This window comes from Ziziphus jujuba, chromosome 3 (assembly GCF_031755915.1).
Source record: "Ziziphus jujuba cultivar Dongzao chromosome 3, ASM3175591v1".
Taxonomy (NCBI): domain Eukaryota; kingdom Viridiplantae; phylum Streptophyta; class Magnoliopsida; order Rosales; family Rhamnaceae; genus Ziziphus; species Ziziphus jujuba.
In genome coordinates this window covers 15,603,279-15,675,367 of record NC_083381.1, presented here as the reverse complement: position 1 = coordinate 15,675,367, position 72,089 = coordinate 15,603,279, and the positions used below count along the sequence as shown (strand labels likewise).

General features: G+C 32.4%; 1 protein-coding gene and 2 pseudogenes across 1 annotated transcript; all 3 read left to right on the top strand.

Annotated features, from left to right (window-relative positions):
* The first annotated feature begins 11,139 nt into the window (after positions 1-11,139).
* Positions 11,140-12,203, top strand: LOC125423412 (elongation factor 1-alpha). Its single transcript, XM_060815362.1, has 2 exons — positions 11,140-11,577; positions 11,736-12,203. Exons 1-2 carry the CDS (start codon positions 11,140-11,142, stop codon positions 12,201-12,203), a joined length of 906 nt encoding a protein of 301 aa, XP_060671345.1.
* Positions 12,204-21,482: 9,279 nt separating this feature from the next.
* On the top strand, positions 21,483-22,126 carry LOC107403828 (elongation factor 1-alpha-like; annotated as a pseudogene).
* Positions 22,127-30,768: 8,642 nt separating this feature from the next.
* LOC125418275 (elongation factor 1-alpha-like) lies at positions 30,769-65,867 on the top strand (annotated as a pseudogene).
* Positions 65,868-72,089: the final 6,222 nt, after the last annotated feature.

The following is a 72,089-nucleotide window of genomic DNA, read 5'->3' as shown; positions in this document are numbered from 1 at the left end:
AGGTTTTACCTCTTTTTATCCGTGTTTTTTTCTTGTCAAAGGTTTTTCACGTAAATTTGTATGTGTTTTGATTTTATTCTTCTATTGCTATTATTTTTGTTCTATTTTTCTTAACAATGGCAATTCTTGTATTTTTTATACTTTAATTATCTAAATGGCAATACTTGTGATTTGTAATGAAGAGCACCATTTCTATTTGATTTTATGTTTTTTCTCCCAGGGCATAGCCAGGTGGAGACTTCTTCATGAGGATCAAAACAGTGAACCAAAGGGAGTGAGTGACTAATTAATTTGAATCCTCTATTTTTCCTTCATTTTAAATTGGCCATGCATGTTATTTTTGTATTCAGTTTATGTGTCATTTTGGTAATATATTTTTCGTTTTAGTTTTTTTTAATCTAATTGTTTGCAAATTGCTTGCTTCAAATGTCTTTATTGTTAACTAATAGACACACCTAACAATTATAAATTTAAAGAGGAAAAAATACTAAAGACTATTCCCCTTTTGCCATCACATAAAATTATATTACTATTTGCAAAAATCTTTAAAATAAAATTGTGAAAAGTGTAAGTGAAAAGCGCAGCCTGACCAATAATTTATTTGGACCTCCTAAAATTTCTGTAATTATTTAATGTCATCAAGCATTAGTAAGATTAATTTACACATGGTGTTCATTGATCGATGATCTAGAATCGTCTTTGTCACTCGTAGCTGATTATAAAACCTCTTAATTCCATGTTGAACTCACTGCAAAAAATTAAAAGGCAATGTTAGTTTCCATTTGAAGAAGAGATTGATCTTAAATGCTAGTATGTTGCATCCAAATGATCCTGCAAAAGAAGCTTTTAGCTTCACATAAAATTCAAACCTCATCCTTATTAGGAGGCCTTACTATTAGTGAGATGCAGCAGATTGTTGCTTTTGAGGTTATAGAGAATGTGGAGAAGAAGAAATATGGTTAGGGGGTTGAGGGCATAAAGTCTGCTTTCATCAAGAGAGGGACGCGCCATGCACCATTTGTAGCAGGTCTTCCAGTTTGTTATTGATGCATTGTGAATTAATAAAGATTTTTTTTTTTGTTTTTTTGAGAGAGAGAATGTTTTAAATAAATATATAATAAAAGATTGTGTGATTGTTGGATATTATTTAAAACTCAGCTAAAATAAGAAATTAAAATAATCACTTTTAATTATTTACATCTGACCAAAGACAAAAGAAAAATTATTTACATTCGACCGTTATGAATATTGAGGTAACTTTTTTATTTTATTTTTGTCAAAAAGAAAAAAAAAGAAAAGAAAAAAAGAAAAATAAAAATGAGTATTGACTCTTCCATGTTTCCAAAACACTAAAACCATCCAAAGGAAATCCACTAAGAGAAAGCTGAGGAAACCCACGGCCCAAATCCTCTTCCTTACAGTTGGGTCGTAACCCATTTCATTCCTTCAGCTTCTTTGCTCAAACCCATTGTTTAATGCCCTTCTCAATCGGGTCGGGTCGGGTCTTTCATTTCCCTTGGCATTATGTATATCCCAATTTGGTCAACCTAATGGACAAAACACAAATACCAAACAAGTAGAAAAGGTCTCTCTCTGCTCCTCATTTAGTGCAGGATTCAGAGGTTATTAAATGAGAAGGGTCAGCGATATGAAAAAAAAAAAAAAAAAAAAAGCTTTTAGTGGACCAAAACCAAGCGCAAAAAGAAAAAAAGAATCATGAAAGAAATTAACCACCTTCGAATGACCTTGCCTTTTTCTAATTCCAATAACCCAAAACCCAAACTTTCAAACCTCAGTAATTTTGCCGACCTTTCACAAAGCAAGGAACAAGTTGTTAGCCCCACCTAATGACCACAGAACCCACTTTTCTTTTTGGGAAAATGGAGGGCTTTTGGTATGAAATTTTGGCATTTGGGTAAGTGAAATATTGAGCTAATCATTTTCATCACCATACATGTTTATGCTTTTTCATGGGATTGGAGTCTCTCACATGACAACTTGTCCAATTTATCATAACCATCTACCTCAAAATTTTGTAAGAGTGATTTCCTCCGTCGTTTACACTTAATACCGCAAAACATTTTTAAATGTCATTTTAACTTAAATTTTTATATCGTTTACACTTAATACCGCAAAACATTTTTAAATGTCATTTTAACTTAAATTTTTATATATTGTTATTTTATGTCATCGTTATATTAATATATTATATATAAAAATTATTGTACTGAGAATTATTCCATTGATTAGTTTTGTTTTTATTTTTTTCAAAAATAGAAAAAAAAAAAGGCATTATCTGATAAATTCCTTAACTGTTATTTATATGCTAGTAATTCATAAATTATATTTAATAATAAAATAGAATATTTTTCTTTGAGAATAAATAAAACCAAATTCAACACACTTTTTATTAAGATTTTGAACTGAAATCACATAAAAATTTATTAGAAAATAAAATGAGTTTCCATTTTTCATCATGTGATTTTAAGGATTTCTAAAATAAAAATAAAAAATTCTATTACATACCAAATTATGTTCCATTATTGTTGAAGTTTAAACATAGAAACTGTGATATTATATGATATAGAGTATATAAAATTAAAAAAAAAAAAAACGAAAGCATAAATTAACGGGCTGCAAACATAAAATTGAAAAAAATAAAAAACGAAAACATAAATTAATGGGGTGCAAACTCAAATATAATGACGCACATAACATTGTAAATGTATCCAAAAAAATTAACATGACCCTACTTCACTTCTGGAAAATACATATCAACCCGTGGCCTTTCAAAAAAGTTGTTGTCTAAGCGAAAACTATATCCGGAATTGTTCTTCCACATTATCTTCCCCAAATTGGTCCACTATTTGGAAGCTTTGCTTTTGGCCCTTTTGCAATCACATAAAATTATATTACTATTTTCAAAAATCCTTAAGAGAAATCTACACACGGCATTCATTGGTTGATGATTTAGAATTGTCTCTGTCATCCACAGGTGATTATAAAACCTCTAAATTCCATCATGCACTCACTGTAAAAAATCAAAAGGCAATATCAGTTTCTACTTCAAGAAGAAGATTGATCTTAAATGTGAGTAGGATGCATCTAAATGATCCGGCAAAAGAAGCTATTAGCTTCACATCAAATTCAAACGTCATTCCTTATTAGGAGGCTTTACTATTAGTGAGATGCGACAGATTGTTGCTTTTGGGGTTATAGAAATGTGGAGAAGGAATATGGCTGGGGAGTTAGGGAATAAAATCAGCTTTCATCAAGTGAGGGAAGAACTTAGGGGTTGCAATGGGCCATGCACTTTTGTAGGGTCTTCCAGTTTGTGAATAAATAAAGAATTTTTTTTTCTTTTATTTTTGAGAGAGAATTTTTTAATAAATATGTAATAAAAGAATGCATGAATGTAGGTATACATCGTTTAAAACTCAGTTAAAAATAAAAAATCAAAATAATCACTTTGAATTATTTACATTTGACCAAGGAAAAAGGAAAAATTATTTACATTTGACCGTTATGAATATTGAGGTCACTTTTTTTTTTTTTTTTTTTGTGTTTTGTTTTATTTTATCTAACTTTTGTTAACACCAAAAAAAAAAAAAAAAAAAAAAAAAAAAAAAAAAGAAAAGGACACACGAGTATTGGCTCTTCCTCGACCCCAGGAGACTAAAACCATTTGAAAGAAACCCACGGCTCAATCGTCTTCTTTCAGTTGGGTCCTAACCCAGTTCATTCCTTCAGCTTCTTTGCTCAAACCCATTGTTTAAAGCCGTTCTCAATCGGGTCGGGTCTTTCGTTACCGTAATAGCAACTTCAGAGACAATGCCGGTAAGAAGATTGAACCTTTTGGAGATGGCTTTATACAATAACACATACGGTAATATAAATACTTGTTATGGTCTTTTAAAAAATAAAACCTAAACAAAGTAGAGCACATAAATTTTGTATGAAACCTGAAAACTATGATTGGAGATTGCGTTAATAAGAATATCAACCTCCCTTGTTTCGAAAAGTTTTTACTTTCATCTTTTATTATCTTGTTCATACCTTTACAATTAATATTATCTATAACATTTATAAAATCCTAATTGTAATGTTCGAAATTTTAAATTAATAAAACTTAAGTGTTAAAATGAAATATACCCTTCTTTGGGGGCTGCAGTGGGTCTTTCACTTCTTCCAGCAGTGCTCCATTTTTAATACTGATGCATTGTGAATTAATAAAGATTTTTTTTTGAGAGAGATGTTTTTGATAAATATGTAATAAAACAATGTGCAAATTGTTGGTATATACATATTGTTTAAAATCAGCTAAAAATATAATACATCAAAACAATCACTCTAAATTATTTACTTCTTTTTTTGAAGAAGACGAAACTTTAAATTATTTGCATTTGGCCGTTACGAATATTGAGGTCACTTATTGTTTTGTTTTTGTTTTATTTTATTTATTTATTATTATTATTATATTTGCTTTGTCAAAAAAATAAATAAATAAATACATGGAGACTCTCTTTCGTGTTTCTGAAAGACTGACAATCCAAGGAAACCCACCAAGAAAAAGCCGATAAAGCCCACGGCCCAAGTTCTCTTCTTCACAGTTTTGTAGTGACCCACTTCATTCCTTCAGCTTGGGGCTTGTTCGCCCAAAAGTCAAACCCAATGCTTACCGCCCTTCTCAATCGGGTCGGGTCTTTCATCACCGTATGAGCCACTTCAGCCACAACGGCGGCTTAAAGATAGAACCTTTTGCATGTGACTTCCTCCTATGAAGTCCTGACTGTCCGTGTCAGTCAACCCATATTATAACACAATTTAAATACCTTTTTTGATGTTTTAAAAAATAAAACCCAAATAAGAAAAAAAGAGGACATGCATTTTACATGAAATCTGAAAATTATGATTATAGGTTGATATCAGATACCTCACTTTCCTTTTGAAAAGTCATTATCGAATTAATATTATCTACAGCATTTATGAAGAAATGTCCAAATTTTGAAACTGATAAAACTTCAGGATTTTAATTTGAAGTATACCTATACCCTTATAATCTTGATTATGGTTCTTTTTCTGTGTGGATAAACTAAGTCCAAAAAAAAAAAAAAAAAAAAAAACAAACTTAATGTGGATAAACAGATTTTTGTTTGTATCGTGTAATAATTTATTCACTCAAATAGCTATTAAGATTTTGTATTGTAACATATAAATTCAAATTTATTTATTAAATCATTGTTTATCTGTAATACAGCCCATTACTACTTTTAAATTTAATTATAAAATATATTTCTAAAAAATATAACATTTTTTTAGAATAAATATATATAATCAATACAAAACCATACATAATTAATAGTTTTTTTTAACACAAAAATAATAAAAGACAGTATATGTAATTAAATATTAAATAAATCAATTAAAATATTAAAAAGGGATACATAACCAGAATTTGACAAGGTGGGCTTCTATAAATTTCTCTAAATGTACGTTGGAAGTTTAAAAAAAAAAAAAATGTTAATTAATCAATTTGATGATCATGATAAGGAATCATCCAACTGTTACAAATTTTCCAATCGAGCGGCTTGGATCAACTACAATTGAGTTAGATCATATCATAATCTACCAGACCAAGGACAACAATGTTATTTACTGAAGAATCAAAATCTCATCCGCACAACGGTCTCGGAGGAGGATCCCAGATTTAATATAAATATAGCCAAACTTAGTTAAGGTAGGACCTTATTCCACAATTTCTAAGTATATATTCAAGTTGTATTATATATTAATCATAGCATTTTTTTTATTTTTTTATTTTTTATCATTGTAGGCACAACATTGGTGGATTAAATTGTCATGTCGTGTTCTTGTATTAGCAGGTTTGAATCTGTAATAAATTCCTCTCTTTCAAATTGTAATAAAAAATTACCATGTTATTAAGTAGAACGCAATTAATTTAGATTATGGGTTCAAACGCCTCTGTATCTGTAAGATAAAAAATTAAAAGTGAAAAATCAATTCAAGAGGGTTAATATTATTATATTACCACTCGGTTGCTGAAAATGATGCTAAATTTGGCACCAAAATATTATTGTAATTAGTGTTATTTTTTTAAGTGCTTAAGAGAAGAAGGAATATTCTTGTGGAACCAAGGGCGCAACGTCTGCTGCCATGAAAGGAGAAAAGTGTTTGGCGGCTGCTTGGCGTGGTGCACTGCCATTACCATTGCCACTGAAAGATTCAAAAATTTCATTTCCACCACCAGATTCAAAAATTATTTAAAAGAAAACCGTTTAAAAGATAATTATTATTAAATTAAAATAAATAAATAACTAATAGCAATTTCTTTTTTTATAATGTTAGACATGTCAAATAAATCTATAGATACTTATATTAAGTATCATGTATCGATTACTATTTAATTATAATATCCGTTTTAAAGATATTTTTGATATAGAAAATAAATAAAGCAATAAAATAATTATTTTATAAAATTAATTATTACTATACATGTTTTTGATAGATTTTAAATGTTAAGAATATCTGTTAATTATTACTATGCATGTTTGGTAGATTTTAAATGTTAGGAATGCTATTGGATGTTGGATGTTATGGAAATGGAGGTGCAAAGCTTCAATTGACGATGGGTTTTGTGCTGTTAACGTTGGTTATACCCATAGAGTATTGGCAGAAGTGTGAGGTTTGTTCTTTCGGCTTTAAACTGGCAAAAGACTTGGGTTTCCAGAAGGTCAAAGTTGAAATGGACTATCTGCTGTAGTTGACTGGATCAAGGAGGATTTGGATGGGAATCATCCTTGCTTCGGAATCATTGCTGGCTGCAAAAATATGTTTAACAGAGCGTTGATTTTTATATAACTCATGTACATTGAAAATTTAATCAAGTGGCTGACTTTTTAGCCAATTATAACTTGATGTATCTGGATCTTTTTTTTTTTTTTTTTTTTTTTGGTAAATAACTTGATGTATCTGGATGCATTGGGAGCTTATCCCCTCATGAGATTGTGATGTAGTTCTTCAGCCAAAAAAGAAAAAAAAGAAAAAAAAAAGAGATTGTGATGTAGTTCTTTTTGGGCTTTTGCCCCCTTTTAATAAAAAAAATAGTAATAATAATAAAAGAAAGCATGACCGAAACGACCTAGGAGCCCACCTAAAAAAATAATCCTGTTGTATAGAAAATTTTCTCCCACTTAAGAGAAGGATGCCATTAAACTTTTCTCTCTAACCCTGTTTCTCTTCTCATTACGTGGTGGCAAAACTTACAAGTTATGGAGACTTCTTAGCTGCTTCGCACTGCTCTACCATGGCCCGTCATTACCATTCACAGATAGTCTTTATGTAAAATTTTTCAACACTGAGACGGAAAGAGAGGAGAGGATATGTTCTCTGTAATGTTGAAGTGATACAAGTGTTCCCTTCTCCATCACCCGCAAACAAACAAACTGTGCTCTTCTTCTCTGACCCTGTCCCTATCTTGCTCCCGGTCCCATCCCATCGCAGCGTTATTTATAATAATGACATTTATTTTTAAAATAAGATTTTCCCACAAGAGATTCTATTCAAAGGTGACTATCTCCCTCATCTCTCTCTCTCTAAGCCTGTTCTCTGTTTCGATATAACATATACACGAGTAACATAACATCTCTCTTCACTTCCCCTTTTCTCTGCCGACAACTCTCTCTCTCTCTCTCTCTCTCTCTCCCCCCTCTTGAGGGACGTGGTCACCTTTAAAAATATATATTATATTTTTTAATAATAAAAAAGGTTCTTTCCACAAGGGATTGTATAGGTTACTACTTTCTTCATCTCTCTCTCTCTCTCTCTCAAACCCTCTCTCTTCTCTCAATATTCTTATACGGAACATTTCTCTCCTCTCTCCCTACTTTCTCTCTCTCAATTCATGTGTCTCCTCTTCCCTCTCTCTCCTCTCGGACATGAATTCAAATGATTTTTGAATTTTATATAATTTTTTTATAAACATCTTATCAATTTTTACATTACTTTTTAATAAACATCTTATAAAATGATAAAAAGATAATTAAAATACTGAAATATTAAATTATACTAATTATTTTAAAATTTAATGATTATTATTATTATTATATATAAAAAAATTTATGAATAAACTTTATAAAAGTAGATGGCTGTTCATTTTTTCCTTTTCACTCAATACACGAAACAGGTTGTGACCTTTAAAAATATGTACTATTATTATTTTTAATAATTTGAAAAAAGTTTTTCACAAAAGGGATTGTAAAGATGACTACTTCCCTTGCCTCTCTCTCTCTCTCTCTCTCTCTCTCTCTCTCTCTCTTTCTCTCTTTCAATATTATACTTAAATAACATATTTCTCTGTCCTTTCGTTCTCTCTCTCAATGCATGTGTCTTCTCTCTCTTCTCTCTTTCGATATTACATATGCATGACTTCTCTCTCCTCTCGCCCTTCTTTTTCTCTCTCAATACACTGTCTCCTCTCTCTCTCTCTCTCTCTAACCCTCTTTCTCTTCTCTCTGTCGATATTACATATAAACATCTCTCCCTTCTGAATTTCAATACATTTGTTTCCTTTCTTCCATCTCTGTTCTCTCAATACATAAGGGAAGTATATATCTTATTATTATATTTAATAATTTAAAAAGAGTTTTTCCCACAGTTGAGCTGGTACCACCGATGCACAGAAGATTTTCTCCCTCTCTCTCTCTAGCCCATTTTCTCTTCTCTCTCTTTCACGATTCGTATACGTTTTCTCTCTCTCAATAGTCAATACATTTGTCTCCTCTCTCCCTTCTTTCTCTCTCTCAATACATTTGTCTTCCTCTCCTCTCTCTCTCTAACCCTTTTTCTCTTCTCTCTTTCAATATTGCATATGATATAACATCTCTCTCCTCTCTTCTTTCTTTGTCTCCCAATATATTTGTCTCCTCTCTCTCTCTCTCTCTCTCTCTCTCTCTCTTCTCCCTCAATACACGAGGGAAGCAGTCACCTTTAAAAATATATATTATTATATTTAATAATTTTTAAAAAAGAAAATTTCCCACAAGGATTGTAAAGGTGACTCCTTCCCTTATGCCTCCTTCCTTTATGCCTCTCTCCTATCTCTCTCTATCTAACCCTCTTCCTCTTTCTCTGTTTCAATATTCATATACAGAACATCCCTCTCCTCTCTCTTTCTCTCAATATATACTTGAGGGAAGTAGTCACCTTTAAACATATATATTATAATTTTTAATAATTTTAAAAAAAAGTTCTTCCCACAACAGATTGTGAAGGTGACTTCTTCCCTCATGCCTCTCTCTCTCTCTTGCAATATAAATATGCAGAACATCTCTCTCCTCTCTCTCTTTTTCTCTCTCTAAATAAAATTGTCTTCTCTCTCCTCTCTCTTTCTCTCAATATATAAACGAAGGAAGTAGTCACCTTTCATTATATAATATTGCTAGCTGAGAGAAAATTGCCGCTCCCTCACTCTATTCTTCTTCAGCTCAATTATCGCCTCGGTCTTTCTTTCTCGAAAACATCCAAGATCCAACTCAAGTAAGCGGGAAAGTTTTTTAATCTAATTTTTGCGTTCTGTCTTTTACATGTTAAAGATTTTTGACTTTGATTTCTATTTTTTCTTTTTTTAAATTTTAATGTTCGTTAGCAACTTTTCATTTTTCTTACTATTCAGGCTTGATTTTGATGATTCTAATTTTGGTTATATGAATGTTTGATTTAGATAGTGACGGAGTTAGACCATTACATGCAAGTTTTCGCATGATTAGTATTTTTCTTTTATTCTTTTGGCAAGTTCTGAGTGACTGGATATGATGACCAATGGATTTCCATCCATCATCAATGAAGACAAGCCGAGGTGGGCACCCACCTTCAAACGAGTCCTTTAATCCCTTCCAAAACGCCTAACCCTAAAGTAGAATGCATCCCACGTGCACCAACCAAAGGGTTTTCTCCTCCAAAAGCCTGGAAGTTCCCAAATGAAATTTCATGCATGGCGTCCTTAACATGAGTGAAAGGATCGAATCACCGCCGGTGTGAAGATGAAGAACACTTTGGAATTCGGTTGAAGAGGCTTTCGTCAAGCCTCTTGAACCGAACCTAATGGGTGGTCCACCACAACTTGAACCTGAACATGCTCAAGAACTCAATTTCCCTTAGTTTGCTGACAGGGACAACGCCTCGTCTACTTGATTGGGTAGCATCAAAGTCGACGAAGCAGTCGACAAGTAAAGGCGTGCCTATGATGCTATCTGGAATGTCGGAGAGAATCAAAGGGCCGTTGGCCAGCGAATTTGATTTCTTATTGTTCAGAAGCAATATGGTTTTGATTACATTAATCTTTGATTTAGATGGTGACGGTGTTAGCCCGTTTACAATGTTTTGCTTTGGATTAGTATTTTTCTTTTTACGTCTTTGTGGCTTATTTATTGCTTTCTTAATTTTGTTTGTTCGTAAAGAGTTCTATTTTTCCATATGCATGCAGATAATGGAATCTTTAAGTTTTAGATAAAAGAAGGTGGTGAGGATGTACAAATTTTTCTCTTATTTGGTGCTTCAAAAATAAACAATAGAAGAAAAAAAAAAAATTTCTAAGAACAGTTAGAGAGAGAGAGAGAGTGAGGAGAGAGAAGGAGAGAGAGAATGTGAGATAGAGAGAGGGGAGAGAGGGAAAGAGAGAGATTGTGAGAATGTGAGAGGAGAGATCAAGAATATGGAAGAAAAAACATATTATAAGTTGTTAAAATTTAAAAATTCCTGCGGCGAACTGTACCTGTTGGCAGGACAGGGTCGTTGGCCGTCTGGGTAAACCGCAACGTGGCTGTTGATGGTTGGGTGAATTCTTTTTTATAAAAAAAAAAGAAAATTTTGACTTTGAGGGCCCGTTCGGTCGGATTTGAAATATCCGACCCGATATCCGGCATAAACCCATATCAAATTTAGGTTAAAATTTTGATCTGTTGGGATTTTTTATTTTTTATTTTTATTTTTAAAGGTACTTTGGACCTTATTTTAATCAGTAGTTCATATTTGTGTTATATAATTCTGAGCTTGTGATATCATGCACCTGATAGGGAATTTTCTTGTATTCTATTGTAGTTCACTTTCTCATTTGTACATATAATGGGCAAGGAGAAGGTCAATATTAACATTGTGGTCATTGGCCATGTTGGCTCCGGCAAGTCAACCACAATTGGCCGTCTTATCTACAACTTTGGACTTATTGACAAGCATGTCATTGAGAAACTTAAGAAAGAAGGTGCTGAAATGAACCAGAATTCGTTCAATTATGTGGGGGTGGCCGAACGTGGGCGTGATATCAGCATTGACAATGGCATGTGGGAGTTGGAGACGGACAAGTACCATTTCACTTTCATTCATGCTCATGGGCATGCCGAGTTTATTAAGAACATGATGACAGGTGCTTCGCGGGCTGACTGTGCCCTTCTGGTTGTTGATTCCACCAGTACTGGTGGTTTTGAAGTTGACATTTTTGGGAATGGACGGACTCCCGAGCATACATTGATTAAACCTCTTAATGTTATCTGTTGCTGCAACAGGGTGATTATTTCCCCATTAAACCTGTTAAAATTAAGTGTCCATTTCAGAATATCAGGACACGTAGACGTATTTTGGGACAATTGCTAAATAGTTGTTTGATATATAATACTTAAATGGTGTTATATGTATTTATGTATTTAATGCTTTTTCCCTTGTAGATGGATGCGGCCGATTACTCAAAGGAGAGGTATGATGAAATTGTGAAGTCAACCTCTCCCTGCCTGAAGAATCTTGGGTACAATCCGGCCAAGATTCCTTTTGTTCCCATCTCAGGTTTAGAAGGGGACAACCTGATTGAGAGGTCGAATAACCTTCCCTGGTACGAGGGTCCAACTCTTCTTGAAGCACTTCACCAGATTCAAGATCCTAAGACACCCTCTGACAAAAGTTTGGAGAAGAAGGAGCATCCTAATGGAGGTAAGAGCATCAAGTCTGCTGCCATGAGGAGAGGTAAGAAATTTGGGACTGCTATAGTTAAAGGAGGTAAAAAACTTGTGGCTGCAATGGTTACTGGAGGTAAGAAATCTTTGGCTGCTATAGTTGAAGGAGGTAAGAAATTTGGGCCTCCTTGTCTTAATGCATGTGTTGTAGGAGGGATCCAGGCTGCTGTGGCTCTGGCAACTTAACTGTGTTGAACATGAAATGTAGGCACTTAATAAGGACCATGTTTCGAAATATGTTCCATTGTTTTTGGATTTTGTGTGTGTGAAAGAATGCTTTTTATTAATCATGTAATGGAACAATCTCTTGTTGTTGTATTTTTATTTATTTATTTTTTTGGTTTGTTGTATTTTTTATTTTCTTTTCTTGTTTTGTCTTTTTTTTTTATTTTTTTATTTTTATTTTTTGAGGTATATATTGAATATAATAGATATTATGTACGACGATCAAATATGTGTTTTCCATTTTATTTTATTTTATTTTTTAAAAAGTATGTACAATCAAATATGTAGTTTACATTAAAAAAAAAAAAATTAGTCTCACATTATCAAAATATGTATTAATAATATTATATTAATTTCTAAAATTTTGGACTACAATTTACACATTTAATAGGCTTTATGAAAATTTAATATGGAATCACATTTTAACTATTTGATTTTCTTCTTCTTCTTTTTTAACTAATCTTCTCCCATGCTATCTTCCCCAATTAGCCCTGTATTTGGACGCCGTCATTGGCCTTTTTGCATCACATAGATTATATTATCAAAATCAAAAAATAAAAAGGTGAAGGGTAACTTGGTCATAATTGTTGGACCTAACAATAATTTCTGTATATTAGTTAGTAAAATCGATGCATAACCAAATTGATACACATAGCGTTGCTTTCTTCACAATTATTACGATTATTTATTTAATTTTGTCAAGAGCTAAAAAGAGTAATTTACATGTGGCCTTCAGAAATTGATCGTTAGAATGTTTCTTTCACCATGAGGATGATGATAACTCATCAAGATGTTTGTTCACAAAAAAAAAATAATAATAATAATAAATCGTCTAGTCGTTTATGCACTCTTTTGGTATCACTTCTTCCTCTTGTATCATAGCGTTTCAATGTTTGGCTTTTAAAATGTCCTAGCTAAGTTAATTCAAATAAAAGCAAATTTTATGATCAAAATATATCTAGATATATATAAATAAATGCTTTTTTTTTGCTTGTACAAAAAAGATGACCTTTTTTATTTTATTTATTTTTTGGTTCAAAGGTAAAAGAATATTTTATGGAAATAAAAATGATTCTAATAAAGGAATTGCTATTGTATTTTTTATACTTTAATTATCTAAATGGCAATACTTGCGATTTGTAATGAAGAGCACCATTTCTATTTGATTTTATGTTTTTTCTCCTAGGGCATGACCAGGGGGAGACTTCTTCATGAGGATCAAAACAGTGAACCAAATGGAGTAAGTGACTAATAAATTTTAATCCTCTATTATTCCTTCATTTTAAATTGGCCATGCATGTTAATTTTTTATTCAGTTTATGTGTGATTTTGGTAATATATTTTTTGACAGGATCTGTCCTGGGGATCCTCCAAGGATCTCCCGGGTGGTCCTTCATCGGACAATTCCTAGAGAATATCCAATGGAACCTCATCTTAAAATGTAGACAACGAACACCAGCAATATCAATAATATCTCAATGTATAAATATAAAATAAATCAACAACAGCACAAGCCCACAACCGGCCTGTAGTACCACAGGTCATAACTACACACATAAGTAATATGATTTCTATTGAGTGCAATATTTACATCAGAGCATTCTTAAGAGTATTAACAAGGTTTAAAAGTATAGATAAGAAACAAACAATGTCCAAAAAGATAAAGGTAAGATGAAGAAAAGATAATACTGCTGCTGTCATGAAAGGAACAAAGTGACTGGCTGAGTGCTAGGTAGACTGCTACTAACTGCCTGGACGTAGGGTAACGGATTTAAAATAATAAAACGTGAGATAAAGAAATCTCAGTGAGCAATACAGTATAAGAGAAAGATAATAATTTATTTCCATAAAAATCTTTCTCTCAAGACCTCTCGTTCCACTCGTTTGAAAAGTTCTCCGTTTAAAAATTATTTCACAAAACCCAAACTTGTACCCCAATTCAATAGCATGAAATGGATGTTCAAAAGGTATAAAGTGAATAATCAATATAATATTATAAAATGCCTTAATCAAGATGTAAAAATTGAGCGTAAATATTATAAATGCAGTTTCACGAAATGATTACAAAAGTGCAGTAATAACCACAATATTTGAAAACCATCAGTGTACTCAAAACATATACAATGTACCATTCGTTGTATCAAACTGTAAACCATGGAATATACTCACCTCACAATCCTTAATATACGAATGCATCGTGGAAAATAATAAAACCGTCGAGACGTACCCAACCTTACGATTCCTGGCAATGAATAAACCGTTGGGTGAAACCAACCTCACGGTACCGTGGCAATATTAATAAACCGTCAATTAAACCTAACCTCATAGTTCATGGCAATAATAAACCGTTGAATGAAACTAACCTCACGACACCATGGCAATACTAAACCGTTGGTTAAACCCAACCTCATAGTCCATGGTAATAATAAACCGTTGGATGAAATCAATATCACTGCACCGTGGCAAACCCAGCGCACTGTAATATAATACTGAATCGAAACTCTGGTACTATATGGTATATCAAATAACAATAACCGATACAGTATCCTTAAAATAATATTGTAAGATTATATATATACTTTTCCAAACGATATTGTATCATAAACCATAAATTAACATTTAAACTTCCACCGCTTCTTTAAATATTTAAAAAATCTCAAATCATCATTTTATATGAAAACCAGAAATCCAACAGTAAAATATATTCACTATAAACCGATTTTAAGCACCTAAAAATTTTCATAATATTTGAACATGCTTAAAATCATATAATTTTCAATACGCTTTCTCAAATCAATTATTTTCCAAAGTGATTTAAAACGTCAATTCAAATACCAAAATATTTAAATACCACAAGTTCATTCATGAACTTATTAGAATTGCCAACATTTAAAATATTGACAAAAGTCATATAAAATAATAACATATATATATAAAAGCAGATCCTTATATATCTATAAAATGAACATTCAAATCAAACGATAGGTATAAGTAATATACTCAAACCACATATATATTATACTATACACCCAAAACATTTTTAAAATTGTAACCACTCACAGTACTGCCACGCTCACTCCTGCTCCTCTGCAGGCTCGCCTTTAGGCTTAACTTGAGTGCCTGTAATATAATAAAATATTTTTTAAGCTCCAAACAACTAAACTAGAGACACTTGTATAACCCAAATATCTCAAAATAATTTATAGTGCTATAAAATTATATAAATGGACAACGGACAGTCCAATTATACCACGTACCCTAGGACCCGATACCCAAAATTGGGGATTTTCATCCGAAGCCTAATCTTTCAAAATTGAACCTCTTAATGGGTCCTAATAATATCCAATTTCACTAATCCAACTCTCCAATTTTAACCAATTTGACCAATCTTATCCAAACAGAATTCAAATTTATCCGAAAATTAACTAATTGGCCCACAAATGGAAAAATTATCAAACAACCTCCAACATTCACAAACTTTATATTGACGAAAAGACCAAGAGACAAGGAACCCACTAGTATGCTCACCTTGGTCCAAAGATTTCTCCGGTGGCCCAAAAACTCAGTTGAATCTTTGGCCAAAATTTAAGTCATCGTATCTCCTAAACGGTGAGGAATCTGGAAAAAATAACCATGGGAGTGAGTTCATAGGGGTCAAAAATAGTGGAAAAGGTGCATGGGTTGGCCTGAAATGGACAAAAATTGAGAAAATCCGGCAACCCACCTCATTGGCCGTCGGGAACTTCGTCATTCCTATCTAGGCGCCTATCTCAGTAACATTTCACAGCTGAGCTTACTTCAAGTGAAATTTCTACTTGGATGGCATGTGTAAGTATTAGTTGAATGGAAAAGGGCAAAATGGTGGTGACCCTGTTCGACTGTAAATGGGTCGAAACGACCTAATTCGAACCAACGGATCTGGGGAGAATATCTCGAATTTTTGGAGATGAAATAAGGGCTTTGCTTCTTGTTTGGAATGCTTACCGAGGCTTATATAGAGCCTTGGATCACTAACAGACAAAAACTGAGGACTGGTTTAAACACTGATATAAAACTTATACTTAAAATTTCTCAGAACCATAATTTTTTATTCGTAACTCAGAATTTGGCGTGCTGCTAGTCTATGAACTCATATCGACGAGATTTATACAATGGTACCTCAATTAAACTAAAAATATTAACTATTGAAAAAGTCAACTTGGACCTACATATTGTTCACCAGGTCAACCTTGGTCAAACTTAGTCAATTTGGTCAAACTTGTTAAAACATGTGTATTTTTGGTACGGGGTGTTACATTTTTGGTTTTATTTTATTTTATTTTTTTATCTAATTGTTTGCAATTTGCTTGCTTCAAATATCTTTTATTGTTAACTAATAGACACACCTAACAATTATAAATTTAAAGGGGAAAAAATACCAAATACTAATACCAAAGACTATACCCGTTTTGCCATCACATAAAATTATATTACTATTTTCAAAAATCTTTAAAATAAAATTGTGAAAAGTGTAAGTGAAAAGCGCATCCTGGCCAATAATTTATTTGGACCTCCTAAAATTTCTGTAATTATTTAATTTTATCAAGGATTAATAAGAATAATTTATGCATGATGTTCATTGATCGATGATCTAGAATCGTTTTTGTCACCCTTAGCTGATTATAAAACCTCTTAATTCCATGTTGAACTCACTGCAAAATATTAAAAGGCAATGTTAGTTTCCATTTGAAGAAGAGATTGATCTTAAATGCTAGTATGTTGCATCCAAATGATCCTGCAAAAGAAGCTCTTAGCTTCACATAAAATTCAAACCTCAATCCTTATTAGGAGGCCTTACTATTAGTGAGATGCAGCAGATTGTTGCTTTTGAGGTTATAGAGAATGTGGAGAAGAAGAAATATGGTTAGGGGGTTGAGGGCATAAAGTCTGCTTTCATCAAGAGAGGGACGCGCCATGCACCTTTTGTAGCAGGTCTTCCAGTTTGTTATTGATGCATTGTGAATTAATAAAAATTTTCTTTCCTTTATTTTTTATTTTATTATTTTTTTTTTGAGAGAGAATGTTTCTACTAAATATGTAATAAAAGATTGTGTGTTTGTTGGATATATTGTTCAAAACTTAGCTAAATAAGAAATCAAAATAATCACTTTGAATTATTTACATCTGACCAAAGACAAAAGAAAAATTATTTACATTTGACCGTTATGAATACTGAGGTAACTTTTTTATTTTATTTTTGTCAAAAAGAAAAAAGAGAAAAAAGAAGAAAAAAAATTGAGTATTGACTCTTCCATGTTTCCAAAGTACTAAAACCATCCAAAGGAAATCCACTAATAGAAAACCGAGGAAACCCACGGCCCACATACTCTTCTTTACAGTTGGGTCGTAACCCATTTCATTCCTTCCGCGTCTTTGCTCAAACCCATTGTTCAATGCCCTTCTCCATCGGGTCGGGTCTTTCATTACGATGTTAGCGACTGCAGATCATGCAGTGTCGGTAAGAAGATTGAACCTTTTGGATATGATTTTATACAATAATACATGCAGTAATTTAAATGCTTGTTATGATCTTTGAAAAAATAAAACCTACATAAAAAAGAGCACATAAGTTTTGCTTGAAATCTGAAAATTATCATAAAGGTTGGGTTAATAATAATATCAAACTCATCTTTTGTTTCGAGTAGTTATTATTTTCATCTTTTATTATTTCGTTTATATCTTTAGAATTAATATTATCTACAACTTTTATAAGGATGCTAATTTTAATGTTCAAAATTTGAAATTAATAAAGCTTTAGGGTTAAAATGAAATATACCCTTATAGGTTTGATTATGATTTTTCTTTATTTCTTTTTTTTTCTTTTTTTTTTTTGGTGTGTCAACTATATATTTGTGCCCCCTTAAGATTTTGTGATGCAATATATAAATTCAAATCTATTTATTAGATTATTAGTGCAACCTGTAATACAACCCATTAATATGTTAAATTTAATTATAAAATTTACTTTTAAAATATATAAAAAGATATTTAAATGAATAGAATCAACAAAAACCATACCTATTTAATGCTTATTAATACATAAATAATTAAAAAAATAAGTATATGTACAAAATTAAATATTAAACAAATGCATTAAAATGTTACATATAAGAAAGGGGACATAACCAGGATTTAACAATAGGATGGGGTTCTATAATTTTTTGTCAGTGTACTTTGGCAATATTAAATAATTTTATTAATTAAAAAGCAAAAATGCACCTAGGGTTATAGTGAGACTTATCTCTCAATATGCATATAACCACCGTAATATAACACACTAACGTTAAAAAATAAATTAAAAAAACAACAAAATCGAAAATTTAAAACATATAATGTATAAAATAAATAACTACCTAAGTGGTAACTTATGATTCTTCTGTTAAACTTAATTATTTTATCAGGACCTATCCAAAATTTTTCAGCGGAACCCTAGACAAGTTTGATCCCAGGAAAATCATACTGGATCCTCCAATGGAAAATCAGGCAGAACCTCCCCTAAGGGTTGGACTTACAACAATTTTCCTGCACTGAAAATACACTTCTATATACACCACCTTATTCATCCCACATTACTACAATTTAAGTTGCACAACTGGTAGCACTTCGATAACAAATTATATAAAAGGCATATAATAGAATTAATTTAGTAAATAACCAATTAAGATATACCATCATAGATTCTCGACTGCCCACACCATCCATTTAGTGCTACACATGTCAAATACACTTTAAATATTGTTTTACAAATATACCAATGCGTATAATGGCCCAGTCCACCCGCATCAAGATATTGTCCTCTTTGGCCCAGGGTTCACTCTCTCTCTCCCCCCTGGCCTCAAGGTTTTGTCAAAATGAGTCTTGAAGGGAGAGGTGTCCACAGCCTTATAAAGACCGCTTCGTGCCCCTCTCCAACTGATGTGGGATGTTACAATCCTCCCCTCTTGGGGCCCAGCATCCTCGCTGGTACACCGATCCGAGTACTGGCTCTGATACCACTGTAATGGCCCAGTCCACCCGCATCAAGATATTGTCCTCTTTGGCCCAGGGTTCACTCCCTCTCTCCCCCCTGGCCTTAAGGTTTTGTCAAAACGCGTCTTGAAGGGTGAGGTGTCCATAGCCTTATAAAGACCGCTTCGTACCCCTCTCCAATCGATGTGGGATGTTACAGGCGTAACATAGAAAGAAAGGTAAAACAACATCACATTAACAATCAAAAACTATAACAAACGTTTTAATAATGATGGTATTGATGTAAGTTGTCTGAGGGCTATTATATTCCCATACATATATTAATGTAACTTGCCTGAGGGCTATCATAGTCCCATATATGTATTAATGTAACTTACCTGAGGGCTATCTCACCTATCCAAAGACTACCACTTGTCCGAGGACTATTATACTTATCTGATGGCTATCTTTCTTGCCCGTAGGCTGTTATACTTATCCGAAGGTACCATATTGTAGTAATAATAATGAAGACAATAAAAAGATTAAAATTAAAGATCTCATAATAATGTTAATAAAAATAAAAAAAAAATAATCATCAATAATAACAACTATAATTATAATAATGATAATAATAAGAATTGGAATTACAATAAAAATAATTATAATAAATAATAATAACAATCCCGATAACAGTGACAATAATGATTAAATAAATGGTCAAATACAATTAATAGTAATAAGAATATAATAACATCGATTAAGAATATTAGTAAGAAATTAAATCATAAATAGATAACATAACATAAATACATAAAATCATATCTTAAAATCCATAGCATAAAATGAAATATGCACGCTCGTAATGGAGATACGTATGATACCTTCTGACATGCTACGTGATCCATGATTCCAGCTGTCGCCGCCACTTTGCTACCAATACAAACCAGGGTGGTTGCTTGTATTGGCCGTCCGATCCCTTGGACTCGTAGGCAACATGGTTATGACGCTAGCTCTACATAGACCACATTGGTTCGTCGCCTCCGTATGGTGCGGTATATACAGTATAATATCAATAATATAACATACAAATATATGTACGAACATATAAAAAATACTTGATGCACCATACTATATACTAGTGGTGTTTGAAGGTATCCTGCATCCTGAGCACCGACTGACAGGGGTTTAAACAGAGAAACTTGCATACGGTCGCTGCGGCATCCCGACAGCACCGTTGCTTAAACCGTCATCCCGGCCATGGAGGGGGGCGGCTTATGGCCAATATCAAACTTGTCTGCCCTCGGTCCAATGGCAACTCACGGGAGACATTATAATTTGCACGCTTATCATAATCACATATACAGTACAGAACACCGGTACGTGTATGGGTGCATCTTAAAAAAAAACTATAAATTTCATAATATTATAAAATATTAAATTTAGATAAATTATAATCCAATTCATATATTTTTATCAAATATACCAAAACAATAATAAAAGGATACATAGAAATTCATACAGTATTAAAATCACATAAATGCATTATTTATGCATCAAAATTTCAACATTTAAATCAACAATAAACTTAATACAATTTAAATCATAATTTCATAAAATTAGTCTCTTCCACAATAATTCAATTCAACACAATTTGGCATCTTCAATATCAATAATAACTTAGTTAAATATCCAACGCATAAAATTCATTTTTCAAATATTTAATTAACACAAAATATACTTATTTTAACAACCCCTAAATATAAATATGAGGCAATATATATACTAAATCAACATAACTTAGCATCATAAATTTAAATAGCAGTTTCTTAAATATTAAACACATATGATATAATAAATTCTATATAACGAATATATCTAAATCACATAAAAATAACACATTAAAATCAAATAAAAATATCTCTTAAAATTTAAAACATATATGATATACTTCAAAATTTTGAATGATATAAAATACATATGTATAAATGTCTTGATGCACACAAGTACATAGATATATATATATATATATATATATATATATATATCTAGATATATATATTCACACACACACATATATATATTCACATATATATAATTATGTATTTCCATATAACATCGCACATCTCCATATATATATATATATATATATATATGTATATGCCCATTAACAATACATGTAAATATATATATATATACATACATATATGCATCATATGTTCACAGTACATGTGTATACATACATATACGCATCATATGTTCACCGTTAAAGTCAAATCTATTGAAATTGATCAAAAGGCTGTTGAAGAAGCCTTGGCTGGTGATAATGTTAGTTTCATACTGAAGAAGAAGATCGATCCAAAGGATCTAAGGCGTGGGTATGTTGCATTCAACTTTAAAGATGATCCTGCTAAATAAGCTATTAGTTTCACATCCCAGATCATTATCACCAACCACCAGGACAGATTTCTGAAGGATATACACCAATTATTGATTTCGGCACCTATAGTGGTGCCGTAGAGATTGAGAAATTCCATAGCAAGATTTACCCGACCACCGGCGTGGAGGTTGAGAAAGAGCCTGAATTTTTGCAGAATGGTGATTCAGCGATTGTGGAGATGATTCCCAAAAAGCCAATGGTTGTGGAGACTTTCGGCGAGTGTCCACCACTGGGACGGTTTATGATCCGTGACAAGGAACAGATTGCTGGTGTTGGGGTTGTTAAAAGTGTGGAGAAGAAGGATTATCCTGATAAAGATAAGAGCACAAAGTCTGCTGTCATGGAGAGTTGTAAGAAATTTGGGGCTTCAATGGTTGATGGAGGTAAGAAATTTGGGAATGTTTTGGTTAATGGATCTGTTGCAGCAGCGGTCCAGCTCGCTTTACATTACATTAACTGAGTTGAACGTGAAATGTTTGGTAGTGTAGAAGGACGAGGACCAGGTTTTGAAATATTTTTCCTTTGTTTTGAAGGCGCGCATGAATGTTTTTTAATAATTATGTCTTTATTGGTTTTGGAGGTGTGTAAGAATGTTTTTTAATAATTATGTAATAAAACGGTGTGTCATTGTTGTTGTACTTTTAGTTATTTTACCTTTTTTTTTTTTTTTTTTGGTTGGTTCGTACTTTTATTTCGTAATTTTATTAATTTTACTTTTTTTTATTGGTTCCTATGTAAATAAATCACTGTATAAGAAAATAATATGAAAAAATATTAACAAATAATGAATATTTAATAAATACAAAATATATTTCAAAAATACATTTTTTAACTTGTTAATAAGTTGTAGTGATATTCCATTGTTAACAACTTATTAACTAACATATTTAAAACCTATTTAGAAGTAATTTTTAAAGGCTTAAAAGACCTGCAAAGAAGATAACAACATTTCCAATAGTATTTGACCCCAAAAAAAAATTAAAAATCATTTTTAGTGATTTTGTTGTAAACAAAATTAATCTATTTGATGATTTTAGAAGAAATGCTAATTAAATGATTCTTTGAAAAGAAATTGAGGTTATTACTATAAATCACTTTAGAAGAGATCCTTAATATACTAATAATGATACTGATTCAATATTATTTAGACAAATTCAAACACTAATAGCATTCTACCCTTTTTTTTGGGGTTTTTTTTTTTAATAATAAGAACCCTAATATCATCCTACTTGTTCACATTATGTATAGTTTTATAAGGCGTACTTGTGGATATATAGAGGCTAGGTGTTTTCAGTTTTTTTTTGGTCTATTTTTTTTATAATATTCAATAAAGTAGGACTAGGGGAGGACCCATGATTTGGTAGATTATGGAAGAAAAAAATGATTGTCTTTCTTCTTATGCAAGTTGTTAATGATCTTCCAAGCCAAAAGAAAAAAGTTGTTAATGATTAAAAAAAAAAAAAAAAAAATCTGCAGATGCAAGGAGCTCCTTAATAGAAAAAATAATAATAATAATAATAATAATAATGCAAAGAGCTCCTCAATAGAAATAATAATAATAATAATAAATAAAATATTATTTATTTATTTATTATTATTATTATTATTTTGTCCTATAAGGGTCAAAGACGTTTATTTTTATTATTCTGAGATGTCAAAACGACTTTTCTAGAGCCTAATAGCCCTAAAATCCCCAACAAACACTTTTTTTTTTTTTTTTTTTATAGTAATTTATAATCCCCCAACAAACACGCTGAGAAGCTTAACAACGTTGCTTTACCCTCACCCACCCCATTTCCTGGGAATAATCAATGTCAGCCCAGTGGATTTTTAAGAAGCTGCCAGGAAAGGGAAACAAATTAATAGGAGCGATATATATATATATATATATATATATATATGTATGTGTGTGTGTGTGTGTGTGTGTGTGTGTGTGTGTGTGTGTGAATATATATTTATATATAATAAAAGTAAATAAAAAAAAATAGGGACGATGAAAGGGGAAGAAAGAATAAGGAAAGTGGGGATGAAGCCCGGACGGGAGGAAGAGTTGGAAAAAACCAAAAAAAAAAAAAAAAAAGGGTTATATTTTTAAGCAAAATGACACGTGGTCATTATCTGTTGGTCGGTTCTACAATGTCAGCTGTGCGACAGTCCCATAGAAGTTTTTCTCGCTGCCTTATACCGCTTTACCATGGCCCCACAATCGGTCCATCACCGTTCGGAGAGACACTTTACGTAAAAAATTTCAACAACGAGAGAGAGGAGAGGCGATGTTTTCGATGAGAGAGAAAGATGAGGGAGAAAGATGAGTGGAGATGTTTTGTGTAATGGTGAAGAGAGAGATGTGCTCCTCTCTTCACTCTATTAATAACTTCACTCTAGAAGTTATTAATATTTTGGGACCCTCTATCTTATCTTGATTCAAGTTTTATAATGAGAATTAAGACATTTATTTTGTCCAAATTTTTTTGATGTTTTGACCAAGACTGAAGACTTCAGTTCAAAAAATTCAAAATGCGGGATCTATTTAAAACTAATATTAAAAGCAAACTTGAGTTATACACTAGCAAAAAATGAATGTACATAGCAATTATGAAATTAGGGGGAAAAGAGAGTAAAAAGTATCATAGAAAATATATGTTACAACCGGATTAAAATTTTATAAGAATAATTTCCTCTATCGTTTACACTTAATACCGCAAAACATTTTTAAATGTCATTTCAACTTAAACTTTTATATATTGTTATATTATGTCATCGTCATATTAATATATTATACATAAAATTATTGTACTGAGAATTATTCCATTGCTTAGTTATTTTTTTTAAAAAGAAAAAAAAAAGGCATTATCTAATAAATTCCTTAAATGTTATTTATATGCTAGTAATTCATTAATTAAATTTAATAATAAAACAGAATATTTTTCTTTGAGAATAAATAAAACCAAACTCAACACACATTTTTATGAAGATTTTGAATTGAAATCACATAAAAATTTATTACAAAATAAAATGAGTTTCCATTTTTCATATGTGATTTTAAAGGTTTTTAAAATAAAAATAAAAATTCTATTACATACCATTATTATTGAAATTTAAACATATAAACTGGGATATGATATGACATAAAGTATATAAAATAAAAATAAAAATAAAAATATATTAAAGGGGTGCAAACTCAAATATAATAATGCACATAACATTGTAAATATATCCAAAAATTTAACATGACCCTACTTCACTTCTGAAAAATACATATCAACCAGTGGCCTTTCAAAAAAGTTGTTCTCTGAGCGAAAACTATATTCCGAATTGTTCTTCCACACTATATTCCCCAAATTGGTCCACTACTTGGAAGCTTTGCTTTTGGCCCCCATTTTGCAATGACATAAAATTATATTACTATTTTAAAAAATCCTTAAAATAAAATTGTGAAAAGTGAAAAGTGCAAAGAGTAGTTTGGCCAATTATTTATTTAGACCTCCTGAAATTTCTGTAATTATTTAATTTCATCAAGGATTAATTATTTAATTTCATCAAGTTTGATGATTTAGAATTGTCTTTGGCACCCGCAGGTGATTATGAAACCTTTAAATTCCATTTTGGACTCACTGCGAAAAAGTAAAAGGCAATATTAGTTTCCATTTGAAGAAGAAGATTGATCTTAAATGTGAGTATGTTGCATCTAAATGATCCTGCAAAAGAAGCTACTAGCTTCACATCAAATTCAAACGTCATTCCTTATTATGAGGCTTTACTATTAGTGAGATGCAGCAGATTATTGCTTTTCGGGTTATTGAAATAAGGAGAAGAAGGAACATGGCTGGGCATAAAGTCTACTTTCATCAAGTGAGGGAAGCACTTGGGGGCTGCAATGAGCCATGCACTTTTTGTAGTAGGTCTTCCAGTTTGTTATTGATGCATTGTGAATTAATAAAGATTTTTTTTTTCTTTCATTTTTGAGAGAGAATGTTTTTAATAAACATGTAATAAAAGAATGTGTGAATGTTGGTATCTACGTTAAAACTCAGGTAAAAATAAGAAATCAAAATAATCATTTTGAATTATTTACATTTGACCGTTATGAATATTGAGGCCACTTTTTTAATTTTGGTCTTATTTGATTTTATTTTTGTCAAAAAAAAAAAAAAAAAGAACAAAGGAGGGACATATGAGTATCGGAACTTCCGTGGCTCCAGAAGACTAAAACCATCCAAAGAAACCCACCAAGAAAAAGCCGAGAAACATACGGCCTAAATTGCCTTCTTTGCAGTTGGGTCGTAACCCGGTTCATTCCTTCAGCTTCTTTGCTCAAACCCATTGTTTAATGACCTTCTCGAACGGATCGGGTCTTTCATTACCCTATTAGCAACTTCAGAGACAATGCCGGTTAGAAGAGCACATAAATTTTGCATGAATCTGAAAATTATGATTAGAGATTGCCTTAATAATAATATCAATCTCCTCTTTTGTTTCGAAAAGTTTTTATTTTGATCTTTTATTATTTCGTTTATACTTTTAAAATAAGTATTATCTAAAACATTTATAAAAATGCTAATTGTAATGTTCAAAATTTGCAATTAATACAGCTTCAGGTTAAACTGAAATATGCCCTTCACTTGGGGGCTGCAGTGGATCCTTCACTTCTTCCAGCAGTGCTCCAATTTAAAACTGATGCATTGTGAATTATAAAGATTTTTTCTTTGAGAGAGATGTTTTTAATAAATATATAATAAGACAATGTGCAAATTGTTGGTATAAACATATTTGTTTAAAATCAGCTAAAAATATGATACATCAAAATAATCACTTTAAATTATTTACTTTTTTTTTTCTTTTTTTTTTTTAAGAAGAAGAAGAAGAAACTTTAAATTATTTATATTTGACGGTTATGGATATTGAGGTAACTTATTGTTTTGTTTTTGTTTTACTTTATTTATTTATCTATTTATTTGTTTTTGTCACAAAAAAAAAAAAAAAAAAAAAAAAAAATCGACTCCCTCTTTCGTGCTCCGAAAGACTAAGCATCCACGGTAACCCACCAAGAAAAAGCAGATAAAGCCCACGGCCCAAGTTCTCTTCTTCGCAGATTGGTCGTGACCCACTTGATTCCTTCAGCTTGGGGCTTGTTTGCTCAAAAGTCAAACCCATTGCTTACTGCCCTTCTCAATCGCGTCGGGTCTTTCATCCCCGCATGAGCAACTTCAGCCACAATGGCGGCTCAAAGATTGAACCTTTTTGCGTATGACTTACTCGTATGAAAGTCCTGACTGTACGTGTCAGTTACCCATATTATAACACAATTTAAATACTTTTGTGATGTTTTAAAAAATAAAACCCAAATAAAAAAAAAAAAAAGGAAAAAGAGGACATACATTTTACATGAAATCTGAAAATTATGATTATAGGTTGATATTAAGTACCTCACTCTCGTTTTGAAAAGTTATTACCGAATTCACATTATCTACAACATTTATAAAGAAATGTTCAAAATTTGAAATTGATAAAACTTCAGGGTTAAAATGAAGTGTATCCATACCTTTATAAGTTTGATTATAACTCTTTTTTTGTGTAGTCCAAAAAAATGAATTATATATGGATAAACACACGTTGTGTTTGTATTCATGTAATAATTTATTTACTCAAATAGCTGTTAAAATTTTATATCGTAACGTATAAATTTAAATCTATTTATTAAATCATTATTTACTTGTAATAGAATCCATTTTAAATTTAATTATAAAATAGATTTCTAAAAATATAACATTTTTTTAAATAAATATAATCTATACAAAACCATACATAATTAATGGTTTTTTAACACAAAAATAATAAAAAGAAAGTATATGTAATTAAACATTAAATAAATCGATAAAAATATCACATATAAGAAAAGGGATATAAGAAAAGGGACATAACCAGGATTTGACAATGTACTTTGGCAGTTTAAAAAAAATGTATTAATTAATCAATTTGATGATCATAACAAGGAACCAGATTTTTATTTGTTTATTTATATTCCATACCAAGGACAACAACGTCATTTACTGAAAAATCAAAATCTCATCAGCACGACACTCTCGGAGGAGGATCCCGAATTTAATATAAATATAACCAAATTTAGTTAAGGTAGGACTTTATTCGACAATTTCGAAGTATCTATTCAAGTTGTATTAAATATTAATCATAGCATTATTCTTGTTTTGATCATTGTAGGCACAACATTAGTAGATTAATTTGTCATGTTATTATATTAGTATGTTTGAATCAGTGATAAATTCCTCTCTTTCACATTGTAATAAAAAAAATTACCACATTGTTAGGTAAAGGGAAATTAATTTAGATTATGAGTTCAAACACCTCTCTACGTATAGGATAAAAAATTAAAAGTAAAAAATCAACTCAAGGGGGTTAATATTATTATATTACCACTCGGTTGCTGGACATGATGCTAAATTTGGCACCAAAATATTATTGTAATTAGTGTTATTTTTTAAGTGCTTAAGAGAAGAAGGAGTATCTTGTGGAACAAGGGCTAAAAGTCTGCTACCATGGAAGGAGAATAGTGTTTGGCGGCTGCTTTATGTGGTGTACGGCTATTATATATTTTTTTTTTGGGATAAATGCATTTCAATATTTTTTATAATTCTAAATATTTTTAATCTAATTTTTTAAAATTAATTTTGATATATTTATATTTTTTATTTGAAAAATTATTTTAAGTATATTATAATTGTGTTAAATTTAATAGATTCCGTTAAATTGAGATCGCATACATCTCATGTGACCTTAAAACATTATTTTTTATTATTTTTTAAATTTTATTTGTTTATTTTGTAGGAATAAAAGAAAAAAAACACTTTAGTATCACATTTTTTTTGCTATTTGCTTTTAATTTTTTTTACTCTTAAATTTTTTTAAAATATTTGGTATTTTTTAAGACTGTCAATTTTTTTTTTTACTATTTAATATTTCTGGTATTTTAGAAGGTATTAAAGTGTTTTTTTTTTCTTTTACTCTCACAAAACAAACAAATGAAATTTAAAAAATAAAAAAAAAATTTTAAAGGGTCACGTGCACCAATTTGATGGAATCCGTTAAATTTAACGCAATTAAACTACATTGAAATAATTTTTAAATAAAAAATATCAATGTGTCAAAATTGATTTTAGAATGTTCAATTGAAATATTTGTAATTACAAAGGATATTAAAATACATTTATCTCTATTTTTTTTAATACTTCTTTTCAAATATAAATCCGTTTTTTTGGATTTTTTTCTGGATTTTTATATTTATTTTTTTATTTTAAATAAAATTATTGAATTTTAAACTCAATATCTCGTAAATTTCTATTTCTGATATTATATTCAAATATCATTTATTTCAAAAATTTAAATTGATAAAAAATATATTTTTATTTTATTTATATGTTTTTCTAACAATTTTAAATTGGCAAAAAATTTGGGTTTCCATAAAGTTAAAGTTGAAATGCACTATCTGCTGTAGTTGACTGGACCAACGAGGATTGGATGGGAATCATCCTTCCTTTGGAATCACTGCTGGCTGCAAAAATATGTTTAACAGAACGTTGATTTTTCTACAACTCATGTACATTGAAAATTTAATCAAGTAGCCGACTTTTTAGCCAATTATGACTTGATGCATCTGGATAGCATTGGGAGCTTATCCTCTGATGAGATTGTGATGTAGTTCTTTTTGGGCTTTTGCCCCCTTTTAATAAAAAAATAGTAATAATAATAAAATAAACTATGACCGAAACGATCTAGTAGCCCATGTAAAAAAAAATCCTGTTGTATGGAAAATTTTCTCCCACTTAAGAGAAGGATGCCATTAAACTTTTCTCTCTAACCCTGTTTCTCTTCTAATTACGTGGTGTCAAATTCTTACATGTTTTGGAGACTTATTAGCTGCTTCACACTGCTCTACCATGGCCCACCATCACCATTCACAGATAGTCTTTATGTACAAATTTTCAACAATGAGACAGAAAGAGAGGAGGAGAGGATATGGTCTCTGTAATGTTGAAGAGAGAATATTTTGCCCTTCTCCCAAATCACCCAAAAACAAACAAACTGTGCTGTTCTCCTCTGACCCTCTCTGGGTCCCATCCTATCGCAGCGTTATTTATAATAATGACTAATGACGTATATTTTTAAAATAAGTTTCCCCCACAAGAGATTCTAATTAAAGGCGACTATTTCCCTTATCTCCCTCTCTCTCTCTCTCTCTCTCTCTCTCTCTCTCTCTGAGCCTCTTTCTCTTCTCTCTTTCGATATAACATGTACATAAGTAACATAACATCTCTCTCCTCTTTCCCTTTTTTCTGCCGACATTTGTCTCGTTTTTCCTCTCTCTCTCTTTCCCCTTGAGGGAAGTGGTCACCTTTAAAAATATATATTATTGTTTTTTTAAAAATAAACAAGGTTTTTCCCACAAGGGATTGTAAAGGTTACCACTTTCTTCATCTCTCTCTCTCTCTCTCTCTCTCTCTCTCTCTCTCTCTCTCTCACAAATCCGCTTTCTTTTCTCTCTTTCAATATTCATATACAGAACATCTCTCTCCTCTCTCCCCTACTTTCTCTCTCTCAATTCATTTGTCTCCTCTTCCTGTCTCCTCTCGGAGATAAATTCAAATGATCTTTGAGCAATCTAATCTTATATAATTTTTTTTTATCAATTTTGCATAACTTTTTTGTAAACATCTTATCACTTTTACATAATTTTCTTATAAACATCTTATCAATTTTACGTAACTTTTGTATAAACATCTTATCAATTTTACATAACTTTTCAACAAACATCTTATAATATGATAAAATATAATTAAAATAATAAAATATTAAATCATATTAATTATTTTAAAATTCAATTTTATTATACAAAAACATAATTTATGAATAACTTTACAAAAATAGATGGTTGTTCATTTTTTTTTCCTTTTCACTCAATACATGAAACAGGTAGAGACCTTTAAAAATATATACTATTATTATTTTTAATAATTTAAAAAAGTTTTTCCCAAAAGGGATTGTAAAGATGACTACTTCCCTTACGTCTCCCTCTCACACTCTCTCTGTCGCCCATTTTCTCTTCTCTTTTTCACTCTTCGTATGCATAACGACTCTCGCCTCTCTCCTTTCTTTCTCTCTCTCAATGGTCAATACATTTGTCTCCTCTCTCCCTCCTTTTTCTCTCTCAATGCATTTGTCTCCCCTTCTCTCTCTCTCTCTCTAACCCTCTTTCTCTTCTCTCTTTCAATATTACATAAAAATAACAGCTCTCTCCTCTCTTCTTTCTTCCTCTCTCAATACATTTGTTTTCTCTCTTCTCTCTCTCAATACATGAGGAGACTAATATATATTATTATATCTAATAATTTAAAAAAAGTTTTTTCCACAAGGGATTGTAAAGGTGACTACTTCCCTCCTGCCTCTCTCTCTCTCTCTCTCTCTAACCCTCTTTGTCTTCTCTCTTTCAATATTCATATACAGAACATCTCTCTCCTCTCCATTTCTCTCAATATATACATGAGGGAAGTAGACATCTTTAAAAATATGTATTATTAATTTTAATAATTTAAAAAAAGTTCTTCCCAGAAGGTATTATTATTTTTAATAATTTAAAAAAAGTTCTTCCCAGAAGGGATTGTAAAGGTGACAACTTCCCTTATGCCTCTCTCTCTCTCCTCTCTCTTTCTCTGAATATATAAACGAGGGAAGTAGTCACCTTTCGTTATATAATGTAGCTAGCTGAGAGAGAATTGCCGCTCCCTCACTCCATTCTTCTTCAACTCAACTATCCTCTCCGTCTTTCTTTCTCAAAAACTTCCAAGATCCAACTCAAGTAAGCCAGAAAATGTTTTAATCTTAGTTTTGCTTTTTGTGTCTTTTACAAGTTAGATATTTTTGAATTTGATTTTTTTATTTTAAATTATTTTGTACGTTAGCAACTTTTCATTTTTTCTTACTATTCAGGCATGATTTTGATGGTTCTAATTTTGCTCATATGAATGTTTTATTTAGATAGCGACGGAGTTAGACCGTTACATGTAAGTTTTCGCTTGATTAGTATTTTTCTTTTATTTTTTTTTGGGCAAGTTCTGAGTGATTGGATCCTAATCATGACCGATGGATTGCCATCCATAGTCGATCAGGACAAGCCCAGGTGGGCACTCACTTTCAAACGAGTCCTTTAATCCCTTTCAAAACGCCTAACCCTAAAGTAGAATACATCCCACGTGCACCAACCAAAATATCCCGAGGGGTTTTCTCCTCCAAAAGCCTGGAAGTTCCCATTTGAACTTCATGCACGCTTCCTTAACATGAGCGAAAGGATCGAATCATCGCCGGTGTGAAGATAAAGGAGGCTTTGGAATTCGGTTGAAGAGGCTTTCGTCAAGCCTCTTGAGCCGAACCTAATGGGTGGTCCACCAGACCTTGAACCTGAATGCTCATGAACTTAATGTCCCTTAGTTTGCTAATAGGGACGACGTCCTTTCTACTTGATTGGGTGGCATCAAAGCCGACAAAGCAGTCGAAAAGTGACGGAGTGGCTATGATGCTATCTGTAATGTCGGAGAGAATCAAATGGTCGTTGGCCAGCAAGTTTGATTTCTTATTGTTCAGAAGAAATATGGTTTTAAGTATATTAATCTTTGATTTAATTGGTTACGGTGTCTTAGCCCATTTACAATGTTTTGCTTTGGATTAGTATTTTCTTTTTACGTCTTTTTGGCCTATTTATTGCTTTTTTAGTTTTGTTTGTTCTTAAAGATTTCTTTTTTTTCAATATGCATGCAGATAATGGAATCTTTAAGTTTTAGATCAAAGAAAGTTGTGAGGAAAATAAAAAGGAAAAAAAAAAAAAGATTACAAATTTTTCTCATGTCTGGTGTTTCAAAAATAAAAAAGAGAAAAAAAAAAATCTAAGAAGAGATAGAGAGAGAGAGTGAGGAGAGAGAGAATGTGAGACAGAGAAAGACGAGAGAGGGAAATAGAGAGATTGTGAGAGTGGGAGAGGAGAGATAAAGAATATGGAAGAAAAACAATTTATAAGTTGTTAAAATTAAAAAATTCCTGCGGCGAACTGTACCTGTTTGCAGGACAGGGTTTCGTTGGCCATCTGGGTAAACCGCAACGTGGCTGTTGATGGTTGGGTAAATTCTTTTTTATAAAAAATGAAAATTTTGACTTTGAAGGGGCGTTGGGTCGGATTTTAAATATTCGACCCGATTTCCGGCATAAACCCATATCAATTTAGGTTAAAATTTTGATTTTGTTTTTTTTTTTTCAAGGTACTTTGGCCTGTGATAAAGTAGATAATTCCAGAATATCTTATTTATGTTTACAAAAACATAAAGAATTTTGGATAATCTGTAATTTAAATAACTTGTTAAAAAAAAAAAAAGGTACTTTGGGCCTCATTTGAATCAGAAGTTCATATTTGTGTTATATAATTCTTGAGCTTGTGATACCATGCATCTCATAGGGAATTTTCTTGTGTTCGACTATAGTTCAATTTCTCATTTATACATATAATGGGCAAGGAGAAGGTCAATATTAACATTGTGGTCATTGGTCATGTTGGCTCCGGCAAGTCAACCACAATTGGCCGTCTTATCTACAAGCTTGGACTTATTGACAAGCATATCATTGAGAAACTTGAGAAAGAACCTGCTGAGATGAACCAGAATTCGTTCAATTATGCCGGGGTGGCCGAACGTGGGCGTCGTATCAGCATTGACAATGGCATGTCGGAGTTGGAAACGGACAAGTACAATTTCACTTTCATTCATGCTCATGGGCATGCCGAGTTTATTAAGGCCATTATCTCAGGCGCTTCGCTGGCTGACTGTGCCCTTCTTGTCGTTGATTCCACCAGTACTGGTGGTTTTGAAGTTGACACTTTTGGGAATGGACAGACTCCCGAGCATGCATTGTTTAAACCTCTTAATGTTATCTGTTGCTGCAACAAGGTGATTATTTCCCGATTAAACCTGTTAAAATTAAGCGTCCATTTCAGAGTATCGGGACGCGTAGACATATTTTTGGACAATTGCTAAATAGTTGTTTGATATATAATACTTAAATGGTGTTATATATATTTAATGCTTTTTCCCTTGTAGATGGATGCGGCCGATTACTCAAAGGAGAGGTATGATGAAATTGTATGACGACTTTCCGACCATAGAACTTATAAGTTTCCCCTACCATACTCTCTGAAACGTCAAAAGACGTAGAGATTATATATTTGAATTAAATATATATAATGTAAGGAATTTTGTGTGTGTGGGAAAATTGTGAAAATGGGAGGTTTTCTCGGCTCTAATTGATAGCTAGACTATATAGTTTTTGAGTCTCTGATCTCAAATTTTTAATTGAGGCTTAATGTCAATGGCTCATCTTTATACGTGTTTGAATGCATGTGATTTTTGATGTGTATATATAGGTAAACCTTTCTAGGAAACACAATGGCTGATAACCTACTCACTTAATTTCCCGGAAAATAATTCTCTTTTTCGATTTTACAAGTTATATATATATATATGACTCGTTGGTTTTATCAAGAAATTACTCGGTACTAGAACCCAAAAAAAAATAAAATTGAAATTACTCGGTGCCCTTGACAAAAGTTTGAATTAAATATAAGACTTGCTTTTTAGTCTAACACGCTGCTGGATAAATTAATATACCGGTCCACCTAAGCCTATGAGGCTTATTCTATATAAGATGGCTATAATGAGGTAAGCTGATCGATTCTTTCAGATACCATTTTTGAATGAGTACAAATTCGTAAAGTTCTTTTTCTACACATATGGCTCTTGTAGCAGCGTTCAGATTGCTCTTCGATGCAGTTAAAGAAATAATCGACCGCACTTCGATGTTCAAATTCAACTTGAAGAAAATCGAAGGAAAGCTAGAAGCATTAGAGCCACTGATCAAAGAGAGAAAGCAGTTTGATAGTGAATTGGATCTGCAAAAATGGGAAGCAAGCGAATTCGAGGAAAAGATGCTGGAGGGAGAGAAAGTGGTTCGTATTTGTTCTCAGATTCATCCATGGAACATCCGCAAAAAGCATTCTTGCACAGAAAAGCTACAGGAATTGGATGAGACTTTAAAGAGGTTGATGCAGATCTTACAGATCCAGATTGTTAGGGATATGAAGGAGACGCTGGTTTTGACCAAGGATGTGCACAGAAAAATCATGGCTAACAAGGGGAAAATTGGGGATGTTGATCAAGTTTTCGATCCGACCGTATCGACGTTTTGGTACCATGGACCTGATCATGATCATCATCAACTTCCAGAGTTCAACGTTGGATTGGAGACGCCATTGAAAGAATTGAAGATAAGGTAGATCAAGAACGGATCACCGTTGATTGTCTCAGGCGCTTCGCTGGCTGACTGTGCCCTTCTTGTCGTTGATTCCACCAGTACTGGTGGTTTTGAAGTTGACACTTTTGGGAATGGAAAGACTCCCGAGCATGCATTGTTTAAACCTCTTAATGTTATCTGTTGCTGCAACAAGGTGATTATTTCCCGATTAAACCTGTTAAATTAAGTGTCCATTTCAGAGTATCGGGACTCGTAGACATATTTTTGGACAATTGCTAAATAGTTGTTTGATATATAATACTTAAATGGTGTTATATATATTTAATGCTTTTTCACTTGTAGATGGATGCAGCCGATTACTCAAAGGAGAGGTATGATGAAATTGTGAAGTCAACCTCTTCCTGCCTGAAGAATCTTGGGTACAATCCGGCCAAGATTCCTTTTGTTCCCATCTCAGGTCTAGAAGGGGACAACCTGATTGAGAGGTCGAATAACCCTCCCTGGTACGAGGGTCCAACTCTCCTTGAAGCACTTCACCAGATTCAAGATCCTAAGAGACCCTCTGACAAATGTTTTGAGAAGGAGTATCCTAATGGAGGTAAGAGAATCAAGTCTGCTGCAATGAAGAGAGGTAAGAAATTTGGGACTGCTATAGTTAATGGAGGTAAGAAATTTGTGGTTGCTACGATTACTGGAGGTAAGAAATCTTGGGCTGCTCTAGCTGAAGGGGGTAAGAAATTTGGGCCTCCTTGTCTTAATGCATGTGTTGTAGGAGGGATCCAGGTTGCTGTGGCTCTGGCAACTTAACTGTGTTGAACATTAAATGTAGGCACTTAATAAGGACCGTGTTTCCAAATATGTTCCTTTGTTTTTGGATTTTTATGTGTGAAAGAATGCTTTTTATTGATCATGTAATGAAACAATCTCTTGTTGTTGTATCTTTATTTATTTTTTCCTTTTTTTGGTTGGTTGTATTTTTTTATTTTCTTTTGTTGTTTTGTCTTTTTTTTTTTTTTTTTTTTGGGGTTGAGGTATATATTGATTATAATGGTTCTATTATTATGTACGACGATTAAGTAAGTGTTTTCCATATATTTTAAAAAGTATGTACAATCAAATATATAGTTTACATTAAAAAAAAAAAATTTAGTCTCACATTATCAAAATATGTATTAATAATATTATATTAATTCTCAAAATTTGGACTACAATTTACACATTTAATAAGCCTTACGAAAATTTATTATGGAATCACATTTTAACTATTTGATTTTCTTCTTCGTGTTTTTTTTTTTTATTATTTGTTCCTCTAGTTATTTTGTTGAAGACTTGAAGTTTAATCTTCTCTCATGCTATCTTCCCCAATTAGCCCTGTATTTGGACGCCGTTAGCCTTTTTGCGTCACATAGATTATATTATCAAAATCAAAAACTAAAAACGTGAAAGGTAACTTGGACATAATTGTCGGACCTAATAATATTTTCTATATATTAGTTAGTAAAATCGATCCATAACCAAATTGATACACATAGCATTGCTTTCTTCACAATTAGTACGATTATTTATTTAATTTTATCAAGGACTAATAAGAGTAATTTATATGTGGCCTTCAGAAATTGATGGTTAGAATGTTTCTGTCACCATGAGGGTGATGATAACTCATCAAGATGGTTATTCACAAAATAAATAAATAATAACTCGTCTAGTCTTTTATGCACTCTGTTGGTATCACTTCTTCTTCTCGTATCATAACGTTTCAATGTTTGCCTTTTAAAATGTACTAGTTAAGTTAATTCAAATAAAAAAAAAATTTACGATAAAAATAAATAAATAAATAAAAGCTTATTTTTTGCTTGTACAAAAAAGATTTCGTTTTTTTTTTTTTTTTTTTGGGGTTATTTGTTGGTTCATAGATAAAAGAATATTTTATGGAAAGAAAAATGATTTTAATAAAGGAATTGCTATTGTATTTTTTATACTTTAATTATCCAAGTGGCTGTTAAAGTTAATTTATTCCGTTCGTACAATATATATAAATATATTTTCGCAAGTTTTCGGATGTATTGATTTTTGCCTCTATATTTGCTCACCTTTTGTACCAATCTTTATCAATAAAAAAGTTTTATCTCTTTTTATCCGTATTTTTTTCTTGTCAAAGGTTTTTTACGTAAATTTGTATGTGTTTTGATTTTATTCTTCTATTGTTATTGTTTTTGTTTTATTTTTCTTAACAATGGCAATTCTTGTATTTTTTATACTTTAATTATCTAAATGGCAATACTTGTGATTTGTAATGAAGAGCACCATTTCTATTTGATTTTATGTTTTTTCTCCCAGGGCATAGCCAGGTGGAGACTTCTTCATGAGGATCAAAACAGTGAACCAAATGGAGTGAGTGACTAATTAATTTGAATCCTCTATTTTTCCTTCATTTTAAATTGGCCATGCATGTTATTTTTTTATTCAGTTTATGTGTCATTTTGGTAATATATTTTTCGTTTTAGTTTTTTTTAATCTAATTGTTTGCAAAATTGCTTGCTTCAAATGTCTTTTATTGTTAACTAATAGACACACCTAACAATTATAAATTTAAAGAGGAAAAAATACCAAAGACTATACCCCTTTTGCCATCACATAAAATTATATTACTATTTGCAAAAATCTTTAAAATAAAATTGTGAAAAGTGTAAGTGAAAAGCGCAGCCTGACCAATAATTTATTTGGACCTCCTAAAATTTCTGTAATTATTTAATTTCATCAAGGATTAGTAAGAGTAATTTACACATGGTGTTCATTGATCGATGATCTAGAATCGTCTTTGTCACTTGTAGCTGATTATAAAACCTCTTAATTCCATGTTGAACTCACTGCAAAAATTAAAAGGCAATGTTAGTTTCCATTTGAAGAAGAGATTGATCTTAAATGCTAGTATGTTGCATCCAAATGATCCTGCAAAAGAAGCTCTTAGCTTCACATAAAATTCAAACCTCATCCTTATTTGGAGGCCTTACTATTAGTGAAATGCAGCAGATTGTTGCTTTTGAGGTTATAGAGAATGTGGAGAAGAAGAAATATGGTTAGGGGATTGAGGGCATAAAGTCTGCTTTCATCAAGAGAGGGACGCGCCATGCACCATTTGTAGCAGGTCTTCCAGTTTGTTATTGATGCATTGTGAATTAATAAAGATTTTTTTTTCTTTTGAGAGAGAATGTTTTAAATAAATATATAATAAAAGATTGTGTGATTGTTGGATATTATTTAAAACTCAGCTAAAAATAAGAAATCAAAATAATCACTTTTAATTATTTACATCTGACCAAAGACAAAAGAAAAATTATTTACATTTGACCGTTATGAATATTGAGGTAACTTTTTTATTTTATTTTTGTCAAAAAGAAAAAAAAAGAAAAGAAAAAAAGAAAAATAAAAATGAGTATTGACTCTTCCATGTTTCCAAAACACTAAAACCATCCAAAGGAAATCCACTAAGAGAAAGCTGAGGGAACCCACGGCCCAAATCCTCTTCCTTATAGTTGGGTCGTAACCCATTTCATTCCTTCAGCTTCTTTGCTCAAACCCATTGTTTAATGCCCTTCTCAATCGGGTCGGGTCGGGTCTTTCATTTCCCTTGGCATTATGTATTTCCCAATTTGGTCAACCTAATGGACAAAACACAAATACCAAACAAGTAGAAAAGGTCTCTCTCTGCTCCTCATTTAGTGCAGGATTCAGAGGTTATTAAATGAGAAGGGTCAGAGATATGAAAAAAACAAAAAAAAAGCTTTTAGTGGACCAAAACCAAGCGCAAAAAGAAAAAAAGAATCATGAAAGAAATTAACCACCTTCGAATGACCTTGCCTTTTTCTAATTCCAATAACCCAAAACCCAAACTTTCAAACCTCAGTAATTTTGCCGACCTTTCAAAAAGCAAGGAACAAGTTGTTAGCCCCACCTTATGACCACAGAACCCACTTTTCTTTTTGGGAAAATGGAGGCTTTATGGTATGAAATTTTGGCATTTGGGTAAGTAAAATATTGAGCTAATCATTTTCATCACCATACATGTTTATGCTTTTTCATGGGATTGGAGTCTCTCACATGACAACTTGTCCAATTTATCATAACCATCTACCTCAAAATTTTGTAAGAGTGATTTCCTCCGTCGTTTACACTTAATACCGCAAAATATTTTTAAATGTCATTTCAATTTAAATTTTTATATATTGTTATTTTATGTCATCGTTATATTAATATATTATATATAAAAATTATTGTACTGAGAATTATTCCATTGATTAGTTTTGTTTTTATTTTTTTCAAAAATAGGAAAAAAAAAAAGGCATTATCTGATAAATTCCTTAACTGTTATTTATATGCTAGTAATTCATAAATTATATTTAATAATAAAACAGAATATTTTTCTTTGAGAATAAATAAAACCAAATTCAACACACTTTTTATTAAGATTTTGAACTGAAATCACATAAAAATTTATTAGAAAATAAAATGAGTTTCCATTTTTCATCATGTGATTTTAAGGATTTCTAAAATAAAAATAAAAATTCTATTACATACCAAACTATGTTCCATTATTGTTGAAGTTTAAACATAAAAACTGTGATATTATATGATATAGAGTATATAAAAAAAAAAAAAAAAACGAAAGCATAAATTAACGGGCTGCAAACATAAAATTGAAAAAACTAAAAAACGAAAACATAAATTAATGGGGTGCAAACTCAAATATAATGACGCACATAACATTGTAAATGTATCCAAAAAAATTAACATGACCCTACTTCACTTCTGGAAAATACATATCAACCCGTGGCCTTTCAAAAAAGTTGTTGTCTAAGCGAAAACTATATTCGGAATTGTTCTTCCACATTATCTTCCCCAAATTGGTCCACTATTTGGAAGCTTTGCTTTTGGCCCTTTTGCAATCACATAAAATTATATTACTATTTTCAAAAATCCTTAAGAGAAATCTACACACGGCATTCATTGGTTGATGATTTAGAATTGTCTCTGTCATCCACAGGTGATTATAAAACCTCTAAATTCCATCATGCACTCACTGTAAAAAATCAAAAGGCAATATCAGTTTCTACTTCAAGAAGAAGATTGATCTTAAATGTGAGTAGGATGCATCTAAATGATCCTGCAAAAGAAGCTATTAGCTTCACATCAAATTCAAACGTCATTCCTTATTAGGAGGCTTTACTATTAGTGAGATGCGACAGATTGTTGCTTTTGGGGTTATAGAAATGTGGAGAAGGAATATGGTTGGGGAGTTAGGGCATAAAATCGGCCTTCATCAAGTGAGGGAAGAACTTAGGGGTTGCAATGGGCCATGCACTTTTTGTAGCAGGTCTTCCAGTTTGTGAATAAATAAAGAATTTTTTATTTATTTATTTTTGAGAGAGAATTTTTTAATAAATATGTAATAAAAGAATGCGTGAATGTAGGTATACATCGTTTAAAACTCAGTTAAAAATAAAAAATCAAAATAATCACTTTGAATTATTTATATTTGACCAAGGAAAAAGGAAAAATTATTTACATTTGACCGTTATGAATATTGAGGTCACTTTTTTTTTTTTTTTTGTGTTTTGTTTTACTTTATCTTATTTTTGTCAACACAAAAAAATAAAATAAAATAAAATAAAAAAGAAAAAAATAAAAAAAAGGACACACGAGTATTGGCTCTTCCTCGACCCCAGGAGACTAAAACCATATGAAAGAAACCCACGGCCCAAATCGTCTTCTTTCAGTTGGGTGCTAACCCAGTTCATTCCTTCAGCTTCTTTGCACAAACCCATTGTTTAAAGCCGTTCTCAATCGGGTCGGGTCTTTCGTTACCGTATTAGCAACTTCAGAGACAATGCCGGTAAGAAGATTGAACCTTTTGGAGATGACTTTATACAATAACACATACGGTAATATAAGTACTTGTTATGGTCTTTTAAAAAATAAAACCTAAACAAAATAGAGATTTTTTGAATTAATAAAACTTAAGTGTTAAAATGAAATATACCCTTCTTTGGGGGCTGCAGTGGGTCTTTCACTTCTTCCAGCAGTGCTCCATTTTTAATACTGATGCATTGTGAATTAATAAATATTTTTTTTTTGAGAGAGATGTTTTTGATAAATATGTAATAAAACAATGTGCAAATTGTTGGTATATACATATTGTTTAAAATCAGCTAAAAATATAATACATCAAAACAATCACTCTAAATTATTTACTTCTGTTTTTTGAAGAAGACGAAACTTTAAATTATTTGCATTTGGCCATTACGAATATTGAGGTCACTTATTGTTTTTGTTTTTGTTTTATTTTATTTATTTATTATTATTATTATATTTGCTTTGTCAAAAAAATAAATAAATAAATAAATGGACACTCTCTTTCGTGTTTCTGAAAGACTGACAATCCAAGGAAACCCACCAAGAAAAAGCAGATAAAGCCCACGGCCCAAGTTCTCTTCTTCACAGTTTTGTAGTGACCCATTTCATTCCTTCAGCTTGGGGCTTCTTCGCCCAAAAGTCAAACCCAATGCTTACCGCCCTTCTCAATCGGGTCGGGTATTTCATCACCGTATGAGCCACTTCAGCCACAACGGCGGCTTAAAGATAGAACCTTTTGCATGACTTCCTCCTATGAAAGTCCTTACTAGTAGTGGGTAAAATCCAATCCAACCCGTTCAATCCGTCCAATCCAATCCATTTTTAACGATTTGAATTGGATTTTTACATCAATTGGATTAGATTGGGTTCAAAATATTATAAATTGTATGGATTGAATTGATTATGGATTGTAAATATAAATCCAATCCAATCCAAATAATATATTATATAACTAAAAAATTATATATTTTTTATTTTTTTCATTTTTATATATTAATTTTAGAATATTTTTTTCATTTTTATATATTAGTTTTTAAATTTGTTTTTCCATTTTTATATATTGATTTTTAATATATATATATATATATTTTTTTTTCTTTTACATCCACATATTCCAAATCCTAAATCAAATTGTAAGTTGTAATGCTAAACTAAACATTTACCTTTGTTGTCGCCCACCACCAGTCCATCACCATCACCATAATATATATATTTTTTTTACATCCCCATCATATATATATCTACATATATTGTATCTAATTGTTACTTATATATATATATAAATGTTTAAATATAATTTATTGCTAATTTTATTGTTTTGATCTTTGTAGAGCTTACAGAATCAACTAAAATTAGTGAACCTGTCAACGTTGATTGACTTATGATTTACCAAAGTTTTAAAGTTTAAAAAAAAAAAAAGAATTATGCATTGATTCTTGAGTGAATGAATTTTGACGAATGTATTATTTTACATTATTTGTTCTAACAATTTTAATTTGATTTTATAAGAATGAGATGATGACATTAATGTTTGCTATTTAATAAGTGCATGATGTGTATCATTTGCTATATTTTCTTCTTTATTTTCCATTGTAGACTATGTTGTATTATTCTAATTGTATTTTATGTTTGGATAATTATAATTTATTATTTATATTTTATATTTGAAAATTTTTTTATTTGTATTATATATTTATAAATTAGTAAGTTTCAAACCGATCAACCAATCCAAACCAAACCGATCATAAATGTTTTGGTTTGGTTTGGATTTAATACTTCAATGGTTTGGTTTGGATTGTAAATTAGAAAAATTGATATGTATGGATTGTGTTGTATTTCGGTCCAAAACCGAACCAATCCAATCCGTGCCCACCCCTAGTCCTGACTGTACGTGTCAGTCAACCCATATTATAACACAATTTACATACCTTTTTTGATGTTTTAAAAAATAAAACCCAAATAACAAATAAAAAAAAGAGGACATACATTTTACATGAAATCTGAAAATTATGATTATAGGTTGATATCAGGTACCTCACTCTCGTTTTAAAAAGTTATTATCGAATTAATATTATCTACAGCATTTATGAAGAAATGTCCAAATTTTGAAATTGATAAAACTTCAGGGTTTTAATATGAAGTATACCTATACCCTTATAAGTTTGATTATAGTTCTTTTTCTGTGTGGATAAACTAAGTCAAAAAAAAAAAAAAAAAAAAACAAACTTAATGTGGATAAACACTCTTTTGTTTGTATCGTGTAATAATTTATTCACTCAAATGGCTTTTAAGATTTTGTATTGTAACATATAAATTCAAATTTACTTATTAAATCATTGTTTATCTGTAATACAACCCATTACTACTTTTAAATTTAATTATAAAATATATTTCTAAAAAATATAACATTTTTTTAGAATAAATATATATAATCAATACAAAACCATACATAATTAATAGTTTTTTTAACACAAAAATAATAAAAGACAGTATATGTAATTAAATATTAAATAAATCAATTAAAATATCAAAAAGGGACATAACCAGAATTTGACAAGGTGGGCTTCTATAAATTTCTCTAAATGTACGTTGGAAGTTTTTTAAAAAAAAAAATGTTAATTAATCAATTTGATGATCATGATAAGGAATCATCCAACTGTTACAAATTTTCCAATCGAGCGGCTTGGATCAACTGCAATTGAGTTAGATCATATCATACTCTACCAGACCAAGGACAACAATGTTATTTACTGAAGAATCAAAATCTCATCCGCACAACGGTCTCGGAGGAGGATCCCAGATTTAATATAAATATAGCCAAACTTAGTTAAGGTAGGACCTTATTCCACAATTTCTAAGTATATATTCGAGTTGTATTATATATTAATCATAGCATTTTTTTTTTTTTTAATCATTGTAGGCACAACATTGGTGGATTAAATTGTCATGTCGTGTTCTTGTATTAGTAGGTTTGAATCTGTAATAAATTCCTCTCTTTCAAATTGTAATAAAAAATTACTACGTTATTAAGTAGAACGCAATTAATTTAGATTATGGGTTCAAACGCCTCTCTATCTGTAAGATAAAAAATTAAAAGTGAAAAATCAATTCAAGAGGGTTAATATTATTATATTACCACTCGGTTGCTGAAAATGATGCTAAATTTGGCACCAAAATATTATTGTAATTAGCGTTATTTTTTTAAGTGCTTAAGCGAAGAAGGAATATTCTTGTGGAACCCAAGGGCAAAACGTCTGCTGCCATGGAAGGAGAAAAGTGTTTGGCGGCTGCTTTGCGTGGTGCACTGCCGTTACCGTTGCCACTGAAAGATTCAAAAATTATTTAAAAGAAAACCGTTTAAAAGATAATTATTATTAAATTAAAATAAATAAATAACTAATAGCAATTTCTTTTTTTATAATGTTAGACATGTCAAATAAATCTATAGATATTTATATTAAGTATCATATATCGATTACTATTTAATTATAATATCCATTTTAAAGATATTTTTGATATGGAAAATAAATAAGGTAATAAAATAATTATTTTATAAGATCAATTATTACTTTGCATGTTTTTGGTAGATTTTAAATTTTAAGAATAAAATTAATTATTACTATGCATGTTTTTGATAGATTTTAAATGTTAAGAATATCTATTAATTATTACTATGCATGTTTGGTAGATTTTAGATGTTAGGAATGCTATTGGATGTTGGATGTTATGGAAATAGAGGTGCAAAGCTCAATTGACGATGGGTTTTGTTGGCCTTTAATCCAAGTGAGGTGATTAAGAATTATGTTTATGGGTATGCAAGTAATCTGTTCTGAAAAGATGCTTGTCTGGTCAGCCTAAAAAATTTTGCTAGTTAATGCCCCTGAGGACGGCTTTGTTAAACTTAACATAGGTGGAAGCTTCTCTGCAAGGACTAAATCGATAGGTGAAGGGGGAGTTGTCAGAGGCTGTCAAGGGCAATGGAATTCTGGGTTTACTGTTAATCTTGGTTATACCCGTAGAGTATTGGCAGAAGTGTGAGGTTTGTTCTTTGGGCTTAAACTGGCAAAAGACTTGGGTTTCCAGAAGGTCAAAGTTGAAATGGACTCATCTGCTGTAGTTGACTGGATCAAGGAGGATTAGGATGGGAATCATCCTTGCTTTGGAATCATTGCTGGCTGCAAAAATATGTTTAACAGAATGTTGATTTTTCTGTAACTCATGTACATTGAAAATGTAATCAAGTGGCTGTCTTTTTAGGCAATTATAACTTGATGTATCTGAATAGCATTGGGAGCTTCTCCTCTCATGAGACCGATGTAGTTCTTTTTGGGCTTTTGCCCCCTTTTAATGAAAGAATAGTAATACTAATAAAATAAAGCATGACCGAAAGGACCTAGGAGCCCACCTAAAAAAATAATCCTGTTGTATGGAAAATTTTCTCCCACTCAAGAGAAGGATATCATTAAACTTTTCTCTTCGACCCTGTTTCTCTTCTCATTACGTGGAAATTCTTACAAGTTTTGGAGCATATTAGCTGCTTCACACTGCTCTACCATGGCCCACCATCACCATTCAGAGATACTCTTTATGTAAAATTTTTCGACCTTGAGAGAGAAAGAGAGGAGAGGAGATGTTCTCTGTAATGTTGAAGAGCGAAAAGTGTGCTCTTTTCCTCTGACCCTGTGCCTATCTTGTTCTGGGTCCCATCCCATCGCAGCGTTATTTATAACAATGACATATATTTTTAAAATAAGTTTTGCCCACATGAGGTCTAATTATAGCCTATAGGTGACTATTTCCCTCATCTCTCTCTCTCTCTCTAAGCCTCTTCCTCTTCTCTCTTTCGATATAAGTAACATAACATCTCTCTCCTCTTTCCCTTTTTTCTGTCGACATTTTTCGCGTCTCTCCTCACTCTCTCTCTTTGCTCTCAATACACGAGGGAAGTGGTTACCTTTAAAAATATATATTAATTATTATTTTTTTAATAAATAAAACAGGTATTTCCGACAAGGGATTGTAAAGGTTACTTCTTTCTTCATCTCTCTCTCTCTAACCCTCTTTCTCTTCTCTCTTTCAATATTAATGTGCAGAACATCTCTCTCCTCTCTTCCTACTTTCTTTCTCTCTATTCATTTGTCTCCTCTTCCCTCTCTCTCCTCTCTGAGATAAATTCAAATGAATTTTCAACCATCTAATTTTATATAATTTTTTTTATAAACATCTTCTCAATTTTACATAAATTTTTTTATAAACATCTTATCATAGGATAAAAATATAATAAAATTAAAATATTAAATCATATTAATTATTTTAAAAGTCAAATTTTATTATATATATAAAAAATTTATGAATAAACTATAAAAAAATAGATGGTTGCTCATTTAATCCTTTTCTCTCAATACATGAAACACGTAGTGACCTTTAAAAATATATACTATTATTATTTTTAACAAGTTAAAAAAAATTTCCAAAAGGGATTGTAAAGATGACTACTTCCCTCGTCTCGCTGTCTCTCTCTCTCTCTCTCTCTCTTTGAATGTTACAATTAAATAACATATTTCTTGTCTCTCCTTTCATTCTCTCTCTCAATACATTTGTCTCCTCTCTCCTCTCACTTTCTAACCCTCTTCTCTCTCTCTCTCTCTCTCTCTCTGACCCTCTTTCTCTTCTCTCTTTCGATATTACATATAAACAACATCTCTTCCTACTTTCTCTCCCTCAATACATTTGTCTCCCCTCTCCCCTCTCTCTCTTCTCTCAATACATGAGTGAGGTATATATATTATTATTATATTTAATAATTTAAGAAGAGTTTTTCCCACAAGAGATAGTTATGAGTGTGAACAGATTGTTACACCACACTATTAATTGTAAAGGTGGTGACTCCTTCCGTCAATAGTCAACACATTTGTATACATATGTAGCAACTCTCTCCTCTCTCCCTTTCACGATTCGTAGACATATGTAGCAACTCTCTCCTCTCTCCCTTCTTTCTCTCTCTCAATAGTCGACACATTTGTCTCCTCTCTCCCTTCTTTCTCTCTCTCAATACATTTGTCTTCCTCTCCTCTCTCTCTCTAACCCTTTTTCTCTTCTCTCTTTCAATATTGCATATAATATAACATCTCTCTCCTCTCTTCTTTCTCTCTCCCAATATATTTGTCTCCTCTCTCTCTCTCTCTCTCTTCTCCCTCAATACACGAGGGAAGCAGTCACCTTTAAAAATATATATTATTACATTTAATAATTTAAAAAAAAATTTTTTCCCACAAGGGATTGTAAAGGTGACTACTTCCCTTAAGCCTCTCTCTCTATCTCTCTCTATCTAACCCTCTTCCTCTTTCTCTGTTTCAATATCATATACAGAACATCCCTCTTCTCTCTCTTTCTCTCAATATATACATGAGGGAAGTAGTCACCTTTAAAAATATATATTATTATTTTTAATAATTAAAAAAAAAAGTACTTCCCACAACAGATTGTGAAGGTGACTACTATTATTTTTAACAATTTAAAAAACAAAAAAAAAAGTTCTTCCGACAACAGATTGTGAAGGTGACTACTTCCCTCATGCCTCTCTCTCTCTCTCTCTCTCTTGCAATACAAGTATGCAGAACATCTCTCTCCTCTCTCTCTCTTGCAATATAAATATGCAGAACATCTCTCTCCTCTCTCTCTAAATAAATTTGTCTTCTCTCTCCTCTCTCTTTCTCTCAATATATAAACGAAGGAAGTAGTCACCTTTCATTATATAATGTTGCTAGCTGAGAGAAAATTGCCGCTCCCTCACTCTATTCTTCTTCAACTCAACTATCGCCTCTGTCTTTCTTTCTCGAAAACATCCAAGATCCAACTCAAATAAGCGGGAAAGTTTTCTAATCTTATTTTTGCGTTCTGTGTCTTTTACATGTTAAAGATTTTTGAATTTGATTTCTTTTTTTTTTTTCTTTTTTTAAATTTTAATGTTCGTTAGCAACTTTTCATTTTTCTTACTATTCAGGCTTGATTTTGATGATTCTAATTTTGGTTATATGAATGTTTGATTTAGATAGTGACGGAGTTAGACCATTACATGCAAGTTTTCGCATGATTAGTATTTTTCTTTTATTCTTTTTGCAAGTTCTGAGTGACTGGATATGATGACCAATGGATTTCCATCCATCATCGATCAAGACAAGCCGAGGTGGACACCCACCTTCAAACGAGTCCTTTAATCCCTTCCAAAACGCCTAACCCTAAAGTAGAATGCATCCCACGTGAACCAACCAAAAATTTGTCCACGATGTCCCGAAGGGTTTTCTCCTCCAAAAGCCTGGAAGTTCCCAAATGAAATTTCATGCATGGCGTCCTTAACATGAATGAAAGGATCGAATCACCGCCGGTGTGAAGATGAAGAACGCTTTGGAATTCGGTTGAAGAGGCTTTCGTCAAGCCTCTTGAACCGAACCTAATGGGTGGTCCACCACAACTTGAACCTGAATAGGCTCATGAACTCAATTTCCCTTAGTTTGCTGATAGGGACAACGTCTCGTATACTTGATTGGGTAGCATCAAAGCCGACGAAGCAGTCGACAAGTAAAGGCGTGGCTATGATGCTATCTGGAATGTCGGAGAGAATCAAACGGCCGTTGGCCAGAGAATTTGATTTCTTATTGTTCAGAAGAAATATGGTTTTGATTACATTAATCTTTGATTTAGATGGTGACGGTGTTAGCCCGTTTACAATGTTTTGCTTTGGATTAGTATTTTTCTTTTTACGTCTTTTTGGCTTATTTATTGCTTTCTTAGTTTTGTTTGTTCGTAAAGATTTCTCTTTTTCCATATGCATGCAGATAATGGAATCTTTAAGTTTTAGATAAAAGAAAGTGGTGAGGATGTACAAATTTTTCTCTTGTTTGGTGCTCCAAAAAAAAATAAAATCTAAGAACAGTTAGAGAGAGAGAGAGAGAGAAAGAGAGGAGAGAGAAGGAGAGAGATTGTGAAAGAGTAGAGGAGAGAGAGAACGTGAGATGGAGAGAGGGGAGAGAGGGAAAGAGAGAGATTGTGAGAATGGGAGAGAACAGATAAAAAATATGGAAGCAAAAACAAATTATAAGTTGTTTAAATTTAACAATTCCTGCGGCGAACTGTACCTGTTGGCAGGACAGGGTCTCGTTGGCCGTCTGGGTAAACCGCAACGTCGCTGTTGATGGTTGGGTGAATTCTTTTTTATTAAAGAAAAGAAGAAAATTTTGACTTTGAGGGCCCCTTCGGTCGGATTTGAAATATCCGACCCGATATCCGGCATAACCCACATCAAATTTAGGTTAAAATTTTGATCTGTTGGGATTTTTTTTTTTTTTTTTAAAGGTACTTTAGACCTCATTTTAATCAGTAGTTCATATTTGTGTCATATAATTCTGAGCTTGTGATATCATGCACCTCATAGGGAATTTTCTTGTATTCTATTGTAGTTCAATTTCTCATTTGTACATATAATGGGCAAGGAGAAGGCCAATATTAACATTGTGGTCATTGGCCATGTTGGCTCCGGCAAGTCAACCACAATTGGCCGTCTTATCTACAAGTTTGGACTTATAGACAAGCATGTCATTGAGAAACTTGAGAAAGAAGGTGCGGAAATGAACCAGAATTCGTTCGATTATGCCGGGGTGGGCGAACGTGGGCGTGATATCAGCATTGACAATGGCATGTGGGAGTTGGAGACGGACAAGTACCATTTCACTTTCATTCATGGTCATAGGCATGCCGAGTTTATTAAGAACATGATCACAGGCACTTCGCCGGTTGACTGTGCCCTTGTGGTTGTTGATTCCACCAGTACCGGTGGTTTTGAAGTTTTGAAGTTGACGTTTTTGGGAATGGACGGACTCCCGAGCAAACATTGATTAAACCTCTTAATATTATCTGTTGCTGCAACAAGGTGATTATTTCCCGATTAAACTGTTAAAATTAAGTGTCCATTTCAGAGTATCGGATTAAACCTTTTAAAATTAAGTATCCATTTCAGAGTATCGACAGTTGATATATCATTGATTCCAAAAGATATATCATTGATTCCAAAAGTTTAAGCTGATAAGAGATGAATTTTTTTTTTATTTATATTTTTCTTTAACATTCCTTCTCAAATATAGATTCGTTTCTTTTTGAACTTTTCTAAATTTTTATATTTTGAAGAGAATTATTGAGTTTTAAACTCATAATTTTTTAGATTTTTGATACTGATATCATATTAAAATATCATTAATTCTAAAAATTTAAAAGAAAATGAAATTTTTTTATTTATTTATATTTTTCTCTGATGTTTGATATATAATACTTTAATGGTGTTATATGTATTTATGTATTTAATGCTTTTTCCCTTGTAGATGGATGCGGCCGATTACTCAAAGGAGAGGTATGATGAAATTGTGAAGTCAACCTCTCCCTGCCTGAAGAATCTTGGGTACAATCCGGCCAAGATTCCTTTTGTTCCCATCTCAGGTTTAGAAGGGGACAACCAGATTGAGAGGTCGAATAACCTTCCCTGGTACGAGGGTCCAACTCTTCTTGAAGCACTTCACCAGATTCAAGATCCTAAGACACCCTCTGACAAAAGTTTGGAGAAGAAGGAGCATCCTAATGGAGGTAAGAGCATCAAATCTGCTGCCATGAGGAGAGGTAAGAAATTTGGGACTGCTATAGTTAATGGAGGTAAAAAAATTTGTGGCTGCTATGGTTACTGGAGGTAAGAAATCTTTGGCTGCTATAGTTGAAGGAGGTAAGAAATTTGGGCCTCCTTGTCTTAATGCATGTGTTGTAGGAGGGATCCAGGTTGCTGTGGCTCTGGCAACTTAACTGTGTTGAACATGAAATGTAGGCACTTAATAAGGACCATGTTTCGAAATATGTTCCTTTGTTTTTGGATTTTGTATGTGTGAAAGAATGCTTTTTATTAATCATGTAATGGAACAATCTCTTGTTGTTGTATTTTTATTTATTTATTTTTTTTGCTTTGTTGTATTTTTTATTCTATTTTATTTTTTGAGGTATATATTGAATATAATGGTTCTATTATTATGTACGACGATCAAATATGTGTTTTCCATTTTATTTTTTATTTTTGAAAAAAGTATGTACAATCAAATATGTAGTTTACATTAAAAAAAATAAAAAATTAGTCTCACATTATCAAAATATGTATTAATAATATTATATTAATTCTTAAAATTTTGGACTACGATTTACACATTTAATAAGCTTTATGAAAATTTAATATGGAATCACATTTTAACTATTTGATTTTCTTCTTCTTCTTTCTTTCTTTCTTTTTTTTTTTTATTTTATTTTCCCTCTGGTTATTTTGTTAAAGACTTGAAGTTTAATTTTCTCTCATGCTATCTTCCCCAATTAGCCCTGTATTTGGACGCCGTCATTGGCCTTTTTGCATCACATAGATTATATTATCAAAATAAAAAAATAAAAAGGTGAAGGGTAACTTGGTCATAATTGTTGGACCTAATAATAATTTCTGTATATTAGTTAGTAAAATCGATGCATAACCAAATTGATATACATAGCATTGCTTTCTTCACAATTATTACGATTATTTATTTAATTTTGTCAAGGGCTAAAAAGAGTAGTTTACGTGTGGCCTTCAGAAATTGATGGTTAGAATGTTTCTGCCACCATGAGGATGATGATAACTCATCAAGATGTTTGTTCACAGAAAAAAAAAAAAAATAATAATAATAATAATAAATAAATAATAAATCGCCTAGTCGTTTATGCACTCTTTTGGTATCACTTCTTCCTCTCGTATCATAACGTTTCAATGTTCGGCTTTTAAAATGTTCTAGCTAAGTTAATTCAAATAAAAGCAAATTTTATGATCAAAATATATCTATATATATAAATAAAAGCTTTTTTTTTGCTTGTACAAAAAAGAGTACCCTTTTTTTTTGGTTACTTTTTGGTTCATAGATAAAAGAATATTTTTTGGAAAGAAAAATGATTTTAATAAAGAAATTACTATTGTATTTTTTATACTTTAATTATCTAGATGGCAATACTTGCGATTTGTAATGAAGAGCACCATTTCTATTTGATTTTGTGTTTTTTCTCCTAGGGCATGACCAAGGGGAGACTTCTTCATTAGGATCAAAACAGTGAACCAAATGGAGTGAGTGACTAATTAATTTTAATCCTCTATTTTTCCTTCATTTTAAATTGGCCATGCATGTTATTTTTTTATCCAGTTTATGTGTGACTTTGGTAATATATTTTTGGTTTTATTTTTTATTTTTATCTAATTGTTTGCAATTTGTTTGCTTCAAATGTGATTTATTGTTAACTAAAAGACAGACCTAACAATTATAAATTTAAAGAGGAAAAAATACCGAATACTAATACCAAAGACTATACCCTTTTGCCATCACATAAAATTATATTACTATTTTCAAAAATCCTTAAAATAAAATTGTGAAAAGTGTAAGTGAAAAGAGCAGCTTGGCCAATAATTTATTTGGACCTCCTAAAATTTCTGTAATTATTTAATTTTATCAAGGATTAATAAGAATAATTTGCGCATGATGTTCATTGATCGATGATCTAGAATCATTTTTGTCACCTTAGCTGATTATTAAACCTCTTAATTCCATGTTGAACTCACTGCAAAAGATTAAAAGGCAATGTTAGTTTCCATTTGAAGAAGAGATTGATCTTAAATGCTAGTATGTTTCATCCAAAATGATCCTGCAAAAGAAGCTCTTAGCTTCACATCACATTCAAACCTCATCCTTATTAGGCCTTACTATTAGTGAGATGCAGCAGATTGTGGCTTTTGAGGTTAGAGAGAACGTGGAGAAGAAGAAATATGGTTAGGGAGTTGAGGGCATAAAGTCTGCTTTCATCAAGAGAGGGATGGGCCATGCATTTTTTGTAGCGGGTCTTCCAGTTTGTTCTTGATGCATTGTGAATTAATAAAGATTTTCTTTCCTTTTTTTTTTTTTTTTTGAGAGAGAATGTTTTTACTAAATATGTAATAAAATATTGTGTGATTGTTGGATATATCGTTCAAAACTCAGCTAAATAAGAAATCAAAATAATCACTTTGAATTATTTACATCTGACCAAAGACAAAAGAAAAATTATTTACATTTGACAGTTATAAATACTGAGGTAACTTTTTTATTTTGTTTTTGTCAAAAAGAAAAAAAAGAAAAGAGAAAAAGAAGGAAAAAAATTTGAGTATTGACTCTTCCATGTTTCCAAAATACTAAAACCATCCAAAGGAAATCCACTAATAGAAAGCCGAGGAAACCCATGGCCCACATACTCTTCTTCACGGTTGGGTCGTAACCCATTTCATTCCTTCAGCTTCTTTGCTCAAACCCATTGTTCAATGCCCTTGTCCATCGGGTCGGGTCTTTCATTACGATATTAGCAACTGCAGATCATGCAGTGTCGGTAAGAAGATTGAACCTTTTGGAGATGATTTTATACAATAATACATGCAGTAATTTAAATGCTTGTTATGATCTTTGAAAAAATAAAACCTAAATAAAAAAGAGCACATAAGTTTTGCTTGAAATCTGAAAATTATCATTAAGATTGGGTTAATAATAATATCAAACTCATCTTTTGTTTCGAGAAGCTATTATTTTCATCTTTTATTATTTCTTTTATATCTTTAGAATTAATATTATCTACAACATTTATAAGGATGCTAATTTTAATGTTCAAATTTTAAAATTAATAAAGCTTTAGGGTTAAAATGAAATATACCCTTATAGGTTTGATTATGATTTTTCTTTATTTCTTTTTTTTTTCTTTTGTTTTTTTTTTTTGGTGTGTCAACTATATATATGTGGCCCCTTAAGATTTTGTGATGTAATATATAAATTCAAATCTATTTATTAGATTATTAGTGCAACCTGTAATACAACCCATTAATATGTTAAATTTAATTATAAAATTTACTTTTAAAATATATAAAAAGATATTTAAATGAATAGAATCAACAAAAACCATACCTATTTAATGCTTATTAATACATAAATAATTAAAAAAAATAAGTATATGTACAAAATTAAATATTAAACAAATGCATTAAAATGTTACATATAAGAAAGTGGACATAACCAGGATTTAACAATAGGATGGGGTTCTATAATTTTTTGTCAGTGTACTTTGGCAATATTAAATAATTTTATTAATTAAAAAGCAAAAATGCACCTAGGGTTATAGTGAGACTTATCTCTCAATATGCATATAACCACCGTAATATAACACACTAACGTTAAAAAATAAATTAAAAAAACAACAAAATCGAAAATTTAAGACATATAATGTATAAAATAAATAACTACCTAAGTGGTAACTTATGATTCTTCTGTTACACTTAATTATTTCATAAAAAAGTACACAAGAATTAAAATATAATTCTATGATAAATGTTTAGTTATATAAAATCAACAACTAAATTAAACTAATCTATCAATTTATTTTAATAAACTCTAACCACATCATCAATATTGGCCAATAATATCACATACGTTATCACTTAATGTAACACTCCGTCCCAAATCACACCGAAATCCGTGCACGTTGACCGAGGTTGACCGTTGACCGAGCGGGTAAAAAGTTGACTTTTTGTCCAAGTTGGAATTTCTAGTTGACCAGGGTACCGTGGCAAAGTTCATGATGCCCTGAGTTCGTAGACTAGTAGCACGTCGAAAACGGAGCTACGGTTTGAAAGTTATGAGCAAAACAAGTTGAGGTGCAAACAGTCCAAAAGGTGCCCAAGTTGACTTTTTCTTGTTGTGTAATTTTGTTTTGACTCTTATATGGTTGTAAAGTACTCGTCGATACGAGTCCATAGACTAGCAGCACGCTTAAATTTGACATTTGGTTAAAAAGTTATGGACGTTTGAAGTTCGCCGGATACCGTAATATTTTATTATATCTGGCTTAAGTGCATAGTAACACCACGTGTCATCACCTGATTGGTCCACGTGGAATGAACAATGTCACCACAGTGGCTTTTATTTGACAAAAATCTCGGGGAAGAGAGAGAAAGAGAGAGAGGAGAGAGAGAAACCGATCGGCCGCCGGAATCTTCAAATTTTCCAGTCGATTCTCGTTATATGTGCCGGCCAGACGGAAGCCTTTCCCCATTTTCGGCCAAACCCCAAATTTTCACGGCCGTTGGTCGCCGGACACGCCCGGATCGAGGCGGCGAAGTTCAGCGGCGATTTTTCCCTCTACCGCCGTTTGCCCTGTTTCCGGCCATTTTCAGGCCACACGCGCCAGCCACCCCTCACCACCTCCTCAAGTCCAGCCTACCCACCAAATTTCACGGCCACCGGACCTCCGACGTGCCATGATCGGAGCGTTTTCCGGCAAGGGGCCGAAAAACTTCAAACCCCGATTTCTACGCCGTCCGGCCTCCGTTTGCCTCACCGCCGGTCCCGTTGGATTCCTCTCCCCTCGATCTACAAAACCACCAAAAATCTCAGCCAACAGCCACCGCATGCGCCACTGCCAATAACGGTTGCCGGTGACCGCTGCGGCTCGTGGGAAGTTACTGTTCCGGCGAGTACCCAGTCGCACCGTTGGTCCTTGTCCACTGTTTTCGACCTCCTGAATCCAAATTCAGCATCCTTTTCCATCAATTCAAGATGGTTTGGGAGAATTGCGGAGTCGAATTCCGAAAGCTTTCCGACGAGATTCCGACCCCCTCGGGTCTGATCTCCGGAAAGTAAGACCGAATCCGTGATCCTTAGCACTCAAGCTTCGATTTGGTATATAACTCGTAACTTTTAGTTGTCATTTGAGTTCGCTCCTCGGGTACCCATTTGGGAATTACCCGAATAAAATATTAATATATTCGTTTGGTATACTGTGGATGTTTTAGGTGCATGCACGAGTAGTGGAGTTGATCCTGCGGAGGATCTTAGCTGATTTACGCGCTTAAGGTGAGTGACCCACCTTCAAAAATATTTTGGACAATTAATTATGTTTAATTGGTATTTAAATTATGCTCATGTGGTACAATTTAGTTATGGTTTTATTGTGATTTAATTTATTTATTATGCATGAGCAAAGTATATTTCAGTAATAGTCCTACGTGGTTTTAAGTATTATTTTTCGGGCATAATTGGGTTAAATATTTTATGAAAATATTTGTTAAATTGGTGGTTTAATTTTATAATTATGCCCACGATATTTTATCTGTTGAACCTCCTATTACGAGAAAATTATGGTTTATTTGTTATCGATGTTTTCGTACTGGTTTGTTAAATAAAAATATGTGGGATGGTAAGTGTGAAATTTTGATATATTTCCCACGGTAGTTTTGGAAAATGGTACAGTTGGTTTAATAATTATTTTAGACGCATTCATACAGTATTGGTGTTCTGGTATATGTATATGTGGTTCAGCGCGCAAGTATTATTATTTCTCCCGTGAGTTGCCATTGGACCGTGGGCAGTCAAGTTTGTTATTGGCCACAGCCGCCCCCCTCCTTGGCCGGGATGATGGTTTCAGCAGCGGTACTGTCGGGACGCCGAAGTGCCGTTTGCAAGTTTCTCTCTTTAATCTCCCCGCCAGTCGGTGCTCAGGACGCTGGGTATCGGAGTGCATCACTGGTATATAGTGTGGTGCGTCAAGTACAAATTTTTCAAATAGAAAATTCAAACCCCAAAGAGTACAAAAATTATTTATTATAATTTATTACATTTTATTTATATTGGGGTATTTATTTATTTGTTGTTTATTAAATTATTTGATCCCTTGGTTTTCGGGAGGTACGAATATCGGGTTTTGTGAAAATGTTTTAAAAGGGGAACATTTCCAACGGAGTGAATAGTAAGGGTTTTGAGAGAAAATATTACTTCAAATGTTTATTTATTTATTTATTTAATTGTTCGGTATTGATTAATTAAATCCTTTTATTTGGTATATTATTAATATTAAAGGTGTTCAGTAGATAGGGTCACTCACTGATATGATTAGCATCTCACGTTTTTAAATTCCGTTCCCCTAGGTCCAGGTTAGGAGATGTTGATCGTCCGGGGCTAGTCCGACGTCTCAGTTCATTGCCGAAAGTCCAAGAGGTATTTCTTCCATTTTTCCTTTCCATCTTGTATTACTTCTTTATCTGTTATTGTATAAATTCCACATTCATTTGTATATTGATCTGTATACTGTATTGGACGTGTAGTTATTATTTATGCATTGGGTTGCTGTTATTCTTTGAAGTGCTGTAATTTGTGGAATCAATTTGTAGTATTGTGGGAGGAATAAGGGGATGTTTATAGAAGTGTGTTTTCAGTGCAGGAAATTTTTGGTTAGTCCTACCCTTAGGGGAGGTGCTGCCGGATTTTCCGTTGGAAGGTTCGGTGATATTTCCCTAGGATCAAGGCTTGTCTAGGGTTCCGGGGAGGAATTCTGGACTGGTCCTGACAATTAGCATCTCATATTTTAAAATTCCGTTCCCCTAGGTTCAAGGATTGGGAGACGTTGATCGTCCGGGGCGAGCTCGATGTCTCAGTTCATTACCGAAAGTCCAAGAAGCATTTCTTCCCCTTTTCCTCTCCATCTTGTATTGCTTCCTTATTTGACATTGTATTAATTCCACATTTATTTTTATAATGCTCTGTATATTGTATTGGACATTTAGTTGTTATTTATGCACTGATTTACTATTATTCATTTGGAGTGCTGCAAATTTGTGGAATGATATTGTAGTAACGTGGGAGGAATAAGGGGATGTTTATAGAAGTGTGTTTTCAGTGCAGGAAATTTTTGGTTAGTCCTACCCTTAGGGGAGGTGCTGCCGGATTTTCCATTGGAAGGTTCAGTGGTATTTCCCTAGGATCAGGACTTGTCTAGGGTTCCGGGGAGGAATTTTGGACGGGTCCTGACAATTTTCGGATATTTAGTTGCCATAATGATTGAGATCCACAAAAATTAATAATTGAAATTAATCATCATTCTTTGAAAATCAAAAATCAAACTTAAACAGATATCGTGTTTAAGAATTGCAACACAAAACAAAGAAAAATAACAAAATGAGCCATCTTTTGTGTTACTTCACTATCCTATAAACCAAAAGCAGCTTACTTGATCATTTTTTCTACCATCATCCATAAGGATTTAAGCATGTTCCATTAAACCACTAACCAAATCCAATGTTAAAACTACACACCATTTAACAACTATCAAATATCTAGTGGAAAAAAAAGAAAAAAAGAAATTCAGCATACATATAATCTTAGGAATTTTCATTTATAGTTTAGTAAGCGAAATATAGAACTCCATAAATTTTTGTTTCATTCAATATTTGGCTCGCAAAAAAATAAAAAAAATAAAAAAATAAAAAAACTTTACCCCCATCCCACAAAAACATAAAATAAGATATACTATTTTTAGTTTTCTTGGTGTACCGCTTGAGTAGGAGGCAGAGTATATAATTTATTAGTTCCCATTTGGGGGAAAAAAAAAAAAAAGAAAACTTTTAGTTGCTGTCTTGAGTGATGTGTGCTATTGAGATGCTATAAGTCTAAGTACATGAGAAGCCATACTATACAGTGTGATCTCAAAAGCATCGGTTAAAAATTTTATATTTAATAGAAATGAATACCTATTATATCCTTGGCATACTCTAGAAAAGCCAAAACGTATGAAAAATAGCCGTTTTTGAACCATTTTGAACAGTAAAATATGATCAAAACTTGAGAGCACTTCTCACTTATAGTATAGACTTAGTACAAATATATATATATATATATATATATATATATGTATGTTTGTTTTTGCCAATGCACTCCATGTTGGTTCTTTAATCACTTTTACATATATAAATGAGCCGAATCGGAATCGGGTTGAGTATTAGGATTCTTAATTTTGGCTCTTATACTTTAATAAGTTTTCAAAATCTGCTTGAGCTCATAAAATTTTTAAATAATTTGCTTAAGCCAAATTTGACTTAGTTCAATTCGACTCCTTACGATATAAAAAATTTAAAAACTTGAATATTTATTTTTTTAAAATAAAATTTTAACATTATTTATTGATAAATTTAAGTTATTCTTTTGATTTTATTACAAAATTAATTTATTTTTAAAAAAATTATAATTTTGAAGTATAAAAAAGTATTATTTTTGCAGTATAAATATTTAATATGCTAAAATTTATAATATAATTTTTATATAGATACATTTAAATAACAAATTTAAACTATTCATAAGTTTGATTTATTGCTCAACATTGGCTTGGGAGCTTCATTTTTTGTTCACGCTCAACCCGTTTTCTTTACTAGTCGAATTTGAGCAAGTTCAAATTGAGCTGATCACAAGTTATTAAACCTATTTACAGCCCTAATCATTTTCAATTTTGTATCTCAATCTTAATTTAAATTAAAACATTCACAAAAAAAATGAATTAGTTAAAATCACAATTATAATTATAACACTCAATTGAAAAATTAAAAAGATGAGTATTTTAGGGCTGTTTAATATCATTTTGCAAAACTTCAACTAAAAAAAAAAATCATTTTGCAGAAAAGTTTTTCATTTTACAAATAAAAAGGTGAAAATGGTAAATATGATTTCATATTTTTATAATTTAAAAATAGAAAAATATTTTATGATAATGAAAATAGTAAAATTATATTTGATAAACATATAATATGATATATATATATATATCTAAAAGGAAAAAAAATATTATTATTGAAAATAATAAACTTTATCCATACTTGTATGATATATGTTAAATATGGTTTATATCTATATAAAATAAATCTTTTGAATTTAAAATGATAAATATTATCTATTCTCTCTTTCCAAAATTTTCTAAATGCATGTATACTGGATTAGATGTTTTCTAAATCTATTCATATTTTAGAAAATATTTTCAACTTTTTTTCAAATATTTTATTACAAAAATAATTGTCAAATGCATCTTTGATCATTTTTTGATTTGTAAAATAAAACATTATTTTGCAAAACAGTATAGACATGCCCTTAGAAATTGGGAGTCGAGATCCTCCAACCCAACCCATTGGGGCCTGTGATCAACCTATGCATGCCTGACCCAAACTTTTTTTTGGGGTTATTTTCTTTTTCTATTTCTTGTCTTGTATGTTTTTTGCAAGTGAAAGTTTGTAGCGGGTTAAGGGCATGACCTTCATGGACAAAAGCATTGCGGCTTTTCCAAATATTCCAACACAAATACGCAGCAAATGCTAAAGAATCATTGGCAAGAGTAGGGTGATTATGGCTCTCATGCATATTTCTTTGAACCGGCGAGCTGGATTAGAAGATGATACCTCGTAAATAGCCAGTTCAGAGGGCACCACACAGTTCTTGTCCAGGGACAAAGGACCAACTTGTGACGAACTGATTTTTCCTTCTCAACACAGATGGGGCAGATTGCATTCTCCAAGATATTTCGGCCCTTTAAATTTGATTTCACTGCCAATGAGTTATTCAAGCACCTCCACATAAAGGACTTAACTCTAGGATGGACATTCAAAGTCCATATTTGATTCCAGATAGAAGTTGGATTTGAAGATGATGGACAACTTTCTAAATGGTCTTGTGTTTACTCGTCATTAAATCACGATAGCACAATTTAACGGAGAAGATTCCACACTTTGTCCATGGCCAAACGATTTTATCTGAAATTCCACTTTTACTACTGGGAACTTGTAGGATCTGGCAAACGATAGATGGCGGAAATATTTGCGGAAGCCTTGAAATTTTTCCACTGCAATGTTTCTAAGTCATTAAGGTCACAAACATTGATAGACCTCCTATTCCAAAATTCAGACTAGTCCAAGTCAGAGGCAAGTCATTTGTCATCCCATATACGAATATTTTCCCATCACCCAACCTCCACATTAATAGCCTTTTAATAACTTCTTGGCCTTCTAAAAGACCTCTCCAACACATTGAGTCCTCTCCAACACCATGTTAGTTAAAATTGTTCCCTGTGGATGGCTGCCATCACTCACAAGTACTCCCGAAGGAGAGGTATGATGAAATTGCTAATTTCTTCCTACTTGAAGAAGCTTGGCTACAATCCTGTCAACATCCTTTACGATCCGTTTGGATCTCAGCACGGTCTAGAATTGGATTATACCATAGTAAATTTAATCCAGTCCCATGTTTGTTGCTAATTTTTTATTTTATTTTATTTTATTTTTTGTCCAATTGGACTAGATAACAGATATTCCAGCCCTTTTCCAATTCTTTTTAATCAATTGGATTAATTATCCTTTTGAAAAGCATGTGTTTAGATTACACTATTTTATTAGAAACCATTCAACGATGTTGACCGACATTGATCGATGTTGACCATCCTTTGGTCGACATTGACTAGCATTGTCAAGACCCGTCCAAAATTTCTCACCGGAACCTTAGACAAGCCTTGATCCCAGGAAAATCCTACCGGATCCTCCAACAGAAAATCCAGCAGAACCTCCCCTAAGGGTTGGACTTACCACAATTTTCTTACACTGAAAACACACTTCTATATACATCCCCTTATTCCTCCCACATTACTACAATTTAAATCCACAAATTTGCAGCACTCCAAATGAATAACAGTAAATTAGTGCACAATTAATAACTAAATGTCTAATACAGTATACAGAGCATTATACAAATAAATATGGAATTAATACAATGTCAGATAAAGAAGTAATACAAGATGAAGAGAAAAAAAGGAAGAAATGCTTCTTGGACTTTCGGCAATGAACTGAGATGTCGGACTCGCCCCAGACGATCAACCTTTCCCAAACCTTGTACCTAGGGGAACAGAATTTAAAAATATGAGATGCTAATTATCTCAGTGAGTGATCCTATCTACTATACAATTTTAATATTAACGAATATTATAGTACATTTGATTAATTCAGAATAAATAAGTAAATAACTAATAATTAATTGGAAATAATATTTCCTCTCAAAACCCTCACCATCCACTCTGTTGGAAAAGTTCCCATTTTAAAACATTTTCGCAAAAACCCAATCTTTTATGCCCCACAAATCAAGGAATAATTAATTTAATAAATAATTAAACAATCCAAATACCAATAAAATGTAATGAAATATAATAAAATAAAGTTGGAATACTTGCATTAAAGAAATATAACATAAAAGAAGAATTCAATATATAATTAATATAATTTGATTAAATAAATTAAGATAAACAGTATCAGAAATATAATTTAAATAATTATAAATAGATGATAAAACAAATTAAATGCAATTAATTTAAATATGACTCTAAAACCTTTAGGATTTGAAATTTCAATATGAAAATTTATATTTGACGCATCATACCATATACCAGTGATGCCCTCCGATACCCAGCGTCCCGAGCACCGTCCAGCGGGAGGTTAAAGAGAGAAACTTGCATACGGTCGCTTCGGCGTCCCGACAGCGCCGCTGCTTAAACCGTCATCTCGGCCATGGAGGGGGACGGCTTATGGCCAATATCAAACTTGCCTACCCTCGGTCCAATGGCAACTCACGAGAGACATTATAACTTGCGCGCTCATCCACATATACAGTACAGAACACCAGTACTGTATGAGTGCGTCTAAAACAAATAACAATTTTATTAAAATACCCAAGTTTTTTCCAAATTTACCATGGGAATTATACCATTTTCAAATTCAATTTCCCACATTTTTCTTTAACATTTCTAGCATAAATCCACCGATAATAATATACAAATAAATTTTCCCAAATCACAAAATCAAACAAATAATATTCCAAGGGCATAATTATACAATTTGAAACCACCAAACTTAAACCAATATTTCTTTGAAATATTTAAAATCAAATCATGCCCAAAAATAATACTAAAATCCAAATACAATTGATTAACTGAAAACACCTTGCTCATGCGTAATACATACAATTAACTCACAATAATAATAATCAAGAATTCCTTAATAAACCAAATTTTTATTTAGCATCAATATGCATATATATATATATATAAAATAAAATTTTTACCACAATTATACTTAAATTCCACCACATGAGCATATTTCTAAATATCAAATACATAAAACATATTTATCAAATATTTAATTATAAAATATTCCAACAATGAAATTTGATAATAATTGCCAAAATCTTAAATTCCTTAAAACCAAAATATTTTATGATGCCCAATTATTTAATTCCATTCAATTTTGGCATCAAAAATTCCAAATATAAATTTACTAAATATGTAACACATCAAACATATTTTCAAATAACCAATTAACACAAAATATATATGTTTTAACATCCCAAAATAATTTTGAAGGTGGGTCACTCACCTGGAGCACGCAATTAACCTAAGATCTTCCATGGGATCAATTCCATGACGCACACGTGCTCCTAGAACAACAATTCACACACAGTCAAATAAAATAATATTTTATTCGGATAAATAATACCCAGTACCCGGGGGGTTAAACACAAATGTTAACAAAAATTGACGAGTAATATACCGAATCGAAGCTTGAGTGACGAGGATTACGAATCTGTTCTTACTTCCCGGAGATCGAACCGGTGGTGGCCGGAATCTCGTCGGAAAGCTCTCAGCTTATAGAGCCTTGATTCTCCCAAACGATCGCGAATTGGAGGAAAAGGACCCCGGATCTGAGTTCAGGGGGTTGGAATTAGTGGGAAGGGACTGGCGGTGCAACTGGATACTTGCCGGAACTGGATTTTTCGGTGAGCCACCGAATCCCACCGGAAACCATCACCGTCGGTGGCGCGTCTGGTGGTTGGTGGCCGAGATTTTTGGGCGTTTTGTAGATCAAGGGGAGAGGGTTCCAACGAAACTGGCGGTGAGGCCAACGGAGGCCGGAATTGGGAGAAATCTAGGTTTGAAGATTTTCGGCCCCTCGCCGGAAAATACTCATATCCCAGCACGTCGGAGGTCCGGTAGCCGTGAAATTTGGTGGGTTGGCGGAAAATGAGGAGGTGATGAGGGGTGGCTAGTGCATGTGGCCTGAAAATGGCCGAAAATGGGTCAAACAGCGGTGGCCGGTGGTTGAGGGGAAAAATGGCCGTTGATGGAAAACGCTCCGATCCTGGCGCATTACCAACCGGTTGGCCATGAGATTTGGGTGGCCGGTCAGAATTAAGGAGGTGGAGGCAGTGGGGTGGGGCGTGTGGCCCTCCGGTGACTGGACGATGGCCAACCGGTGGTGGCCGGTGTTTCTCCCCTTTTCTTTCTTTCTCCTCCCCCCCCCTCTCTTCTCTCCCACCTCACCTAAGAAAAACCACGTGGGTGCCACTGTGCACTCACGGGAACGGCTGAGATCGCGACATGTGGTGTTTCACTGTTCACCGATTCAAAAATATTAAAATATTACGATATTCGGAAAACTTCGCATGTCCATAACTTTCAAACCACATGTCCAAATCGGACGTGCTACCAGTCTACGGACTCGTATTGATGAGTACTTCACAACCATGCATGAGTGAAAGCTCAACTTTGCATGAATAAAAAGTCAACTCCGGCACCCCTTGGACAGTTTGGACCCCAATCTTGTTTTGCTCATATCTTTCAAACCGTAGCTCCGTTTTCGACGTGCTACTAATCTATGAACTCATGACAACGTATACTTTGTAACGGTACCTCAGTCAACCTAGAATTCCATCCGAGTCAAAAAGTCAACTTTTGACCTCTTGGTCAATAGCCAACGGTCAACCTCGGTCAAAGTTGGAAAATTTCCGTTGTACTTTGGGACGGGATGTTACAAGCATTGACTGGTGCTAACCAATCTTTGATCGGTGTTGATTGGTTGAAAATTTAACCCAATAACTGGCTAAGTCCAAAAATAATTGTTAATTATTTTGTAGATTTATAACACAAATTATTCAAAATAAAAAAGGTTATTTTTTACAATTCAATCCAACTTTTGTTAATGTTACAAACAAATGATAATGCTAGACCACCTATCTAATTCAATCCTATCCAACTTAGTCCAATTCCATACTCACAGTTTAGTTTGGTGTGACGATCCAAATGGGCCCTTACATTCTAATCTCTGGTTTAGAGAGTGACAACCTTATTGAGAGGTCTATCAACCTTGATTTGTACAACGGTTCAACATTCCTTGACACACTTGACCATTTTTCAAGAACCAAAAGGACTCTCTGACAAGCCTCTCTCAACCTTCCACTGGAGGATGCCAAGATCCATGGAATTGGCACAGCCACAACTGGTCTCATAGAGACCGAAATCCTCAAGCCAAGAATGAATGTAACGGCCCAGTCCACCCGCATCAAGATATTGTCCTCTTTGGCCCAGGGTTCACTCCTTCTCTCCCCTCTGGCCTCAAGGTTTTGTCAAAACACGTCTTGAAGGGAGAGGTATCCACAGCCTTATAAAGACCGCTTCGTGCCCCTCTCCAACCGATGTGGGATGTTACAATCCTCCCCCCTTAGGGCACAGCGTCCTCGCTGGCACACCGATCCGGGTACTGGCTCTGATACCACTGTAACGGCCCAGTCCACCCGCATCAAGATATTGTCCTTTTTGGCCCAGGGTTCACTCCCTCTCTCCCCCCTGGTCTCAAGGTTTTGTCAAAACGCGTCTTGAAGGGAGAGGTATCCACAGCCTTATAAAGACCGCTTCGTGCCTCTCTCCAACCAATGTGGGATGTTACAATGAAGGTCACATTTGCACCAATTAGACTCACTATTAAAGTTTATTGAAATGAATCATGAATGAGTTTAAGAGGCCTTACTTGGAGATGATGTTAGTTTCCATTTGAAAAAGCAGATTGATATTAAATGTGGGTATGTTTCATCCAACTCTAAGGATATGATCCTAGAGAAGAAGCCATTAGCTTCACATCCCAGCAAATCATAATGAACCACCCCGCATGTTTGATGAGTTCTAAAGGAGACGGCAATTTTTAATTGCCACACCTACCATGGTCCTGTCAAGTTCGAGGAAATCATGTGCAAGGTCTATTAGCGCGTGTGAATGAACTTTTATACATTTGCTAAACATGACAATCATAAAGACTATATAAGAAGTTTGAGATGTTTCCGATATTAGATTAATTCTTTAATATGTAACCTCTATACTGATAAGTAATACCAGAGTTTGTGATTATAAAAAGTGTGAAAGTTTCTTGTCATCAAGAAAGGGAATGGTCCATCTCCCTTCTGGACTCTTAAGGAGTGAAAAAATGCTCTTAATTGGGAATTGTTACGTAATAAAACAATGTATGGTTATTGTTGCATTTTTATTTTTATTTTCTTTTTTTAATTTGGTTGGTTCCAGTACATTCGAATTATAATGATTCTGTTAATATGCACTTTAAAAAAAAAAAAAAATTGTTTGGACCATCAACTATGAAGTCTTTTAAAAATGTATATATATATATATATTATATTAACTCTTAAATTTGAGAAAACGGAGGTGACATAGTTGGGCGTTAAATAGGTTGAAAACGATCCAGTTCAAATATGTGAGTCTTGAGAGAATTTCTCGAATTTAAAGGAAGAAACGGGTATTTTGAATTTTTTTTCCTATTGGGCATGTGTTCAAACATTTATATAGGCATTGGATCATTAACAGACAAAAATCTAGAACTGATTTAGACATTGATATAAAACTGATATTTAAAATTTTGCAGAATTATAATTTTTTATCTGTAACTCAGAATTTGATGTACTACCAGTTTATGAACTTCTATCGACGCGTTCTACACAATGATATATCAGTTAAATCAAAATCTTAACCATAGAAAAAGTCAACTTAAGATCCACAAACAATCAACTTGGTCAAATCTGGTCAAATTTGTACAATAGAATATTTTCGCACGTGTTGTTACAATATTAATTGTTAAGATTCATTCTTTAGTTATTCTTTTATTTCTTTCATTTAATGGCAATTAAGATATAATTGGTTAAGATTTATCTTTTTATTTATTTTCCGTTTAATTTTTTTAGCTCTTAAAAATAAAATTCATGATCTTTTCGTCGCCTAAAAAAGGGGCAAGAAAAAAACCACTCGCCTAGTTGGTCACCCAAAGTGTTTTCCAATTGAAAATCTCTATCTTCCTTTAATGCTAAATTAGTTGGTTATTGAAAAATGAAACTAAGCATTAAACAAAAAAGAAAAAAATAGAACTAAGTAATTAATTTTCTCATGGAATATAATCATTGATAATGTTTTCTCAAAAAATTAATGAAGGGACGACCCAAAAGAAAAAACAAGATTAAGCTAGACAAGACAATCAATAGGAGAAAAAATGACTAACTCATCCTTATTCATAAAGCTTTTTCCAAAAGTGCGGAGACGGAACACTGTTTTTGAAAAACAATGGAAAAACTAAACGATTATTAATATATATATATATATATCGAGAGAGAGAGGGAGAGAGAGAGAGAGAGAGAGAGAGATGAGAAAATATTATAAGAATTCCGGTTGGAATATGTTTAAGTAGTATTGTTGGACTTTATATCTGTCAAAAAAAAAATTTTCCTAATATATTCTTATGTTTGAGAAGAGAAACCATAGAAGTAGAGGAGAAAAATGCGGGTTAAAAGCTGGAGAAGAATAAGAAATGCCAATATAATTAAATTTTAAAAAAATAGAAAAATAAATGATATGATGGATCGTCGCCTGTTATTTGTTAATTGTCAAATACTATTAGATTAGGGAAAAAAAAAAGTTAAATGAAAAAGAAAATAACCCATTGATATTTAATTGTGTCGCAGAATACTCAAAAGCTTATACAAAACGTACATAAAGAAATTATTCAAATCTTTTTTATATGGGTGTCAACTGTAATTTAAAAATATTAAGAGTGACGTGATTACCACGAGCAGATTATTTTTTGGCTACCCTCTCAAGTGAGGGAAATAATAAGGAAAAGGACAATAAAAGAGAAGAAATAAAGTAGAGTCTTGCACTTTGCATTTGCGCAAGTCCACCCAATTCCCTCCTCCTTTTTAGTTCCCTCTCTTTTTTATTTTTATTTTTCATCTATTTCAAAGTTCCAAAGTTTCTTAAGGTTTTATGACTTTTTCTTTTTCTTATTTATCTCCTTGGGAGCACCTTTCTCCACAGCGAATTGACCATTGATGTTGGCGTAGATTTGAAGGCCAAGATGATCATCAAAGAGGATTTTGCTCGAACCAATGCATATTTGGTTAAATATGCAGAAAATCGCACCCAAGTGTGATGATAATTATCAGAAAAGTGTGCATTTTTAGCTAAATTTGTGTATTCGGATCTGCAGTTTTAACGAGATGGGAAAAGTTTTAAGCCGCGTAATTTTGTTTCGGTATTTTGGTGAGTTTGAAATTTAAAGGGTAAAATTGGAATTGTAGAACTTCATACCGTCACAAAGGAGAAAATGACGGTGGAAATATTCCTTGGTTCGATTATTGCATATGACGGGCAAAGTGTGGAAATAAAAGTCGCGTGGATAAAGAGGTTATGGATGCCAAAATTCAAACGACATGGCAGCAATGCAATCTATGATTGGACCTCCTACTTGATCTAATTTCATATTATATATACATGTCGTGGACATAGATTATGGATGCCAAAATTCAAACGACATGGCAGCAATGCAGTCTATGATGGGACATCGTACTTGATCTAATTTCGTGTTATATATATATATATATATATATGGTGTGGACATAGACTATGGATGCCAAAATTCAAACGACATGGCAGCAATGCAATCTATGATGAGTCCTCGTACTTGATCTAATTTATATATATATATATATATATAAATATAGGAGAATTCTCCTATTGAAGTATCTTGACGATTTTTTCATCAATATTTTATTTTTTTAATTTATATACATGTAAGATAATTTTTTTATCAAAAAAATATGGTGATAAATTTTTAGTTTTTTAAATTATTTTAATAATTAAGATGTAAATTATTTTTTTTTTTTTTAGTTTAAATGAATCAAAACATATTCATTTTACCCTTTTAAAGAGTTTTAGTAAATTATCCAATTTATTCAGACTATTAAAAAATCTTTAAATCTCTAAATTTTTGAAAAAATTTTAAAACTGATAAAAAATATATTTACGAAAAATCTATTAAAATATTTCGATGAAAAAATTGAATATATATATATATATATAATTTTTTTGATAAATAAAAAAAATATGTTTCGTAAAATGATCGACATCAAGTCAATAGTCTTGTGCCATGCAATATTGTAGCACGAGATATGCCAAGGCAATAATATCAAAACTCAAACCAAAACTTTAGACCATGTATGGTGGTTATATATATAATATGGATTTGGATTGTCTAAGTTTGACCTAAACTTTTGAGGATATGATAACTAATATATTAATGGTCAAGGTTCATCATTGCATTTATTTTTCTTTTTCATTTAACATTTCCATAACCTTATAACATGTGATAACTAACATATAAATTGTTAAGATTTGTCAATCCATTTATTTTTCTATTTAATTTATTTGCTCTTAAAAATAAAATTCAACTTTTCATCACCTATAAAATAAATAAACAAATTTTTAAATAAATAACGAATAAGCCCCCGCCCAAACTGTTTTCCAATAGAAAATCATAAAATAGTTGTTTATTGAAAAATAGGACCGAGTAATATTACTTTCTTTCTCGAATATAATGATGATAATGTATGCATCCTCCCAAAATTAAGTAAACGCAACGAGACAATAAAAAAAAGCCACAATGTTTGAGCCTAGCAGGACATCATAAATCTAATTCAAAAAGCGAGAAAAGAATGGAACACTTTTCGAAAAACAATAGAATAACCGCTAGGTGATTAAAAAAAAAGAAAGTGGAGTAGAAAACGCAAGAGTTCTACTTGGAATTTGGTTCATCTTATTAGAGTTTTTGTTGGATTTTGCCTCTACTATTGTTTTCTGATATATTTTTTAAAGATGAGAAGAAAAACCATTGAAGCATAGGAGAAACATGTATTCTCTCTCTCTCTCTCTCTCTCTCATATGTCTCTTTCCACGTAATTGGAAGTTATTGCCAGCTTCACTGGGAAAAGAATCTAACTTATAAATATAAGGGTTAATATGATATAAACCTCGTGTTATTTATCAATATTTTAAATTATACTTAATATATCATATATACGCAAGAGGTGTTGTGGTTCTCTGACCACTTTAGAGAAGAAATATGAGAAGAAAATAAAAGAATTCTATTAATCTTTTAAAAATAGAATACAAAAAATAAAAACTTCTCTCATGGAGGATTCTCTCGTGGAACCTCTCTCTGCACTCTCCAATTCTCTCTGGAACTTAAACAACTCTCTCTCTTGGAGTTTTCTCTCAATTCTCCTCACTTGGGAGGATTGAGATTGCTCTCTTGGCTTGGTTTTCATGCAAAGGTAAGGAGCCTATTTATAGGCTTACAAGGCCACACTTTTCAACATCTTAGCCCACAATTGTTGATCGGTGCAGCATGTCAACAATGGTGGCTGTGGTTGGTGAGGTTGGTGCGGCTGTGGTTGGTGAGGTTGGTTGGTGCGGCTGGACTTCACAATTCTCCCCCTCCAGCCGCATTTAAAACTGATGGTCATCTGCCATCTATTCCAGCTATGTCTCTGCATAGCTTCAGCTTCTCTTGAGCAACAACTTTTGTTAGCATATCTGCTGGATTCTCTTTTGTGTGGATTTTCATCAGTTTCAGCAACTGTTGATCTATTACTTCGCGTATCCAATGATAGCGGATGTCAATGTGCTTTGTACGGGAATGATACATTGAGTTTTTGCTCAAATCCATGGCACTTTGGTTATCACAATGTACCTTGTAGTCTTCTTGCTTGATGCCCAATTCTGTGAGAAATGCTTTAACCACAACATTTCCTTACCCGCTTCCGCTGCGGCAATGTACTCTGCTTCAGTAGTGGATAAAGCAACACACTTCTGCAATCTTGACTGCCATGACACAGCTCCCCCTGCAAAAGTGTAGAGATAACCTGTTGTAGACTTTCTATTATCAGGGTCTCCGGCCATATCTGCATCTGTATAGCCTTCTAAGATTGGGTCACCTCCCCCGTAGCACAAGCACAGTTTCGATGTACCTTTAAGATACCTGAGAATCCATTTGACTGCTTCCCAGTGTTTCTTTCCAGGATTTGAAAGAAATCTGCTCACAACACCTACTGCATGAGCAATGTCTGGTCTGGTACACACCATTGCATACATCAGACTTCCTACCGCTGAAGAATATGGTACTGAAGCCATCTCCTCTATTTCTTCTTTGGATGAGGGGCACAATCTCTTACTCAACTTGAAATGATTTGCAAGTGGAATGCTGACCGGTTTGGCTTTATCCATGTTGAATCTCTTTATCACCCGTTCAACATACTTCTCTTGAGATAGCCATAACCTTCTATTCTTCCTGTCTCGGATTATTTGCATTCCCAAAATTTGTTGAGCTGGTCCTAAGTCTTTCATATCAAAAGACTTAGACAATTCTTTCTTCAGCTTACTAATCTTCATTGCATCTTGTCCAACGATCAACATGTCGTCCACATATAGCAAAAGTGCAATGAAGTTTCCACCTGAAAATTTTTGAATATAAACACACTGGTCTGCTGCAGTCCTTTTATAACCTTGACTCACCATAAACGAGTCAAACTTCTTATACCATTGTCTTGGTGCTTGCTTGAGGCCATACAAGCTCTTCTTTAGCTTGCATACGAGGTTTTCTTTCCCTGAAACCTCAAATCCTTCTGGCTGCTCCATGTAGATTTCTTCATGTAAATCACCGTGAAGAAATGCTGTCTTCACATCCATCTGCTCAAGCTCTAGGTTTAGACTTGCTACTAAACCAAAAATGACTCGAATTGAAGTCATTTTTACCACTGGTGAAAAAATCTCATCAAAGTCAATTCCTTTCTTCTGAAGAAATCCTTTGACCACCAATCGAGCTTTGTGTTTCACCACCTTTCCGCTGCCATCTTTCTTGAGCTTGAACACCCATTTATTCTTTAGTGCCTTCTTTCCTGTTGGAAGCTTAACCAACTCATAAGTATGATTTTTCTGCAAGGATTCCATCTCATCTTGCATTGCTTGCAGCCACTTTTCCTTCTCTTGATGAGAAACAGCTTCCTGGAAACTCTCTGGCTCCCCCTCTTCAGTAAGCA

Coding starts and splice junctions, on each gene's coding strand:
- LOC125423412 (XM_060815362.1), top strand. CDS start 11,140: ATGGGCAAGGAGAAGGTCAATATTAACATTGTGGTCATTGGCCATGTT. Junction 11,578..11,735: donor TTATCTGTTGCTGCAACAGG/GTGATTATTTCC, acceptor TTTCCCTTGTAG/ATGGATGCGGCCGATTACTC.